Source organism: Apodemus sylvaticus, chromosome 10 (genome assembly GCF_947179515.1).
Source record: "Apodemus sylvaticus chromosome 10, mApoSyl1.1, whole genome shotgun sequence".
Taxonomy (NCBI): Eukaryota; Metazoa; Chordata; class Mammalia; order Rodentia; family Muridae; genus Apodemus; species Apodemus sylvaticus.
Window position 1 is genome coordinate 3,972,963 of NC_067481.1, and position 62,335 is coordinate 4,035,297.

The window sequence follows — 62,335 nt, forward strand, 5'->3', positions numbered from 1 at the left end:
ACTGTGGTACCCGGGGCCGGGGGATGCAGAATAAACGGATGAAACCGGGTGAGCCCCGGGTGAGACCTCCCTGCTACCCATTTCCACCTCACGGTGGCCCTCAGACCCAGCTACCTGCTCTTACCCCTCAACGGCTTTAAGAAGATGCCCAGATCACGGCCCCGCCCCCCGCAGCAGAAGTGACTCACTGCCAGAGCCACCCAGGACGGGTGGGGAGAGGAGCTGTAAAGCCTCCTCAGTTACTGAAGTTTCTCATCAAATATTTACGGGGGAATTGATCTCCCTGGCGTCCGCCAGGCCGCTGACAGGCCCCTCCCTCCCCCTCTCCTTCCACACCCTTGGGCCTCCTGTTTTATTCCGCCCCCTCCCTTGGCTATCCAGGGGATGCTGTGCGCTCTATGCCCCTGCACGCCACACCCACCTCTCCCCAACATTCCAACACCTCCATCCATGAGCCACTTGCCCGTTTTCTGAACACCAGGATGTCTGGTTAGCAATGGGTAACATGGCTTCTGGACCTGGCTATTGGGGAGAGTGAGATAGGTGGAAATATCCTGGCATGGGGGGAGACGGGGGGAGAGACAGAGATAGAGAGAGAGAAGAGGAGGAGGAGGAGGAGGAGGAGGAGGAGGAGGAGGAGGAGGAGGAGGAGGAGGAGGAGGCGACAATATGAGGCATACCACTCCAGCGCTTACACACTGTCCCAGTTTTGAGCTCCCGTATAGACAGGGGGGCTCAGGCAGCCTTGCTAAGGGGGAGGAGAAGGAGTAGGGGAAGCAAACTGAGAAGAAAAAGAGGGAACAGACACAAGGACTTGGACACCAGAGACCATTGGCTCTGTGAATCTGTTCCATGGCGCCTGGCACTGGGGGCTTTAGGGAGCAGGGCAGGGCTGACACTCAGGGCTAGCGATCAGGTAAACAAGGTTGGTAGCAGACCAGGTAGACTCTTCACATTTGCTGCGGGCAGCCATGAGGTAGCCAGGCCCTTTGAGCACTGTCGCAGTAGATCTAGCATCTGGACAACAGCGGCCTTTAGCAAGCCTGGTGAAGCAGGCCTATTGCTCCCCAAGGTAACCCAGCCCAGTTTGGGCTTGATGTACCCCAGAGCCAGAAAGGTAGCTACAGGGAGTGCAAACGGAATCCCACAAGGCCCAGTGCGTACTCTGAGGAAAGAGGCTGTCTCGTCAGTGAGGGTGGGACATTGTGGCACATGGGGTCAGCTATGGCAGAGAGCGTGCTTGAGAGGACTCCACCGGCTGACCCTTTCCCGCTACCCTAAGACCGAGGTGGACACAGCCAGGCTGAGAGGTCTGTAATGCAACTGGCAAAAAGGTTGGACAGCCACGGAAGGGAGCAGGAAAGAATGGAGCAGGCCCACCTCCACCCCCACCCCTGCCTCCTCATGGCTACATCTCGGCGGGTTCTTACTAAATGAAGTGTCTGGTACTGCAGGCCACAGGGGCGGCCATGCTGGAGGGACACAGGCAGGAGGAGGCTGGCCTTGGCCTTCCCACTTCCTCATCAGAGTCATCCAACGAGGACACAGATTCTTGCTCATGTCCCCTTGGAGGTTTGCTTCAGTGTGAGATGCTACCTGTCCTCTCAGATGATGAGCCTCTCTGGTCACACAACTAAGAACGAAGGCACCGTCCACCCAGAGGGGACATGGCCTCAGATGTGTCCTCAGCAGGGGACAGAGAAAGTAAACTAGTCTCCTCCCTTTCCGGCCTCTGCGCCTGGCTTTGCAGGATAGAGGCCTCTTTTGAAGGAAGGGCTCCTGGCTGAACTGCTCTTCTGCCTATGATTAGTTTTCTCACAAATACCCAAAAGGCACGGGGTGGGGCCAGACCTGCATCCTCAGGTACCAGGTCCCTGGTGATGCTGATACTGAGAACCCAGGCACCAGCTTTGAGAGTCGCTGTGGAGGCCCTGCTGGGGTTAGGGGTCAGCAATGAAGGATGCGTGTCACTTTTCTGGACAACAGACTTTCAAGGGGAGGAAGGAGTCTGGGAGATCTCAGACGCTTTCTGGTTGTAGTTGTCAGCCTGTCAAGGTAAACTGTGAAGACACCCCTTCTACCGGGAAACCGAGGCTTGGACCACCTTGGAGGAAGGGCTGGCTGAGAAGGAGGCTCCGCGGCAGGGGAACCGGTACTCCTTGAAAGGACGGGTATCCGTATCCAGGGGATGCCGGTTTTCAGTGGACACTATTGTTAGGGGACACACCCAGTGGCGGGTGTGAAGATCATTCTGTGTTGATTCATACATACAGCTCCACCTGTGTCAACAACAGTCTTCATAGATGATTGGTTTTAAGCTCTCTGTGAGGGAACCGAATTCTGAAGTTGTGTGCTCGTATCTGACAAGTGGGCCACAGCCAGAGGTGTCCCACTTCAGACCAGGGTCTCCTCGTACCTCTGTTCTGGTCTCTCCTGTAGCTCTGGGCTGGGGCCTCTTCTCAGGGAGGACCTGGGGGATGCCACGGAAAATCGTGTGTGCAAACCACACAGCCTCAAGTGGAAGAGCAGCAGAATCCCTTGAAGGTTCTGGAAGGGACAGGGGTTCTAACCTGTCCGCTTTGCTCTCTCCACCCACAGGGCAATCAGGACGCCACGGCTCCGCCTGAAGCGATGGCCCAGCCCTACCCCCCTGCCCAGTACCCTCCTCCGCCTCAGAATGGAATCCCAGCTGAATATGCTCCACCTCCTCCTCATCCCACACAGGACTACTCTGGTCAGACCCCTGTCCCCCCAGAGCACGGCATGACCCTCTACACGCCAGCACAGACGCATCCTGAGCAGCCGGGTACTGAAGCTAACACACAGCCCATCGCTGGGACCCAGACGGTGCCGGTAAGAGACCCTTCCTACACAGGCCAGCCCAGGACTGTGGGGCAGAGTACCTCCAGTATGTGCTGGCTGGGTAGAACTTTCTAGAAAGGGCCTCTAGATACAGGGTCAGGGTTCTTTGTCGGGCATTTGTCCCAGAGATCCTCACTCCAGTGAACCTGCTTCCACCCTCAGACATCAGGTGCACTCATCTGACACCAAGATTTCCTTCCAGGAGCAGGTACCATGAAGGGACCACAGAGTCGGGGAGTGACCTCACTCACCCCATCTGGGCAGTAGGAAGCATAGCAGTGGCTGCTGATGTCCTGCTGAGGGGACAGAAGAGCCAGAAGTTTGGGCTGCCTAGGGTCTCGGGAGAAAGCGAGGGTGGGCTGTGGGTGGTGGGCGGCTGTGGAGCTGTCTCGGGTTGCAAGCTCTCCGATCATTTCTAATCACTTGTAATCTACCTGCTTGGCCGCCCTCCAATCAGATAGCTTCAATTACGTGGTTGTAATGCAGCTCGGGGGTGAAAGTGCTGAGCACAGCACTTCTCCGATTTCTTCATGGAGAAAGGAGTGGGAAACAGAGCCAGCCGCCTGGGTGGGCTCTGTCCTGCGTGCGCGCACACACACCCCTCCAGGGCTCTGTCCTGTAGACCCCTCCCAGGCCCCAGCTGCCGCCTCAGCTGCTCGGATCTCTCCTCTGGTTCTTCCCGTTACATTCCCTGTGGGCCTTCCCCTCCATGGCTCTGGGGCTGTGGGTTCATCCACACATCCCTGCTGGCTCCATCCCAACAGCCGGCTGCTGGCTGGCAGGGCCTGGGCAGGAGGCCAGCTCGCTCTGCTCTCCCCAGGCAGAGTGGCACCACCCTGGCATCTCCCCAGGGGCCCTCCAACTGTGCTCCCTTAGCTTTGCCCCCGCATCAAGCCTGGCTGCTCTGATGCTCTATAGACCCAAACACCATCCTCTGCACGGGCAGGGCAGCATCTACCATCCCCTGAACCCTTTGCAGAGAGTCTGCCCACTTGTACCCGGGGTACACCTGACATTATCCCTTGTCCAACCAATGTTCATCCCCCTTACACAAACACTACATGCTGAGAAGCCAGCAGAACCCCAACTCCAATGCAGGACTTCTGGCCCCCAATCACCAGGATTCCTTCAGCTGTGGGCCACAGACTGAAAAGGCCATCCTCTGTGTTACAGGATTGGAGGTCTGGCTCTAAGTCACCAAATTCACAGCCTCTACATGCTCAGGATAGACCGAGGTGACCCCAGATAGACCCTACCTAGGTCATAGCTATGTGGCCCAGATCTTCTCTGATAGACTTTTGCAGACAAGCCCCCTGTGACCAAACAAACCACTATGACAAATGGAGGTGGGGAGTTCCCTCATGAGCCATGGAACTTCTTCACCTGCTCAAAAGCAGATCACTATCGCAGAGGTAAGCAGGGGACAGATAGCTTTATAATTGAACAGCAGAAACCAGCACTGAAGCCTCTGGCCACCTTGGGGCTACCAAACAGACACAACTACCAGTGTCTGAGTCAACTTCTTGGCCCCACATAACACAAACAGGGTGCTAGGTGCTAAGGCAGTTCTGCGGTGCAGAGAGGGTGTGGCCAGCCCTGTCCTTTGGGTTCCGGTAGTCTAAGGCAGAGATGTCAGGAGGCTGAGGGCTAGGGAGAGGACCAGTGCCTGGGAGCACTGTGGAGCAAGCTGAGTTTTGAGGCTCAGTACCCAAACGCCTCCTGAGGGATGTGGCTGTGTCAGAAAACGTCAGAGCCCTGGGGGAGCACACAGCCCAGACCGAGAGTTTGGGTCACGGTATCAGATTTTACAACCATGTCTACTTCACCACGAGGACAGATGTGCTAGTCTAACCTGGGAAGGTAGAAGGTGCTAGACCGCAGGAGAGAGAACATTCAGGACGGCAAAGGCTGTCCCTCCCCCAAAACACCAGCCTTGATCTCTGACATTGGAGCACCTGTGTAAGCAGAGTCTTCCACTTGGAAGCAAGCTCAGTGAAGGACAGGAGTGCCCTGTTCTAAGATTCCAGGAGCGGCTTGGCCCCAGGAGGAGCTGCCTCTTGGAGGAACTGCCTAACCGGCTGCAAAGCCAGCACCTGCTGCCCAGCCTATCGTTGTGGACATTCGGAGGACTCTTTCCACCCACTCTGACCATCTCTGGACCTTTCCCTAAGCAGCCTGAGCCTAGGATTGAGGGGGACCAGGATAGCAGGACATCGTGCTTAGAGTACTAGTCTAAACCGATTTCCCCCACCTGGCTCAGAACCTCCCTTGATTTCCTAAGACACGGCCACTAAGTGCCCTGATGTCGTCTTCCTGCCCCCCTCCCCACCATCCCATGCACACAGACACCGTAGGGGCCCCTTTCCCCAGAGAGATTTCCTCCTGCTGATGAACAGTCCTGATCCACAGTCATACCTCCCTGATAGCAACCAGTAAGTCAGCTCTAAAAGGCTGATCCTGCCCCAAGACAGGAGGTCTGCCTTATCCTTGGCCTGAGGTTGATGCACCGGAGGGAGCCGGTGACCCAGTGGTTGGTAGACCTGCCTGGCATCTTCTTGTCCTCTATTCCTTTAGATACATGTCCTGGGCTCAGCTCGGAAGGATTTTATTTACTTTGGGACAGGGTCTCTGTGTGGCCTGGCCCTGTAGCCTCCAGAAGACGTCCCTACTTAGGCACATCCTCAGTTCAGAGCTGAGGGATCCCTGTTCCTCTCGGGACTCTCCTGACAATCCGCTGCCCAGACAAGATGCTCAAAGATTGAGCAAAACACAGATGTCCGACCCTGAGGGACCCGGTCCACCCACCATCTGTTATTTCCAGAAGCCTTGGCCACCAGGGTCCTCAGAATGGCCCTTAGGCTGATTTCAGCAGTTCTGTCCCTAACTAACCCCAGTGACTTTCAGCCCTGGTCATCCCTGGGACTGCTCCTCATTGTCACACAGGGGACCTCTATTCTGTATCCCACTCCTGAAAACGCCACCTCCATCTGTGATCCCGGCAGGAAGTCTGGATATCCAGGAACTCCTCTGTATATGGATCCAGAGTCTCACAGCTCTTACGGTCCAGGGCCACCTGCTGATGGCTATACGGGGTGTTGCATGCCATCACCAATCGGGCTAGAAAGCTCTGCTGCTTACACAGAGGAAACACACCCTCAAGCACTCATTCCTTCACTTGAGGTCACATGAGTGCCAGCACTGGAACCCCAGAGGGCTCACACCCAGTCCTTACACAGAGGCTCCTGGAGAGACTGATGTGTTGCGGGATATCTGAACACACTGGGAACCCCAAGATGGTGAACTGGACAAACCTTGTCGTGGTGTGGCTCAGTCCTAGCATACACCTTTAACCCTAGAGCTCAATAAAGTCAACCCTAGGTGGAGAGGCGGAGCAAGCAGCCACCGACGTCCCAGGAGGAAAAGGCTCTCCTCCTTCTGCACGCCGTCTTAAATACCTTCAACTCAGTATCCCTCCCTGATGGCTGGTTGCTGGTTCAAATATCCTACAACATTTACACACTTGGAAAGTGCCGGGGAAGGGCAGGCAGGAGGTGTGGCCAGGCGGAGAGTCATAAAGTGGGCTCCGTCAGTGACTCAAGCCTTGGGTCCCTGGCTCCTTGGCTACCGGAGGCAGACCTGAGAAGGAAAGAGAAGGTTGGAGGTGTCGACCTTGCGCCTGTCCACGGTCACGCTTCAGTGTGATGGCTCACACCAGCTTATGAGGGGCAAGTCAGTGCAGTAAGTCAGCTGAGGTGTGGCCAGCTCGCAGAGGTGTGGCGTGTCCCCAACATCCAATGGAAGCACAGAGCCTGGGGTTCTGAAAGACACTCACACAAAAAGAGACTCACCCCGCCCCCAGGGCCACAGGCAGAGCCCCTCCCCCAAACCCACCGCTGTCCACAGAGAGAGGCTGCAGACTGAAACTCCATCAGCCAATCTAGGTTATGCCACATCGGCCAAACTTGCCTCTGGACCTACGGTAATGAGGGAGCGGGGGTCTTCTGCTGCCCATGGTCCTCCTAGGGCCCCTCTGCCCATCCTACCTGGGTGACTCGCCACTCCTCTGTTCAGAGCTTGGCGGGCCCGGGCAAAGGGAGTCAGACTTCTCAACGCTGCTTTAGCCCCCAGGAGCTGGCCCCCAGCCTCGAATGTGTAGAGGTGGGAGAGGGAAGGGTCTGTGATGACCAGGCCATGATACAGGAAAGACACTAAAAACCACAAGCATCCAGGGAGACGTCAGGGGTCCCAGGTGGCTGTTTCCTCTCTACAGATGAAGTCTGCAAGCAAAGACCTGGGCAGGGCGGAGCAGGGCACAGATCCTCCTCTCAGACGGAAGGGTCAGCCAGGCCACAGGCACCACTGTGGTAAATGGTAGAAAGAAGTTGCCCTGCTCCGGGCCGGAGGTGTGCAATTACGCTAAGGGGTTTCTCGGCGCATTTTACAAATGTATAGGTTCTGAGCCCGTTTACTTGCTGTGTACACTGCTGAGTTGTGTGGGGGAAGTGAGGAAGCTCCGACACCCCAACTTCAGTAGTACATACGGTCTTGTGCCCTCCCACCCCCTCTGGCCAGCTTTCTTAGGAATCCCTGAGCTAGAGTGGCCACCTGGCAGTGCTCGTTGCTTCCCTCTGCTGGTCAGAAGCCAACATTGCGGGCCGCCAACCAGGCCGCATTCCTGCGATCCAAGATGAAGATGACTTAATTAGCAGAGACACCTGCAGCTGCATGCTATGTGGATTCCCACAGGGAAGGAGGGACCTACACCTGCCGCGGGCCTCAATAATCACAGGCTGCGTGGGATGTTTTGCCTTTGTCCAGGGGCACAGCCATCCCTTCCGGAGTCTTTATGACATTCACTTTCTGCAATAATACTGAGAGCACAGAGGAGGCCGCAGAACTGTGGGACAGAGCTCCTCCAGGTGCCCCGTGCGCCCCTGGGGAGCCAGCCAGCTCCTGCAAAGATAGCTTGCTGTTCTGTGTTTCCCCACAGGGGTGGGCCTGGTGCAAAACAGACACTCCTGCCCACTACTCCTGTGCCTGTTCCTACCCCCTATTGTCTTCCTGCCCAAGCCCAGCTACCCTGATAGGGCTTCTGGGTAGTGTTATTAAATAACGGCTTAAGAAGCCTGAGGCTTCTGGCCACCCACTGCCTCTCGGGAGCACTTAGGGAGGCAGGTCATACCTACAGCTCCATCCATGGGGCTCAGAAGACACGCATTTACCAAAATGTTCAGACACAGGTGTCTGATCTGCTGACACAGGTCATGGGGCTGTCCACTGAGTGGGGGAGAGGAAAAGGGTCCCATGTCCACAGCTGCACCGTGTATTAAACTCTCAGCAGAGTTGCCTCTAGAGGACCTTTGGATGTAAACTCTGCAGCTCTGCATGTCTCCCAGCCCCACCCCCACCCCCGTCCCACCCCACCTCCCACTCCCCCCACCCCGCTGCCATCTGGTCTCTGGGAATTGTCATGGGGGGCCTTCTGTTCTGGTTACCTAGGGTACTTTCTGCCAGATACCACTAGATTGTAAGGGACTCAAAGGAGACAGGGGAGGCCAGAAAGCTGCTCCAACTGAGGCCCAAAGGCTCACCCCTCACCACTTAGCCACGGCGTGGTCTGGCAGAGACTGTCCATTTGGGCTCCATCTTTTCCAGCCACAGCACAGACCTAGGCACTTCAGCCTTGGGCACAGCCTTCCTGACTATCCTGCCTCCAGGACACCCATGCCCGCCATCGCTCCTGGGATAGCACCGGCTGAAATAGCCTGAGAACAGCATCCTGGAAGCCTGTGGGAAGGGACCTCTGTGTCTCTCCCATCAACTGCCCAACAGCTTCCTCTGCTCCTTAGGCCACAGTGAGAACCACAGTCACGCACACTGACCTCTGCCACTCAGTGATGCCTCCGCCTCTACCCCCAGGAAGACGCCAAGATCCTTGGGTGTATTTGGAGCTGATCCCCCAAACCTGAGGGGCTGTGGGGCGTTGGGATTGGAAGACAGCCACTAGAGGGTGCACTCTTGGCCTGGTGTTGCTTTGGCGGGGAGTTCAGTCCCTCTGGAAGAACTGGAACAGGAGTGAGAAGGAACTCCAGGGCAGGAGCCAGGTGTTTGCCACCTCGGAGCCCCTGTCCTGGACGCTAAGGCTTTAGGGTGAATGGAGAACTAGAGAGACTGGTGGCTGTGACCATGAAGACCTCAGGCCTGCCTGGGTGTCCAAGGAGATGGACTTCACCGTCCTGGTGTAGATAACCACTCACCGGCCAGTGGAGAGGAAGTGCTGGTCAGTCTGCCTTTGCTGCAGAGATGCAGCTGAGGGGGAGTCAGGCTGAAGGCAACCATCACTGAGGACATTTGCACAGGCTGAGTGGTTAAGCATGCTGCCTCTGCCTCGTCCGGCTCCCAGTCCTCCTACACCAACTACAGGGTGGTGGGCTTGAACTGAGTCCTTTCAAGCTATCTGTCAGCTACTGAGAACAATTACCCAGTCAAAATGAGCACAAACTATGTGAGACTAACCCTAATAATTAGAGCAAGCCCCAGGGGTCCTGAGTGACACAAGATGGCCAAAGTAAGAAGGAGCCTTAGGAGTACATGGGCTGACATAGCAGCACCTTGCAGACAACTGTACCCAGGGAGCCAGTGGTGAGCCAACCCCATTCTGACATCAGAAGGCCCCCATTCCCAGATCTTCTTTGAGAGCAACCGTGGTTTGGAGCTAAGGGGCCACTGAGGATGGAACTCAGCAGAGAGATTTATGCTGAGGGAGCTCATAGCAGACCTGGCCAAGGATGACTTAGCCTGGTCTGGAGGGAGAGAAGGAATTCATCAGGACAGTAAAGGCTTGAAGGTGGGGCCTCAGGCTGCTGTATGAACCTTGAGAATCGTGTACCCAGATTTTACTGGGGATCACCAGTGGGAAAAGCTGGGGTGGAAGGGATGAGTGGACCCACACATGTACAGGTAGACCCACATTCTGCAGGACGACCTTACAACTAATCTTCTTTCCACAGCAGGCAGATGAAGCAGCGCAGACAGACAGACAGCAGCTCCACCCTTCCGACCCCACAGAGAAGCAGCAGCCCAAACGACTACATGTCTCCAACATCCCCTTCCGGTTCAGGGACCCCGACCTGCGGCAAATGTTCGGGGTGAGTGCGCGCACCCCTCCCGGGAGACCACCAGCCATGATTCCTTAGCAGAGCACAAAGGGGATACCCAAGCTAAGAGTAGGGGCTTGGTGGAGTCTGCCCTTAAGATTCAAGTGATCCCCTGCTCTTCTGACAGAAATCTGCACACTACTCCCCCTGCTGCCTGTTCCAAGGAGCCAGACACACACACACACACACACACACCCCTCCACAGTCAACCTGGGGGCAGATCACTGCTCCCCAACAGAAAGTACCTAGAAACACAGCCCAGCCTCCTGGCCTTACACAGCCTCAGCCTCCCCTGTGTGTCTGACAAGACGCCCCTCTTCCAGACTGATGTCCTGGCTCCCCGGTGGAGAGGCACTTTGCAAATACAATAGATTGGCACCAAGAAGGCAGTGGTTCCCTTCCCAGGTGCTCTGGGTGTTACCCTAGATTTTGCACAGCTGGGCTCCAGTCAGGGCAACCCCACTACAGGCTCCCCTGGAGGCTTGCTTCAGACCTAAGCACCAAGTCCTGTGTGTCCACAGGAGGTGGGGCTGCCGCGGGGAAGATGGCTGGGAGTGGGGTATGGTACGTCTCCCTGAGGCCCTGCTCTGGCTACAGAGAACCACATCGTCTGCCTCTGCTCCTTCTCTCTGCCTCCCTCCTTGCTTCAATGCTCCACTCTCTGCCTAGCACTGGCTCCCTTTCTACCACACAACAGGCAACCCAGACCCGAGGAAGCCTCAGCCCTCTGCTCCATCTTTCTCACACAGCTGGGATATGCAGGGCACCTCTGAGTAGTCCTGGGTGACTCTAGAATTGCACCCCCAATCTTGGGGTGTGTTTCACTGGGTCAGTGAACCCTCAGGGGATGAGGTTATCAAGCCCTCTTGATTCAGAGGACTCTGAGCCTCTCTGAGCCTAGGTGCCTTAAGTTAAGAGGCTGTCGCTATGGTAACACTAGCTTGGGCTCTCACCCTGTGGCTAACACTATAGGTAATCACTGACTTAGCTCTCACCCTGATCTTAACTCACAGGGTCCTAACAGAGCACAAGTGTCATGGTTCTGGGTTCTAGAACGAGGTAAAGGGCTCCCCCTCCTCTCAGAACCTGCAGACATGGGTCCTATAGCTACCTGGCCCTCCAGGAATGTATAAGGCAAGGGAGCCTCCATCAGTGGCTGGCCCAGGAGGCTGTGGGCTAAGGACCTTGCTGGTATTGTCTGGAGATATGGGTCACGGGTTCCTGGTCTCGAGAGACAAGACTAATCATGGAGACAGGCTAGCTGGAGGGCTGAAAGGATTGGCCACAGCCAGAACAGGGCATCCTGTGCCAGCAGGAAGACTGAGAGCCAACACAAGCCTTTTCCACAGCATAGGAGCAAACCATACTGGGTCCCAGGAGCCAGCCTATCAGGATCCATAGCCATGCCCCGCCCTGGCTCCGCCCACCTAGTCCCATCCCTGCTCTCCAGTCCCTTCACTAGAACAGCTTCTGCTTGCCATCTCGGAGGGGCCTGGTCCCTCCCAATCAAGGATCCTGATCTGCCATCTCTATTTCCAGTTCCCCCGGCCCCAGCTCATGAACCTTCCCTCTCCACACCTATTCTGGAAAGGGCTTGGCCGACGGCAGATTAAGGATAGCTCTAACACCTTGGGCATTCCATTCCAAGGCCAAGGCCCAGGGGGATCCCGGTGCTATGACGCATGCTCCCTAAGAAAGACGAAAGCCTCTAGAAGAAGAGGGGAGGGCGTTCCTGGGGTCGTCTTTACCTGAGCCTTCTGGCATCTTGGGAATGAGTGGGTAAGGCTACTCTGTCATAACCCCTTTCTCCTGTCTTCCACCCCATCCTCTCTCTGTCTCTGCAGCAATTCGGGAAAATTTTAGACGTGGAGATCATTTTTAACGAGCGGGGCTCCAAGGTGGGTGCCGCACAGAGGCCGCCACCATTAACAGCGCGCCGGCTGTAGGTCCCGCCAGGCTAACGTGTGAAATGTGCGTTTCCTTCCTGGAGAGCTTCGCGCCCGCTCGCTCGCTCGCCCGCCCGCCCGCCCGAGGACCCCTGAGCCACACGGGTGCTTGTACTCCCTGCTCTTCTGCCCCGCCCCCAGCTGTCTGTTGTTGCTGCCAGGCTGCTTCTCCTCTTTTGAGCTGCCAGGACCTCCTGCTTGCATCCCAGAGCGCCCCCCAGCCCCAGCCCAGCCTTGAGCCTGGGTCCCCAGCTTACCCAACCACTCACCCTTAGAGCCAGGAGGCTTGTGGGAGGGGCTGCAGACCGGGAGGGCACCCAGCAAAGATAAGCTCTGCTCCCCTCTCCAGGAAGACACACACACACACATACACACACACACACACACACTGGGCTCCCAGAGCAAAGGTGGGGAGGATTGTTCCCCCATGGAGCCCAGCCTCAGCCTCTCACCCCAAGGTGGGATTACAGTAGCAGGCACGGCCCCTGGCCAGGTTAGCATCTCTTTGGCCCGTCTTCCTGGGAGGTGTCCCACATGGTGAGTGGGGCTGGCCTCAGGCCGGGCTACCAGCTGCCCTTGCCTGAGGCCACCCCTGCCCCCCAGTGCGATCTCCTAGACAGACTTCTGACACTGGGGGCCTGTCCTTCACTCACCTGACTTGCCCCCCTCTCGCCCTCCCTCTGCCCCTCCCCCACCTCTCCTTCCCCTTTCTCATCCTGTCTTCTCCTGTCTGTCCTCCTCTGCTCACAGGGCTTTGGGTTTGTAACTTTTGAAACTAGCTCAGATGCTGACCGAGCCCGGGAGAAGCTGAATGGGACGATCGTAGAGGGACGGAAAATTGAGGTGCTCAGATAAGTGTGCGGCGTAGCAGGGCAGGGAGGTCCTGGACAGCATGCCCCACCCCTGGGCCCCCCACCAGCCTGGTGGCTGCTGCCCACCCTATAAAGAGCCCAATAGAGGCTCTGACAGGAGCAGGGTCTGTCCCAGAGGACAACATCTCACCATCAGCTTTTGGCTGAGCCTGTCACCCTGACCTGGGGAGGCTTGAGGCTCCCTCTGAGGTCTTCGCCTCCTCCTGTGGAGGAGTCCCACCCCTATCCCACACACAGGGGCCCCAGAAAACATGTGAGGCCAGGCGGTCTCCAGGGCTATAGGCAGCCCTACCTGTCCCTGACAAAGGGGCCCTCTCCTTGGGCAGCCTCAGCTGCAGCCTGTGGAATCTCAAGGCAGACGTGAAGCTAGAGGTGAGCAGAGAGCTAGCTGAGGGGTCACCCTGATACCCCACTTCTGCCTGTTTCCTCCTTGTTGATTCCTCAGTGTGGCTTTGGGGTCCAGAACTGGGCTCCCCCAGCATGCCTCAAGCAGAAGGAACAGAAACTAAAGAGGGGACTCGAACCGCAGGAGCTGGAGGGTCCTGAGATCCCTGAGCCCACCCACTGCCCAGGTCTCTGGGCTCACACATGCTCACACATTGTAGAGGAGGCAAATGGTCCAGACCTCTTCCTCAAGCGCTGCCTGGTCCGTTCCCACCTCCCTCACTTCCATACGGGCCACCTCTGTCTTCTGTGTCATTGTCCCCTCCCCCAGGCAACCCGAACAGGCCTTACATGTCTGGAAAACAGGACCCAGCCCCTGGGTCTGTCTTTCCCATGCTTCCCTCAAGCACCTTGTCCCCCAATGACCCCCTACCCTTAAGTTCCATGCTGCAGAGAGAGGTCAGAGACCCTGGCCTGGGAAAAGGGGTGCTGGGGAAAAGGAGGTGGGAGCCATGTGGCACAGACATAGGAGGGCCTTAGCCTGGAAGAGAATATCCTGGAAGCCGGCCCGCTAGCCACTGGGGGCTATCTCAGAGGGCCTCCGCTTCCCAGCAGTGTTGGGCTCTCCTGAATGGAACTGCTTCATGGAGAGCACCAGTGTGAGTGAGGGTCCTGAACCCAGCTAGAAACAGCTTCGGAGCCTCGGGGGGCCTTCCTTCCCCAAAGGCCACACCCCAAGGGTAAAGCCAGGGTGGCTGAGGGCCTCCTATGAGACTGATGTGCTCACCCTTCCTCTCTATCTCTGGACAGGTCAATAATGCCACAGCCCGGGTCATGACCAATAAGAAGCCTGGGAACCCATATGCCAATGGTGAGAACCCAAGCTTACCCAGCATGCTTTAGGGGCTGGGGAAACTGAGGCAGCGAAAGGCCAGCCTTGTCCTGGGTACTCAGACTTTGTCCTGCCTGGTATCCCAGCCGTCCCTCTTCTGTCCTGTCAGAGAGGAGTGGCCAGGTGAGACGGACAACTGGGGTCGCCCTCACCACCGCGTAATAGCTGGTGTCTCCAATCAGAGCCCCTGAGCTTTTCCAAATGTCCACAGCTCTCAGCGGCCATTTTGACAGGCAGCAGGAGTGGTGGAGGGTTGCTGGGATAGTAGAGTCGGAGGTGGTGGGTTCTGTGGTCTGGTGTGCCGTCCTCATTCCATATACACAGGACAGGGGAGGGGAAGGCAGGGGCCTCAGCCAAACTTCCAGACCCCTCCGAATCCCAGTCTTTTCATCCAAAAACAGAAATCTTAGGGGATGCGGGCATGGCTCAGTTGATAGAGTATCTGCCCGGCACGCACAGAGCCCCAGCTCCAGCCCCCAGCACCACATAAAGTGGTGTGGGGTGGTGGTACACACCTATAGGTCAGCACTTGCAAAAGAGGCAGAAGATCGTGGTTTAAGGCTAGCCTGGGCTACTTGAGACCCTGGATCCAACCCAGCACTGCTCAGGACTGGGTAATAACTAACAAGTGCCATTTGTAAAGGCGTCCCAGGGCTGGGGTCACTCAGGGGCTGGGGTCACTTGGGGTGGGGGGTCACTCAGGGCTGGGGTCACTCAGGGGGTGGGGGGTCACTCAGGGCTGGGGTCACTCGGGGCTGGCATCACTGATGTCACTATTAACTGGAATGCTAACAATGAGGAGTGTATCTTTTTAGCCTGGAGAGGGTCACCTACACCATGAGGCTCCCAGCTGGCCCACACCATGAGTGAACTATATGGTTGTGAGTGTGCTAACCTGCTGGCTACAGCCAGCCTGAGTCTGTCCATGCCGGTGGCTGTCTCCATGGTGGCTTCTAGAGATTCTAGTGATGGTCTGCTCTGCCAAGTGAGAGCAAGTCTTCCCTGAGGGTAGCTGGCTGTGTTTGGAGACCATGTCTAGCTCTTAGAGCCTACTGGGGAGCACTTTCTGGAGTGGGGGGGGGGGTCGTGCTTTCCGTAGACAGCACAGTGACCCACCACTGCATGGAGGGAGGATGGACCACATCACAGCTGTCCTTGTCCTCAGAGACGGGCCGTATGCAGAGCTGGGTGAGTCTCTAGTGCTGAGAGTCTGAGGCGGGACAGTTGGCAGAGCCGGTGCATGGTCAGATAGAGATCAGGTGATATGGTGTATCAGTTGGGTTTTCTGTTGCTGTGTTAAATACCTATGGCCAAGAGCAAATCGAGGAAGAAAGGGTTTATTCAGCTGATCACAGTCTGTCACTGCAGGAAGTCAAGGCAGAAACTCAAACAGGAACCTGGAGGCAGAAAGCGAAGCAGAGGCCATGGAGGGCGCTGCTAAACCTGGCTTTCTCAGCCTGCTTTCTTATACCATCCAGAACCACCTCCTGCCTGGAGTGGCACCCCTCACAGTGGGCTGGGCCCTTCCACGCCAATCATTAATCAAGAAGATGCCCATGGGCTAATGCGATGGGGTCATTCTCTCCCTTGAGGTTCCCTCTTCCCAAATGACTCCAGACTGTGTCAAGTCAGGTGGGGGAAAACCTGCTAACTAGCACAGACAGGGACTCTGGCCAGTTCCGGCTTAGAACCAAGTACTGACGGCTTCCTCTCCCCACTTCTGCAAGGAATTCTGAGAACTCGAAGGTGCCCTGGATCTACCAGAGTCCCTCGTGCTGTGTCACGGCTAACTTCTGGTAGCTGGTGACTAGCTCAGGAAGTGAAAGGGTGGGCTTGGGGTGGACTGGGTGTAGGCTGTGTGGGTGGTGTGACCAAGGAGCAGTCACTGTGGGGGAAGGCCTCGTGAGGGTGGAGGATACGCCTGACCCCACAGCACCTGTCAGCCACCACATCTTCACCCCCATTAAAATTGATAAAGCCGTCTTCTTTAAGAGCTGGATGTTCTAGTGGCCTGAGAACTTGAACCTGGTCCTGTGCAATGTGCCTCAGTCATAGACTCCTGATTCTGTAGCCTGGGGTTAATGGACCCAATGACCTAGCCAGTGTGGACATCGGCCACGTGAGAGCCACGGGCATCTCAAACAACTCTTGGGACCCTGGACAAGGTCATAGGGGCAGTCATGTATCTGCTAGAAAGTCTGTCTCCAAGGTCAGCCACCCACGCTGAGGAGACCCGCTCTGGCAGGGAAGAGACCTGTTGGCGTCTGTAGATCCATGGGACGTGAGTGGTGCATTGTACTGCAACACAGCTAGATCCCCTTCCCCCACACCCCCACCTCCCACACTCCCACACTCCCAGGCCTGCTCTTCCCTAAGATACTTGGGTCACATGGCTGGCTGGGAAGAACAGCAGGCTAAGGAGTGTGCTTGTACAGAATATTCCCAGCCCCAGTCAGCCTTGTTCCTGGCTGGCTCCTCAGGGCACTGATGCGGCCTGGCGTCAAGAAGTGAGAGAGGCAGGAAGCTCTGCTCATCCCACTGCAGGGGACTTGCGCTTCAACGTCTCCCAATCCTGGGGCTTCAGAGGGACAGCCCTGGGCTGACTGTGGCACAGCTAGGAGGGGCATTGGGTCGTGAGCGCTTTGACACTGAGTACTCTGGGGTTCATCATTGGGGGCTTGGGTCCTCACTGCAGGAAGCCAGCTCACCAGGTTGCACCAGGTGCCCTGCCAATAGCAGACACAAAAAGCCTTCCAGGCGGGTCCTTGCGCTGTCTCTGTCAACCTGTGGGGTCAACTGAGGCAGAGCCAGCAGACAAGTGGACATTCCCAGACAGCCAGACTGACAGGTCAAGGTGCCCAGGGACCCTGAAACTGGATGCAGCCCTGGACTCTCCTCTTCCCTGGGGACCAGCCCCAAGTCTGCTCTATTAGGATCCATCCTAGAAGGTGACATCCACTGGCCGGTGGCTTGGGTCCCCGCTGCCCCTCCTCAGCATGCATGCAAATGAGGAGACCTGAGTGAATGAGGGGGAGGAGCTTGGCTCCCGAATCCCAGGGGGAGGGGACTGCTTACCTGCAAGAAGGGACAGGTGTGGTTGCAGAGTCCAGCTGGAGTGCCAGAGAGAAGCCAATCACACAAACACACACACGCACACGCACACGCACACACACATTGCCAGTCTGTCTCAAAGTATAAAACAGGGAGGTTGTAACACCTGTCCTGGTGCATGATGAGACCCTCGGGAGTGACTACAGTATTTATGGTACACAAGACCTTTCGACCACCATTATTATTCTTTTAACACTTTATTTAGTGTGGGGTGTGTGTGTGTGTGTATGTATTAAATATGTCATAGTTTGTGTGGAGATCAGAGAACAACTTCCACCGTGTAGGTCCAGGGACTTGAACTCTGCTCACCAGGTTTAGCGGCAAGCTCCTAGACTCACTGAGCCATCTTGCTGACCCTGTCACTATTCTTCTCTTCAATCCAATGGCCCTCCTCGCTTCTTCCCCAGCAACCCTTCAGAAAGACTTGGGATGAGAGCATAGAGGGTGGGAGCCATCAGTCAGGGACGGGAGTCCCAAGAACCTCAGGGCGGCAGGGTGACTTTCAGGCAGGAGGGGAAGAAGGACCCCTAGTAGTGAATCCTTTGTCTCAGCTTTGGATACAGATGTTTTCTAGTTGTATCCCCTCTTTCCATTGGACCCCAAGTTTCTGATGCCCCAGAACAAGGGTGCCCAGGAGCAGGCTGGGGGAAGTCACAATGCAGGGAGAACCTAAGAACCCCGGTGTCGGGCCAGAGTGGGGTTGCCGGCTACTCCTCCAGTAGCAGGTGTATGGGGAGAGGGACCCAGGTCATGGGCCACCTTCTCTGCCCATCCCTGGATGGGGTCCTTCCCTTTGCAGAGGCTGAACACTAAAGCATCCCTGTAGGCCTCGCCACCCACAGCCTTTGGAGGTCCCAGGCATAAGAACAGGTGGCAATATGCATGGGAAGCCAGTGGCTATGTTCTTTTTCGTTCTAGGCTGGAAACTAAACCCTGTGGTAGGAGCGGTCTATGGGCCTGAATTCTATGCAGGTAATAGCAGGGGGACAAGAGCAGGTGGGTGGGGGTAGGAGGGGCAAGCAGGGCCGTAAGCCCTGGCCCTCTCTTTGCTTCCCCTCTCCCACTCTCTTGTGCCCCCTTCTGCAGTGACCAGTTTCCCCTACCCCACCACGGGCACCGCCGTCGCCTACCGGGGTGCACACCTGCGGGGCCGGGGCCGTGCTGTGTATAACACATTTCGAGCTGCACCACCTCCGCCCCCCATTCCAACTTACGGAGCGTGAGTACCTGGAAGGGGAGGCTGTAGGAAAGCCAGGGGCATGGGAGGCGAGTTAGGGGGCTTGGCGGCCCTTCCAGAACCATGGGGCAGGACTGGTGGGGACCTCAGAACCCAGGGCTGCATCTGCCTGCACCATCAGTACCCCAGCATGGGGGGACACCTCCAGGGCTGGCTGGCCTCTGGGGGCGGGGCATCAGCATGTCAATCATCTGAATGTTAAATGGGGCATGTGTCGGTCCCATGGGTCCAGCAAGTGCTCTCTGGGAGCCCTCTTTGGTCCCTTCCCTGGGGTCCTGCCCTCTATTGCCGAAGGGGACAGCTGCTTGGTGGGGTGGGGGTGGGGAGGCTGGCAGGAGCGGGCTGATGGGCCCCTGGGTTCTGAGAGAAAGGAGCTGACCAGCAAGGGTGTTACTCTATTGTTATACCAAACAGGGCACTGGAGCAAACGCTTGTTAAAATGCCAGTCCCGTGGGCGGGGCTGGCACCGTGCCCCCTCCCTCCTCAGCAGACACCGGAGCCGGCCTACCCCACCTCTCCAGCGTTCCCACCACTCTCTTGTCCGTTTGCTTCCAGGGTCGTGTATCAGGATGGATTTTATGGTGCTGAGATTTATGTAAGTGTAGCCCTGGGGAGGGGGAAGGGCAAGGCCGGCATTCTGTCTGTGCCCACGAGAAGTCCGTCTGCCCTTACGCCCTTCAGACTCAGTGCTTGTGCACCAGTGCACATAGACCCATGGCATCTCTCGAGATGCCAGCACACCTCAGTCTGGGTAGTCTGTCCTTACCTCGGCCATTGCTAATGGCTGTCCCAGGAGCCCTGTAAGCGTACAGCATCCTGTTCCATGCGCCAGGGGATTATATGCGGGACGTTGAGTGACCCTCTCCCATTCCTAATCATTCTAAGATCAGCATCTGAGAACACTCTTGCCTGATGTGAGGGCCCTGAGACAGGCCAGAGGCAGGCCCCGGGTGCCCGTTCTCTTTGGGTGAAGTTCTGCACCTCACTCTCCCTTTAAAATTGTGCTCGTAATTTTCTATGGCTCTGAACCCTCAACAAGCGTCCCACAGAATGAATCTGGCTGTGCCTGGGCCCTGGGCAGCTATCTGTGGCTAACGACCCACTGTCCAAGGCTAAGGCATTGTCTGAACAAATCCCTTCCAGGGCCCCTTCATCCTCCCTGGGATTCCAGACTATCCAGAAGGGGAAACCAGTGAGTTTCCAATGACTGTCAGCATTCAAGATGTGGCGGGTCTATGGGTGGGTCTGTGGGCACGTGATGTGTGCCAGGACCAGCAGGCAGCCAGAGACACAATCAGTGACCATTAGTATGCACTGAAATTATAAATGGTTGTGAGGAAGGAAGGAAGGAAGGAAGGAAGGAAGGAAGGAAGGAAGGAAGGAAGGAAGGAAGGAAAAACCCTGCCTCATCTTGAAGAGTGAAGTCCTCAGACATCCCCATCAGACCCACAGACCAGGTTCTCAGGCCAGGACCACCCAAGCCACCCCATGCCAAGGTGGGAATGTAAGGTCCGGGCCCAGAGGCCTGAGGAGGTCTGCAGCCTCTCCTAAGAGCCTGGCCCTGCCAGTCTGTGTTCTCCAGTTTCTCTGGCTCTGCTTCAACAAGAGCGAGCCTCACTAAACCCGTCTGCCATCTCTCCTTCCCGCCTCCCCTGCAGGGAGGCTATGCAGCTTACAGATATGCTCAGCCAGCAGCAGCCGCAGCAGCAGCCTACAGTGACAGGTAAGGCTAGGAGCCGCAGGCTGCACGGGGGATTGCAGTGGGCTCTTCGAAGGGTGGGTCCGGACAGACAGGAAGGCATGCACCACGCAGGACCTGTGAGTGCCCATGTCTGGTGAGAGCAGGGTCTGGAAGGGAAGCAAATCCAGACGGAGCTCAGAGATCCACGATCCTGTGAGCCCCTCCCTGACGGGTCACTTCCTTCTAGCTCAGGTAGCCGCTGACACCTGATTCTCAAGACAGGGCTTTAACAGCTCAGGTCCTCTTACAAGGAGAGCAGCTGGGCGCCTCCATTTGGCCTCTGGAAACAGTCCAGTTTATGTAGATGCCCCTTCCTGCACCCGGCTGTGAGCATGCCCAGAAATAAGTCAGTGCTGCTTGCTTTCTTCAGAGGCCAGGCCTCGTGGAGCCTGAGCCTAGCGCCTTTCCCTTAGCTCTCGGCCTGGTAGCTTCAGAGTTCCTGTTTGGGCCACATAGTAGATCTGCCTACAGGAAGCTGTCACACTTGTCCATGTGCCCTGATGACCTGGGAGCCGCTAGAGCCCTTCAGAAGTTGATGGGACCCTCCAATCCATGTCTTCCATCTTGTAAAATGTACAAGGCATGCATGACCCAGGCCTGTCCTCTAGGAACTTGTCACAGCACAGATTAAATTAGCAGAAGGTCATCTGGGACAGAGTGCCAACTCTTGGGTCATAACATTCCTGGTCCCCACCTCTATCTCCCTCTTCTTTCGAACCCTTTTCCCAGCTCTTAGCCCTAGGTCTTGCTGGGAGCAGAGTCCAACGAATGTGCTAGGAGTGCCCGTCCCTCCGTCCCTCCCCTCCCCGTGTCACCAAGCAGAACATGTTGCCCTCCTAATGAAGGGGCAGTCTGCTAAGTCTTCCTTCCAAACAGGAAGGAAGGTCAAGCAGCTGAGAGGGTCTCATGGGGGAGGAAGGGGCTCGTGGGAAGGAGGCTGGTCTGGGAAGGCCGGTCAGCTGGTACCCGCTTCAGCCCCCTCCCCTGCACCCCCTCCCTGCTCTTCCCTAGTTACGGTAGAGTCTATGCAGCTGCTGATCCTTATCATCACACCATCGGCCCCACGGCAACCTACAGCATCGGAACCATGGTAAGAAGAGCCACTGGTAATGAGGAGACCCATCCTGTAATGGGCGGGGCAAGGCTTCAGGGAGAGGCTGAGCTCTCCAGCCTAGTTCTGGAGACTTGGGAAGAACTATTGAGAGGGAGGAGCCAGCCCTCCATAATGACCACAGTCCTGTCAAGGTTCCTCCATTCCCAGTCTCAGGAAAGCAAAGGAAACCAGCCGTGACCTTTGCTCCATGCAGAGGCTCCAGAGGCCTGGCAGTTTAGGCAGATGTAACCCATTCCTCCTGGTGAGGTGCCTGAGCTTAACCCGTCAAGGTTCCCTTCTCACTTGGCAGGAGACTAAAGTATAACAACTCTCTCTCACACACCAAACCCTCTTCCCAGCCTGCCCTGGGACACTGAGGATATGGTCCCCAGCAGGGTGGGAGAGTCGGTGGGTTGGTGTGTATGTGTGTGTGTATGTGTGTATGTGTGTGTGCCCAGACGTCAACACAGCCCGGTCCCTCTGTGCCCCAGTCTGTGTCCAGTGAACACCTACTTCCTGTGCCGCCTACACCCCAGGGATGTTGTATGTTTTTAGCTTGGCATTCAGCATCAAAGATGAAAACATTTGGGGGGCAGTAAAGAGAGAGAGGGCTGAGAGGCAGCATGGATTTTTTTTTCTACCTCCCTTGGTTTCGATTATTGCCTTGGAATTTTTGTCTTTGTTGATTTTTAAAAAGGCCCAGACATCCTGAGCGGGCCTGTAGGGCTCTAACTAGGAGGCACCACAGTGATACAGGAGGAGACCAGGGACTGGGCCCTGAAGGCCCAGACTGCCTGCGGAGCCCAGCCTCCAGACAGCTGCTAGCCAAAAGCTGCCACTGGCTCCCAGGGCCCTCTTGTTTACCGTTTATTTTATTTTTAATGCATTGGGGGCTTTTTCCAACTTTTTCCTCCTGTATTTGCTATTTCTTGGAAAACCTGGGGCTGGGGGCGGGAGACACCACAGAAACCCCTCTGGCAGAACACAGAGGTGAACCTAGGAAGCTCTGGGAGGCTCGGGTACAGTGCAGGAGCTGTGACCAGCAGATGAGACTCTTGGGCTGTAGTGGCTGAAGAGCTTCAGCCTAGGAACCCGTCAGGATTGCCCTGACTTACCCTACAGGCACGAAGAGATCACATTTAGATGTCCTCCACCAGAGGGGCACGGTGGGCTCAGCAGAAGCCCCAAGAAGTGGCACAGAGACAGTATAAAAGTCTGCAAGAGAAGACCATCCCTCCCAGCCCCAAGACCACCACCACAGAGGAACTAAGCCCCTGGGTTGCCATGACAACCCAAAGCCCATTCTTCCCAAAGAAATACCGTTGGGGGAAAGAAGTCGGGATTTTAGCTATTTCTTTTTCTTTCTTTCTTTCTTTTTTTCCTTATTTTTTTTCTTTTTGATTTTTCCTCCTGATGCCAAAAGATGGTACTGATTGGCTGTTTTTCATCTTTGATGTTGCAGGCTAGCCTCTGCCGAGGAGGGTACAGCCGCTTCACCCCCTACTAGCAAGAGACCCCCCTCACAGCATTCACACCTCAGCTTATTCCAAACCAAACCCTACAGTCCCAACACCAGGCACAACCACCCGGAAGGACAGTGCGCCCCTCCCAGTCAGCGACCAGCGAGCTGACCCTCTGCGACTCTAAAGTCCATAGATTTTTACCTCCAGCTGGTCTCCCCACCCCACCCATGCTGGTGTGTGTGTCTCTGACCCTGGTTTTCCTGTATGTCTGAACCTTGCTTTCCTATCTTGACGTTGTTGTACAAGACACTTCAGGTACGGTATGCATACAGTGGGAGCCAGGCCGGGGGGACGGCAAGGTGCCCTGCCAGGGCCACGCCCATGCCTCAGGGCAGCACGGACCCTCGGGGCTCCAGAAGTGCCAGGCCAAGCCTTCCTCAGAGCCAGCCCCTGCAGGCCTGGCCACCTCGGATTTGATGGCCAACAGAGGAGTTCCAAGCCTAGTCAGTGGGATCCCCCAGTGGGAGGGACTTCCACCCACCTTTCACGAGGAATGTCAGGAGTAGCTGCACCGCCCCCCTGGACTTCCACTCAGCCGAAGTTAACGTTTTCTATTAAAGTTTACTAATGATCTTCCTGTCCAAGTAGTCACAAGCACACTGTTCTGTGTGCAATACTGCCGTGGTCTGGGATTCCTTACAGACATAGAAATGTCCCTGCCCCAAGGTCGCCCTGCATTGCTTGTGGACCTGGAGACCCTCCCTGAGCCTGTCTACCTCCTCAGGCTCACACTACCCATCCCCAAGACCCAACATACCTTTTGTCAAGGTTCATTCCAGGAAAAGGAAGGACAGGGACACTATCAGTTTCTTCCTCTGGCCCTCCCTGCAGCCACCTAAGCCTCAGTTAGCATGTGTGTGCCTCAGTGACCTGTCCCATGGAGTCCCAGAAAGGATGCCAGTCGGTACCTGAAGTCAGGCTGAAACCCTAGAGAACTAGCAGATGATAATCCCTCCACTCTGGGGGTTCAGGGCCACGAGGTGACCACAGCTGTAAGTCCCATCAAGCCCCATTGTGGATAGAGCCCTGCTCCCTCTCTCCATGTCTGTGGCTCTCCTCCACCCTACCCTGCCCCTGTACCTGACATCGTCTTCTTCAGCCCCACCCATCGCTACCCAATATCCTACTCTAGGTCTAGCTTGTGGTGTGGTCCCAGAAGCTGTGGTGGGGGTAAGCGCAGGATTGGGGTTGTGGCCTCAGGGTAGGTTTAGGGGAGGTATGGCTTCAGGTCGGACCCCAGACCACAGGCACGGTAGCTCCCACCCCACCCCCGCATGCTGCAGCCGCCCCTCGGAAACCGCAAGCCCTCCTTTCTGTTTCTGTTGTAGTGAAACCTTCCACCGTCTCCTTCTCGGACCATGAAGGGCAAAAACAAAAAAACAAAAAAAATCACAAAACAAAAAACAAAACAAAAAAAGATGTTAAGATCCAAGCAGCAACAACAACAACAAAAAAATACCAACCAAACCAAGAGGCATCCAACCAAGTCCAAGTCCACGTCTGGCGTACACCCGCATCGAGGGAGCTCGTCCCCCAGGGGGCGCCGGAGAGTGGCTTTGCCTGGCTGGCAGTGCAGTGGGGACGCGGCCAGGCACTGGGGAAGACCTGGAGGGGAAACGTGGCCAGTGGGTGTGGGGCGGGGGGCTCCGGTATCTATCCAGTCTTCCTTTCCCACCCTGCTCCCCAGACAGGGGGTTCCTAGGGTGGAGCAGGCCCCTGAGAAGGATCGGCCAGCCGACTTGGGCCATTGCCTGCTGAGCCCTGCAGGGGCTGGAGCAGCTAGGGGACAGCGGGTTAGCACTCATCCCAGGTCTCCAGCCTGGCCTCATTGAACGTTGCCGCCAGTGCAGTCAGCTATCCAACCAGCCGCCCTGGGTTCCAACTCCCAATGCAAAGGGCTGACAAGGCTCCAGAACTCTGGGGCACCCCATGCTCCGCTCCCCTATGTGAGAAAGCTTCCGGCTACAGAGAACAAAGAAAGCCCAGCCAGCGAGGACCCAGTCCTCACGCTGTGATCCTGGACAGGTGGGCCCTCGGGCACAGGGTTGTTTGTTGGTGGCGGCCTCCCTGAAGGAGGCGCTGTGGGCTTGAAGGCCAGCCTCAGCTGTCTGCTAGGACCCAGCCTGCTTACTGCTTCCTTCTGTAGGCTTGGACATGCTGGGGAGTGGGGAATGAGACGGCCAGCCCTGGGCTGCACCTCGAGGTTGAGAATCAAGTTACTGAGGGTCTGGAGGGCCACAGTCAGAGCAGGACCCACGGGAACGACAAGGGATGGGGATGGCCTGGGCTGGCCCTGCCACAGGAAAGATCGACTGGGCTGCAGCCCGCTTGCTCCTGGGCAGGTGAAATGCGGGAGTCACGGGAAAGCAGCAGGCCCGGTGGATGGAACAGGAAAGAGGTATCAAGAAGCCCCTGGGCAAGGCAGGGATAGGTGGAGTAGGGTTAACAGCAAAAAAATAAAAATATAAAAATATATATATATAAAAAAAATAACAGAAACCAAGGCTCCCGACGCGGCACCACTGTCTCATGACACCTCAAAATAAATCACCTCACTTTCTATCCAGCATCAGCCACAGAAGCTATGGAAACGGAACCGTCCTTTTCTATTCCTGATGTACATAGCCCCGCGCCTGCCTCCGGCTCTGTCCTCTGTCCAGAGCTCCTCGCCTTCTGCTGTTTCAGACCCTTTCCCCCGCAGCCCCTCCTAGGACTGCAGCCGAGCCCCAGGCTTCCTTTCTTACCATTCTGTATGCTTCCACGGTGTGACCATTCAAATTAACAGTATTATTATTAAGATTAATAAAGATTTCTTTCTTCAAACTAGGAAGGCTCTTTCAGATCTAACAGCTCCCGGCACGGAGGGGGGGATGGGGCACCCGAGGAATGGGATTTGGAGCCTAGCCCTTAGATTTTTTTTTCCTTGACAGGTGGTAATGGGGAGGCTATACACCAAATAAATTGGGCAACTACCTGAGGGAATTCTGACCCCCTTATTCAAGTTGTTCTGGTGCACCCAGCCTAAGACAGGCTAGTGGAACAGAATGGCTTCTGCGATAAGTCACACCTAAAGAGGCAGAGGCATGCAGGGCATCCCACAGCCACAGTGTTCAGGGGGTGAGGCCATTGTGGTGTGGATGCCCTGGGCTGTGGCCCTACGACTCATTTCAAGGTGACCACTGCAATGCCAGCCTCTTGAGTCCTGGGACAGTGAGACAGACAAGGGTGCTTCTTCTGATGGAGGCAGGAAGTAGCAGAGAGGGGTGCTGGAAGGAAAGGTCTGAGGTCTGCACAGGGTCCAGACGCAGAGTCCAACCTGAAAGCTTTGGGGCCGGATCACACAAGACTCAACATCTCATTTTTCACATTGGATAATTTATTTCCAAGCGATTATATCCACCAGAGGGGCCTAGGCTTAAATGCCGGCAGATTAATTTTCCTGCGCAGGAGCCGGTGTTGCCGGGACTGGGGACTGTGCTCCTGGGACGTGAGGTTGCTCGGCTAAGCCCCCTTTCTTCTAATTGCTTGCTCACCAGACTGTGAGGGAGTAATTGACACTATAAATTTTCTCTCCTCCTCTGCATAAGATATTTGAAGGAACCAGCACTTTAAAAGCAGACTTTGTGCTGTGGGGTAGCAGGGCATTCAGGAATGCTGCCCCGCCCAAAGCCAGCCACCTGCCCTGTCCCCGCTGACTCTGCTCCAGCCACACAGAGCCCTGGCTGGGAGAGGGCGAGCAGAGGCTCTGTTGCAGATTCTGAATGACACACCAGAGAAAGGCCAGCATAGTCTAGGTCTCCCCACCCCCATCCCGCACAAGGCTGGCAAAGCCATGCCAGGGTACAGGAGTAGCCTGGGCTTTACCAGAGGCCCTGGCCTGCACCCTGACTGTGTGCGAGCTGGCAGAACCACACCAAACAGGACACAATGTTCCCAACCTCAGGTTCTAGGTCCTCACGCTTATACTACATGCAAGAGGAACAGGGTGCCCGGGAAATCAGGGTGGGGGGGGGGCGGGGGGGGGGGGGGAGACGCACCCAGTCCTTACAGGCAGGAGCCGCACTCCTCCTTGCCTCACACTTGGGACTCTGAGGAAACTCCACCCACCCAACCCTCATACCTCAGAAGATGGCAACCGACTGCTCTGCCATCTTGTGGCTTCCCCCCATATGACAGCATGAGGGCCACAGGTCAGACCACAGAGCTGGCTCACAGAGGGTCACATTTAGAACACAGAAGGGAGGAGAACTCTACTGTGGACTGAGCAGGAAGCACTAGGAGAAGCTGGGGGGGGGGCAGTTGGGGGAAAGTGGCAGTGACGTCATTCAAGACCCAGACACACAGCAGGAAGTCCCCATGCAACCTAGTGACAACAGGGCTTTGGTACAGCGAAGGATGCCATTGTAGCTGGAAGGAGGCGTGGCTCACCTGCCTCTTGGGGGACATAAGACACCCTCGCACCCGTGTGCCTTCTCACGGCCTGTGAGAAATATTGCCCAGGTAAGGGACTTGGGGCTCACTGGGATGGTCAGCTGCCAGAGCCGCCATCCATACAGGTAGTCTGAAATGTGACTGGCCCACCTTATGCAGGTGGGGGTGTGATGCCAGTAGCCTCCGACAGTGCTGCTGGTCTGGGGAGTACCATTCCAGCTACCCCATGAGCATCCCTGACTCGTGCTCCTACACTGACTGCTGCCTCAGCCTTCAGGGCCACCAGTGCAGTTTGCCTCTGATTGTCAAAGCTACACAGATAAATGGCCGCCACTCTCAACAGAAGCATCTTTTCAGCCTGGGAGGAATAGCCTTTATGGAATTTTCTGGAAGAAACCTCAAACTCTCTCCCTCTTCCTTGAGAACCACATCCCATGGAGAGTATTACAGAAGGACAGAGCCTCCTGAGATCACAGGCAAAACCTGGAGACCTTGTCTCCTGGGGATCCGGCTATCCTCGGCAGTCCACGCAGCCTTGGGCCTCGAGTCTTGAGGTGAGGAGGTGCTGTGCTCTGGAGTGGGCTCACTGAGAGGCCGCATAGAGCAGGACCGCCCTTCCCCACTCAGCCTGAGGCACCAAGAAACCCTCCCTGGGGACAGGTTCCACCAGGAACTCCACACGACCATCCTGCCCCAATTGAGCAGCCTCCACTGCCAAGTCCACCACACGGTACTGGTTGGCAAAAGCCAGGCCCAGGAACACCGGCTCCTCTGTCCCTGGGGACTCCTCTGTCACAGAGCTGCTTCCTGTCCGTTTCCAGCAGTGAATCCGGAAGCAGCGGGCTCGGAGCATCAGGTAGGACCAGTGCAGGGTACAGCTGAGGAGGAGCCGGGCAGGGCGGCCCTCAGACCCAGTGATCAGAGGAAGCCAGCGCAGCTGAGAGACGGTGACATTTTGCACCCGGGGCAGAGGGTCCAGAAGGCTGCTGGCATCAACCACCTGGTAGGAGAGAGACGGTTCGCTGGCTGAATGCCCAGGGAGGACATAAAGGACATCCCCTCATGTCTACTCCTCAGTGCTCCATCACCCCTCCTCCACCAACTCCTCCTCCCTAGGGGCCCAGACACTCCCCCATCCACCCCATCTCCCTACAAGCCCAACTCCACACATACACACCTGGATCTCTCCAAGACGACAAATGAAGCTCTTCTCCTCCTGGGTGCCTGGCGGCCTTGAGAAGCTCACCAAGAGGTCCTGGAGCAGGCACCCACGAAGGTTTACCTCATAGCAGCTGAAAGAGCACACAGGCTGCTCACAAGCCAGCTGTGCGAGGGCCCTAGCCACAGCATGTAGGGGAAGCATCCCAAGAGTACCCAGGTCATGGGGCCTGGGGCTACCGCAGGCTCCTGCAAGGAGTGTCCTTGTCTATCTCACTGCTATCAAACCCTGGAGGGCCAAACCCAGGCAGCCCCTTCCCTCTTGTTCTGGGGTTTCTCAGAGGGAACTGTAAGATCTTCCACGTGTGCTCAGTGCCTTATGGGACACGCCAAGAGAGGGACTCACCGTTGAATCCAGCTCCCACTGAGCTGCTGGCCACAACTGCTGGCCCATCTGGCCAGCCTGGTGGGAGGTACCTGGAGGGGTCTAGGGCTGTGCCGTGAGCCAGTTTCTGCTGGAAGACATAGGCTTCAGAAAGGAGAACCCCATAGGAAAACCCAAGAGGGGCAGGGTGTGGCTGGGGAGGGTGTCTAGGTAAGCCCCTGGTGAGGCAGTGTGGGGGAAGGGTGGGGGAAGGTAAGACCCCTGGTGGATCAGACACTTGGGCAGCACAAGGAAAGACTTTGGAGGACAAGTGGAGGTATGTATGTTACTGGCCATCTTCACGCATCCTGGCTTCTCCACAACCTACTAATGTGAACACCTCCGTGTCCCAGAGAGAAGGAGACCTGTATCTAACCTGCCCAGAAGACCATGCTGCTTAGCAGGGTCACAGAGGAAAACTTGGGCTTAGCAAGTCTCTATGTGCAGGTAATGACAACAAGCCAGATTCCACCCAAAGTGGGAGCTGCCCAGACCCACCTACAGCAGCCCCGCCCCAAATAGCTCTGCCCACAGCAGCCCCGTCCACAATGCCCCACTGCCCACGAAGCCCCTCCCACAACAGCTCCGCCCACAGAAGCCCCGCCTAGAGCCAGAGCCTTCTCCACCTCCCTTCAATGAAGTCACCCAGCCTCTCACCATTTAACACCAACATGCCACCCACATGGCAGCTGCTGGCATCCCCCGTTGTGAGCTCCAAAGCCACCTGGACATCCGTTGAGCCTTCAAACTTGTACACCATGGACAGGAAAACCTTGGGGGGTACTGGGACGTTCAGAGAGAACAGCCTGGAGGAGGGAAACTTCGTGAGAGGTGGAAGCAGTCCTCGCCGAGTTCCTCCCTGCCTGGCTCCAAGTGAGGTGGTGAACGTCCCAAACCCGGCCCTGCTGGGGCTTAGCCACTTCCACAGCCAGACGACTGTGGACTGGAAGGCGCTGGTTCTAATTCCTTCCCAGGCACCGTCTAAGGCAGCCGCATGCCAGGAAGTAGTATGCGGTGGGCTGTCTCAGACCCCTGCCTGGCACTGCACTCTCAGCTGTCACAGCTGGGTAACACTTCAGAAAGCTACGGGGATGCTGTGCAGTGTGTTTCCCCACAACGTACAGAAAGCCATCGGAGATCTAATGCCTGTTCTTTCCGACTCGGCTCCTGCAGACACAGTGGGCAGAAGACCCGTGCACCTCATCCTGACGTCACTCACCCACCTCACAGCTACACTGTCAACCTCAGACGGGATCAGGCCCCGGAGCAGCAGAGAGCTGCCCCCGTGCCAAGCATCGGTCAGGCAGCACTGTGTCTTCACCCAGCCCCGACTGCCGCCAGCCAGCTTATGTTCACCAAAGAGGGGTTGTGTCTCCTGGGCACTAGGGTGGTACCAGGGCCCCACTGCCTGCTCCTGCAGAAAGAGGAAAGTGGCAAATGGGACAGGGGCAGTGACCTCTGCAGAGGCAGACAGCAGGAGTGCACGGAGGGACGTCGTACACGGCCCTCCTGCACATGCCCTTTGGCCCCCTCCCGCCATCCTAGGCAGAGACAAGACACAGAGGTCTGCATACCTTGCCATAGCAGACTCTCCGAGTACCCAGGCCCAGGCAGAAAGAGGTGACAAAGGGCAGGGAGCAGATACTGTGTGTGGGCAGGAAGCGCTCCAGCAGTCTCCAGAACCTAACAGGGACAAGAGGGAGTCAGCGTGAGAGGGCCAGCCACACCCCTGCAGACCTGTGTGGAACTGGGAGATTTCTGCGAGGGGCCACATAGGGAGGGGCAGGCCAGAGGCCATCTGCAAAATGTGGTTCTCGCCTTTTTCCCTCCTGCTGGGTCTCCAGAATCTTCCCAGGGAGCTGCCAGGGTGGTCACTTTGCTCTCATTTGATCCCCCTTGTCCCCTGGTCACCACCCCACTGCAGAGCCCATGCTAAGGCCTCAGGGACTCACTTGTCCTGGTTCTGAAAGAAGTCGCTCTTCTCCAGACACTCGTACACCCACCCAGGAGCAAACAGTGCGGCCGAGAAGCCATGCTTGCGGATCAGCTCCAGGGACTGGGGAGACAGAAACCAGGGGGGTGCTGAACACTGGGACCAGAGTCCAGCCAGGCAGGGCCAGTGAGGAAAAGCTCTCCTCTCCCCACCAGCTCCAGGCAGAGGGTCTTGGGCTTCATCCCTGGCGTCATCTCACAGCTAACTAGAAGAGGGTGTGGGAGAGGCAGCTGAAGGAAAGGCAGGGCGGGCTCAACCATGAAGGAGCTTGTCTGGGTGGACAGAGCAGGGAAGTGTTGACAACCTCACTAACCTCTCTAAGAACCTCACTGTGACTCTCTAAGCTCTGTCTCCTCTTCACAGATACCTCTCGTCTTCCTACTAGAATCAGAGGGCAGAGAATCTGCAGGTCCTGGATTGTTAAGGGTGTGCTGCTTAGTTTGAACTGTCAACTGGACACACGAGAAATAATCTATCTCTCAGTGAGAGATAGATGGTCTGCATTGGGTCCGCCTGCCAGCATGCCTGGGTGTGGCACTAGCCTTGCTGTTTGATGTAGGAAAGACCCTGCCCCTTGTAGGCAATGACATTCCCTAGGCTGGGCAGTCATGAACAGTATAAAAGGAAAAGCTGGGCGTGGTAACTTTTAATCCCAGGAGGCAGAGACAGGGAGATCAAGGCCAGCCTGGTCTACACAGTAAATTCCAGGACAGCCATGGCTACAAAGAGAGACCCTGTCTCAAAAATAAAGAGATGGGGAAGACAGAGAAAGCTGAGAACAGGCAGGCATCCGTTCCCATCTCCCTGGGGTCCTGATCGCTGTGATAACTGCCGTCACTTCCCTCCACACTGAAGCACTGTAACCTGAGATTAAACCCTGTGTCTGCTGCTCATCTTGTAAGCGAATCCTGGGCACTGGATTAAATGATCCATCTACAGCTTCCTCATGACTAAGAGCTCTGTGCCCAGGGGAGAGGCAGGACTGACAGACAGGAGCAGAGCCTGCTCTCACCTATCCTCCCCCTCCCCCAGGCCACTTGCTTCACCTCTGTCCTCTACACCCCGGCCCCCCACCCCCCACCCCCGCATTCCCCCTATGTCTGCTGAGTGGCATGAAAAGTCACTCAATATGCTCCACACGGCTCAGGAGGAAGTCGGTGCCTATGGGAAATGATGCAGGAGTGGGGACAGGATCCTTGCCTGTGACTGGAAGAGCGACTGGGAAGGACAGTGGACGGGTGGGTCCCAGGAGATCCAGGGCGCCCTTATTTCCTTTGAGGTACTAGTGAGAATGGAAGATCGCCAAGGCAGAGGCCAGAGAGGGCATGCAGACCAGCAGCCCCGCCGCGAAGGCCACTGCCTACCTTGTGAGTATCGAACTGGCCTCCGACCACATTGCTCCGAGCAAACACATCCACGCCCACGTACACATCGGCCAGGCGCTTCCCGGCCTGTGCCACCATCCGCTGCAGGTGGTCCTCCCGCCAGTTATAGTTGGTAAAGAAGCCATCGCAGGAGTCGAAGAAGACCCTGAGAGGTGGCAGGGGCACCCAGCTGCTGTTAGCATCCCTGATGGTCACAGGCACACATCGCCTAGGGACCGGGGCTGCCCGTGCCTGCTGTACTTGGCCCAGTGGGGAATGGTCCCACACGGGATGCCCACATGGGACGTCCTGTAGCCTGGCCAGTTCGTCTTCCTTCCGCCCTGTGCTCACCTGTTCTGTCCATTCAGTTCATCCTGCCACTTGAGCTGCCCGCTCTGCACCACACTGTCGTACCACAGCACCAGACCTCCGGGGACCTGCTGATGGAGCTGTGTGGTCAGGTACTGGAGAAATAAAGGTGTGTTCTTCACAGCAGCTTGCTGCAAAAGAAGGAGATCATACCATTGTAAGGCTGGGCACGGTTGTCATGAGAAATAACCAGTACAAAAGACGGGGGAGGCTACAAGAGCCAACCACACCAAAAATGCCCCATGTCTCACGGCCATCAGGGAGAACCTAGCCATCCTTGCTGGGCAGGAAAAGATTAAAGAGGGTGGTGGGGAAAAGTCACACAAGCCCGAAGCAGGGATGAGGGGAAAAGGTGTGGGCACACTGAGGAAGAAACTGAAGAGGACACACCAGAGGAGCTCGTGAAATAGCTGGGCGCTCCCTTCCCTGCAGCTGGAGACAGCACAAGTCCTCGCTATGATGTGAGAAACGGATCTTGCTACGGGCTAGGGGCTGGGGGCTGCATCCAGGGCAAGAGGGGCCAAGCAAAGGGGCAGGAGTGAAGCAAGGAGTAGGTTCAGGAGAAACAAGCAAAGAGGAATTAAAGCAACGGGTGAGGAGGCCGGGCACCAGGACCCTGTCAAACGGCTCACACTCAGAGAGTTCTCGATGTTGATGAGCCAGCCATCGAAACGGAAGAACTGAGCAATCTGGACCAGCCGGTCAGCCACTGCCCGGAAGGAGCTCTCATCCCCGGCCAGGAAGGCTTCGCAGAGCCTGCCTCCCTCTTGCCACTCTGTGATAAAGGTTCCTGTGAGACAAGAGGTAGAAACAGCTACACAGATGGCTCTCCTCTGAGCCGGGGCTCGGACGAGTGTGCTTCCTGCATGGCAGGACTTGGCCCCAGAGGATTCAGAACAAAGCCGGGGAGGCACTAATCTGACCCCGTGGTTGGCAAACTACGGCCTCAAGTGGGACCCAGCCACTGCTCAGGTGAGTACTCCTTTCCTGGGACGTGGCAGCCCCTCTGGCTATCCATCATCTAATCATCTCTTATGGTATCACCACCACCCAGACCGATGGCCCGCACGCTAAAAACACAGGTACCTTCTAGTCTTCTCTGGGGAAATGTGCAGACACCCATCCAAATCCTTGCTGCCGCTCTATGACAGGGCCACCCAGTGGGTGCGCTCACTGCCTGGCTCTTACCCAACACGCAGACCCCGTGCCTGTGGGCGGCGTTGGTCCAGCACACCGGGGGGATGGTGACCGTGTGATGGCTGAAGTACACAAAGATGTCGATGTACTGCCAGTGGTAGAAGGAGTAGGGGTTCGGCACCTCTGAGCCCTGGATGAACCTGGTGGAGATGCAGAACGGTCGGGCCCCAGGACACAGAATAGATCAGGATGCAGTGATCTGGCCCCAGGACACAGAATGGATCAGGACGCAGTGATGGCTCAAGTCTAACTGTTCTTCAGTTATGGTCACTGGCTCTGATTGAAGCCTGCGATGTGAGACCTTGTGGGGAGGGGTGAAGGCAGGAGCAACCTGGGGCTCTTCTGTCAAGAGTGGTCAGGAGTGGGAGCTGGGGTAAGAGTCAGGCAATAAAATGCTTGCCTTGGGTGACCTCTATCCCCAGATCAGATTTAAAAATAAAAAAATAATAAAATAAAATAAAATAAAATAGGGCTGGAGAAATGGCTCAGCGGTTAAGAGCACTGACTGCTCTTCCAAAGGTCCTGAGTTCAATTCCCAGCAACCACATGGTGGCTCACAACCATCTGGACCCGATGCCCTCTTCTGGTGTGTCTGAAGACAGCAACAGGGTACTCATATAAGTAAAATAAATAAATCTTTTTTAAAAATTGTAAAAATATAATAAATTAAAATTTTTTAAAAATTAAAAAGCCGGCTAGGACGGAGCATGCTTTGTAATCTCAGGGACGGGAGGGTGGAGAATCACTGACAGGCTAGCCTTGCATACTTTTGACAGGCTAACCTTGCATAATTAGGGAGTCCCAACCCTGTGAGGAAGTGTGTCTCAAAGTAAGGGTGGACAGCACCTGAGGAACAATAGCCACGGCTGACCTCTGGCTCCACGTTCACACACACATGCGCACACACGCACACACAAAAAGCCAGTCAGGGGCCCACCTGGCATGGTGGCACCCGAGGTGGGGTGATTGGCTGAGCTACATATGAGTTCTAAAACTCATAATGAGTTTAGTCTACAGACCAAACTATGTAGCGAAACCCAGTCTCAAAAATAAATCCCGGTGCGTTTGGGGAAGGAAGCTCATTCGCCAACCAGGGAGTTAGCGTGGACCACTGGAACTGCACAGACAGCATTTGGCCTCTGTGAGCAGATTTAGGAGCAGGAAGCAGAAAGGCTGAATACAGGCCCTGACTCTGGCTTCCGTTCCCTGCAAAGGGTCAGTGCCGGAGGGCCTTATCCCTGCGTCTACAGGTTGGCCACACCCCATGCTGGGCGGCTGGCTCTGACTCAGCTTCCCATCAATCATCCTGTCCAAGACTGTTCCATAGGGGCTGGAGAGATGGCTCAGTGGTTAAGAGTGCTGACTGCTCTTCCAGAGTTCAAATCCCAGCAACCACATGGTGGCTCACAACCATCCTTAACGAGATCTGACACCCTCTCCTAAATGTCTGAAGGCAGCTATAGCTTACTTATATATAATAAATTTAAAAAAAAAAAAAGACTGTTCAATAGATGTTAAAAATGTCTCTCTAGGTAGCCTGTGCATAGCTGGTGGGGGGGGGGGGGGGGAGAGGCGGCGGGGAGAGATCACAGGAAGCCAGGGCAAGAGGCCTGAACCAGGACAGAGCCTAGGGGAAGCAGGACAGACAAATCAGATGAGGATGAGGCTGCTGGGCCAGAAGATGATTCTCTTCAGGGGGAGCCTGAGGAACTAGCTCTCTGTGGCTAAAACAGATGAGAGCTCGCCCAGTTCCACATTGCTTCTGCCACTGGAAGCTTAACCTAGGACTGAGTTTCTCTCCCTGAGGTGTCAGAGGCCCATCTAGAACTCCTCACCACCCTCTTCCACCCAAGGATGGCCAGTAATAAAGTCAGAACCTCACCTGTCCTCCAGGTAACCGCCCATCATGTCATGGCACAGCAGGGTCCGGGGCCTGGGGCTGCTCAGTGGGGGCTGGCGACATACAAGGGGTTCCAGGGCTACGTTGAAGCCATCCTCTGTGAGTGGGGTCCAGGCCAGGAGCTCCTCCAGCGTTGATAGGTAAAAGCTGATGGGTCTGGTAGTATCCTTGTCATAATATCTAGCTGGTCCACGGAGGGACCCATGAGCAATGATGGAGATCAGGGGACTCATGCATACCCTTCGACTCTGACAGAGAGGGGCATGGGGGCTGCGATGGCCAGGAAAGTGACATTAGCAGGAACCTCAGTTATCTCACCTGGTAAAGGATCCGGAGTGAAACTGACCACATCTCTAAAGACTGCTTCCTCTTCCTGGTCCTCGTTGATCCTGGGTAAAGGGTGGGTTTTAAAAGATTGATTTGCTTTTGTTTGTTACGTAAGACATACAGGGTCTTAGGTAGTCTGGGCTAGTCTGGAAGTGTGTAGTTAAGGGTGACACTGAAATTCCGATCAATGCCCTTTCACCTTCTAAGAGGGGTGGGATAAGAGGGGTGGGAATGGCCCCATTCATACTGGTGATTGAACTAGGGATCGGTACACAGTAGGTGAACACTCTGTCAGCTGAACTACATTCTCAGCCCCCCCCCAATGGTAAATAACAGCTGGAAGCAAACGGCTTAATAACACAGGACATGGGTTATAAAATATGCACCAGAGGCATGCATGACACCAGAAGCAGGGCAGCTGAAACTCATCTTGCTTATTAGCAACAAGGGCCTGCTCCTGCTTGGACACACGCCAATGACAGCCCCACTTAAAGGTGAAAACCCCAAGTTAAAACATTTCCTAGGGCTGGAGAGATGGTTCAGTGTTAAGAGTACTGACTGCTCTTCCAGAGGTCCTGAGTTCAATCCCCAGCACCCACATGGTGGCTCACAACCATTTGTAATGGGATCTGATGTGTCTAAAGACAGCTACAGTGTACTCACATACACTAAGTAAATAGTTGTTTAAAAAAAAAAAAACATTTCCTAGAGCCACAGGCCTTCTCTGGCCAAGGGATATGGTCTTCAGGTTCTAGCAAAATTAAAGACCCCAGGAGGGCAGGAACTGGCTTTGTCTCCTGCCCACACACAGGGGCAGAAACTCTCACTCACTGCCCCCCATACCCCTTAAGCAATTGTAGAATACAAAGAATTAACTTCTTTGCCTTCATGAAGTTGTGAACTCAGAGCACAGCAAAATCAGTAACTGTTCATTTGTCAATATGTTTCAAAGTATAATTTTAAGAGTATCGAGAAGACACTATTGTAGCCATTTAGATACAAAGATATCCAAGCTGGCATTCTCTAAAGCCTGCAGGGCCTGAGGCCATCAGGAGTGACTTGAGTTCCCTCCATAGGTTCTCCAATCATACTGGCCCTCTGTAATTAGACTGAGGAGCCTTTGGAACTTCAGGGATGGCCAGACAGCTGCAGGCTAAAATGGAGATGTCATGTTTTTCTTATAGTGCTAGGGGCTCAAACCCAGGACTTGCTACTTCCTGGGCAGGCACTCTGCCATGAATCTATCCCAAGACCTTCCGTTTGTACTTTGAGATGTGGCCTCACTATACCAGCTTGGCCTCAAACTTGTGACCCTCTTGCTCACTCCCTCAAGGAGCTGGAATTAAAGGCCCTGTCACCAGGCCAGGCAAAACACCCACCTTTCAATTTCACTCCCAAATACTCCTCTTTCAGATGGTTCTCTCTGACTGATTTCTATATCCTTCAGCTGCACCAAAGGAACTCAGAGTGATCCTGTCTGCCCCTGCCCACCTGTCACCTGAATATCCCTCCAGGAAGAAGAAAAGGAACAAGGAAGCTGCTAGCTTGCTCGGGAGGCCGGACTGAAGCCAGGGATGGAAGGATAGAGGGACGCAGGTTTGTCCCCGAGCAATGGACAGTGTCGCACCGCGCAGAGACAGGCAGCATGGCCACCCTAGCCCAGACCCGAAGCTCAGCCCAGACTCGGAGCTCAGCCCAGCCATGCGCACCTCCGCCCCCGCCTCCGCTGCCCCTGCCTCCGCTCCGGCTGGTCCTGCGCCTGCTTCTCCCGGGCCGCAGAGCCTCGCTGCCGTGCAGCCCCCCGGGTCCGCACCGACGAAGTCTCCATGACCGTCAGAGCCCGCCGACCGCTAAGCCCTCCAGACACCCTGCTCCAACAGCCAATCGCAAGCCTGGGCCTGCCCCTGCCGCAGCTCTCAGCCAATGGAGAGTGTGCAATGCCGCGGTTGGCTCACACCGAGTTCCGGCTGGGATCTGACAGCTTTCTGCAGGTAGTGGATGTAGAGCGGGGGTTAAATAACCGGAGAGACGGGGCGGGGCCTGATAGGCGGGGTCTGGGAGAAAGGCGGGGCTGCGTGGATCCTGAGCCCAAGGTTCTAAGAGACCCAAAAAAGTGTCATTTAGAGTTTGTTGGAAGATCTCTTTCCAAAATTGAGATGCAGCTCAGACAGATGAAGGAATCTGCCAACAACCACCAGTCGGCCCTGGAACTGGACCACAGAGACTGGTGATAACCTAGCTTCCCCGGATTTGTCTGTCTCTACTTCCCATCTCCAAACACTGGGATTACCATATTCAGCTTTTTTAAAAATTAAAATATAATTACATTAGTTTTCCCTTTTCCTTCCTCCCTCCAATCTTTCCTGTGTACCTCACCTGATATCTCTCTCAAATTCACGATTTTTATTTCTTATATATGTTATATACAAACATAGCCTGTTCAGTCCCTATAATGTTGCTTGTATGTAAACGTTTTCAGGACTGGCCATTTGGAATTGGCTAACCAACTGGGGAGGGGCTCTGCCCGGATAAGACTGTGTCTCCTGGTCTCCGCATTCTGCAGTTGCCTGTATTCCACACTGAGTCTCTTCGATCCCGTCCATAGATCAGCAAAGGCTGATGGTTGTCTTTTCTCATTAATCAACAAGACAAAGAGGTGTTATAACCACCTTAGGGTGGGGCTTGACAGAAGGGGAAACAGTGCCACTGTCCTGGACTGTTTCCATCTGTCCTGTACAGCTTAGACCCCCGTAGGATGGTCAGCACAGTGAGCACGGATAGTTTTATCCCGAACGCATTCTTCCCACTCCCAAGCCTGTGTTCTGCAGGAAATACATCCCCTCAAGTATTCGGAGCCCAGGAAACTGCATCTGCCAGAGGGCAGCTCCGCCACAGTACCTAGGCACGGAAGAGAGTCACAGTAACCTTGATGGTCTGTTCAGAGCGATGGGAAGAAATGCCAGGCAATGAGGAAATGGCTTCCCCTCCCTGAGCCCAATACCCCTCTGCAGCTTGCAGCTTCTGGCCCCACAGCAGCTTGCCCAAGCCAAGTTCCCTGGGCCTCTTTATTACTGTGTACAGACTTTGAGCTTTATGGGGCCCCAAGCATCCATAAACGCCAAGGGCGGGGATGGTGACTAAGGTGGTTTCATACAGGCAGTCAGGGAATAGGCACTGGGGAGCAGGGTACTCTGATCTACAGGACAGTTGGCAGGACATCTCTTCCTTCCCACTGACCCAGGGTGGGGAGGGGAGCTCTGCCTGGAGCTGGGACAGAGAGAAGGTAGCAGGTCATTTGGGCTACTGTCCACAAGCACAGTCACAAACAGTGAAGCTTTGTGGAGCAAATGCAACTGTCTTGAAAGCTGTGTAGATGGGCGTTGTCCCAACTCCCCGCCTCTGTGCTCTAGACCCTGCCCCGGAGACCTATGCAGCTAGGACAGAGTCACGAGTAGGAAAGAAGAACTGCTTGAATTCTCAGTTTGGGGTCTGATGACCCAACCCACACACACTCGACTCTCCCCCCACCTCCCCTTCTACAAGGGCATGATGCTAGGCCAATCTTGTAAGGGATCAATTTAGATGACCATGGTGGTGTCATGTCTGGAGGACAGTTGTCTTAGGGTTTCTATTCTTGCACAAACATCATGACCAAGCAGCAAGTTGGGGAGGAAAGGGTTTATTCAGCTTACACTTCCACACTGCTGTTCATCACCAAAGGGAGTCAGGACTGGAACTCAAGCAGGTTAGGAAGCAGGAGCTGATGCAGAGGCCATGGAGGGATGTTACTTACTGGCTTGCTTCCCCTGGCTTGCTCAGCCTGTTTTCTTATAGAACCCAAGACTACCAGCCCAGGGATGGCACCACCCTATGGGCCCTCCCCCTTGATCACTAATTGAGAAAATTCCTTACAGCTGGATCTCGTGGAGGCATTTCCTCATCTGTAGCCTCTTTCTCTGTGATAACTCCAGCCTGTGTCAAGTTGACACACAAAACCAGCCAGTACAACAGCATCCCATAACATGGTCTAACTCTGTCTTGCCCCTTCCCTCTCAGCGCCCCATAATGCTCCAAAGACCAGAAGAAGGAGAAGCAGCGAAACTGAGGGCTGGTGTGAGAGGCCAAGGGTACACTGCTCTGGGTGAGCACTGCACTTCTCTTGCCTTGCTTTCTGCTGGCTGCCGGGCAAGTGGGAGGATCTGACGGTCGGAACTGTGGCCGCCACCTGTGTGCGTGAGAGGGTACAGGATGTAGGACAGAAGCAGCCTCCTGGATCTTCCGTGGAGTATGTACAGCTTCAACCTGGACCACTTCATGCAGGCTCTCCCAGGAGCAGAGGCACCTGACCGAACCAGCACATCCTGTGTCTGTGACAGTGGCTGAATCCAAGATGATGTATGAACAACAGTTTCTGGAAGGAAGCTGCATTTTATAAGCTGATTAATTGGTTTGAACTTCCTTGATTATCGAGAGTTTAGAATGTGGCAGACCTAGGGTCTAATCACAGATTATCTGAGTTATCTTTGCCCCTTTAATAGCCACTGTCCTCCTCTCTTTGACCTGATGTCCTGTGACTATTAGGTAAGTCCTTTGGAATGTACAAACAGACCCCCTAGGTTCCACCAACCCCAGAGCTAAGAATGTCACCAAATAGCATGGGAGACCTATAGCACAGATGTTCCTATTGTGCTGCACGCACCTGCCTGATGTTTCCAACAGTGTATTTGGAAGGTGTCTTGATCTATGACTTCCTTTGTTGTTACTACAAAAACTCCATGAAACTGCTACCACACTGAGACATGGAATTTGGGGCAAACTAAATTTGTTCCCAGACCATTATTATTCCTATCGGGCTCCAGAAATAACTTTTTTTTAATCACCACTGGGCTGTTGTTAATAACAGATAAAACTGGGGTTCCCATTCATAGATCAACAATGACTGGTGATTGTCTTTTCTCATTAATCAGCTAAAGAAGGAAAGCAGTTGTTGACCTCTCTGCTTAGATGGGAAGATGTCCTAGGACTCAGGAACCCAAGAACCAACTCTGAGGTGGGACAGTGTCCAACAGAAGGGCATTCTGAGACACAGGAGTTCAGGAACCACAGAGCACTGAGTGGAAGCCTCTTTACCAAAGGAGGTGCAGCTCCTAGGGGAGGGTACCCCTGCTGAGCCAAGAGGGGGGGCTCAGCCCTGCTTCTTCTGTTCCCTTTCTCCCTTCTTCCCTTTGTTGCGTCTTGTCTTCTGATGACCACATCAGGAAGCAAGTCTCATAAAAGAGATTTATTGGAGAGTCTAGGGAGTGGAGAGACAAACCTGGGAGTGGCTACCTATGACAAGCAGCTGCAGGGAATTGGACAAAGCACAGTGCGTATATAGGGGTTTGGGGAGGTGGAACTTTCCAGGGTGAGGATTGGTGTGATTTCAAGTCTCAAGCCTGGGAGAGCTCAGGGACTGAAGGGTTTTTGCACCCAGGGATTGGTGGGTTTCTCTGGGAAGTTTCCTATTCAGTGTTTGGTTGCTTTTGTTAAGACTTGTCATCTAAAATTAGCATAATCTGGGGAGGGTCCTGTTGAGGGGTTAGAGATGACCTTCCTGACAGTTATGACAGGGAGGCCTGGGGGAGGGGCCTGGCTGCTGGAGATGGGGAGGGAAGAGGGGGCTGACCACTTTCCAGCCTTGAGGGTTTACAAACGTATACAAAGTTTCCAAACATATACAAAGTTTCCAAATATATACAGTGTTTCCAAAGGGAGTACTCTGTAGCCACTTGAGTGGTGTGGATGTCTCACAGAGATGTTATAATCAGCTTAAAGTGAGGCTTGAGAAAGGCTCAGCTACAATGGGAAATCTAGGAAGTAAAGGCAGGTCCTGGGAGGAGATGGGCGGAATCCCAGAGACTGGCACTGTTCTGAAGGGATTGTTTCCATCAAGTCTAACTGTATCTATTAGGGCTAACTGTATCTGTTTCTTGACTCATCCTGACAAACACCTTCAACTGAAATATTGTAATTCAGGAATACATTTAGGGGCCTGAGGGATGGGATAGGTGGGTAAAGTGCTTGCTGGGAAAGTAGAAAGATCTAGGTTTGGGTCCCCAGCACCCATGAAAGGATGAACTTGGTGGTGGCTAGTGGCTGTAATCACAGTGCCTGGAGGCAGGGGCAGGGGATTCCTAGGCTCACTGGCTTTCATAGCCACAGACAGTGAGAAATCTTGTCTCAAAATATAAGTGGAAGGGCTGGAGGATGGCTCAACAGTTCAGAGTGCTTGTCTAGGGGCCTGGAGAGACAGCTCAGAGGTTAAGAGCACTGATTCCTCTTCCAGAGGTCCTGCGTTCAATTTCCAGCAACCACATGGTGGCTCACAACCATCTGTAATGGGATCTGATGTTCTCTTCTGATCTGTCTGAAGACAGTGATGATGACACTGCATAAAAATCAATAAATCTTTTTTTTTTTTTTTTTTTTTTTTTTTTAGTGCTTGCTGCTCCTCCAGAGGCCCCGAGTTTGATTCCCAGCACCCACCTTGGGGCAGCTCACCAGTGCTTGTAATTCTAGATCTAGGGCATTCATGCCCTCCTCTGGTCTCCACAGGAACCTACACACACAAGACACACATTTAAAAAGGAGATCAGGATGGGCAATGGTGGTGCACACCTGTAATCCCAGCACTTGGGAGGCAGAGGCAGGCAGATTTCTGAATTCGAGGCCAGCCTGGTCTACAGAGTGAGTTCCAGGACAGCCAGGGCTACACAGAGAAACCCTGTCTTGAAAAAAAAAAAAAAACTAAATAAATAAATAAATAAATAAATAAGAGATCAATTTTCTGAACCTGACCAAGCAGACCTGCCATCAGGGTTGTTGACATTTGCCACAAGAACAGACATGTTTGGCCCAAGTAGTCCCAGGCCAGGATACGTACCTGCAGCTGCCAATCGAGCTGTACAATCAGATTGTTGAAAAGGTTGTTTGTGAGTACCACTAACTGTCAATCTCTGTCCCTGTCCTGGATGACCCAAAAGGCAAAGCTTCCAGCCGAGAGAACAGAACAGCTGCTGTTTGAGAACGGTCACAGATGAGAGGGTCCGAGCTGCCTGTGTGTGCACTGCGGGCAACCGTGTGACAGTTATCTGGGCCAACATCACATCCTCAAGACTGCCAGTAAGACCCTCACCCTCAACCAGCTGGATCTAGAGTCTCCCAAGGCAGTGGCGCTCTGCTCATGTCTGAGTCTCAGAAGACCGAGAGAGAGCTCTACAGGTATTTTGGCCAAGGCCCCAGAAACCCCACACAGCCACACCAAACTCTATGTTGGCTCTAAGGGCCAGATGCTCAAACAAACATGCAAGAGGTTTCTCAAAGGGCTGGCTGTGGCTACAAAAACTAACCCCGAATCTTACTGTTAAAAATAAATAAATAAAGTAAAATAAATAAATAAATAAAAGGTTTGAATGTTGAAAAACAAAACAAGATAAAGTAGAACATAATAGAAGATACCAAGTGTCAACTTCTAGCCTCCAACACACACACACACATGCAACACATACACACAACATACACAACATACACACAACACACACACAACACATATACACAACACACACAACTTACACACAACACTTACACTACACACACAACACACACAGCTCACACACAACACACACAACACATATATACAACACACACAATACACACATATAACACACAAACACAACACACAGACATAACATACAAACATACACATGACACATACACACACAACACACATAACATATACAACACACAACACACACATAACACTTACACACACCACACACACACCACACATACAACACACACACACAAAATACACACAACACACACACATACACACACACAACACACACAACATACACACAACACACACAGCACACACATACACATATGCAAAACACACACAACACTCTTTTAAAAACTGCCTTTTTTGCTGATCAGGAGCTTACCGACAGATTGCTCTAAACACCTTCAGCTGGGCTGCAGGATCTAGCACAAAGCCTATCTGATAACAGTGGGGCACCTCCTGAAGCCTGCTGAACAGCATTCAGAGAGTGGAAAGAGGAAAGGCTGTGTGTGTGTGTGTGTGTGTGTGTGTGTGTGTGTGTGTGTGTGTGTGTGTGTGTGCTTTGCCTCATCCTAGGTCAGAAAGCCACTTAGTCGATTAGATGGGGGCCTTCTGTACAGAGGCTTGAGAAACCTTGAGACATCAGCCTCTCTTGCAAGGCTGTCTGTTTTTTCCCTGGTTTTGAACTGGTGTGTGTGTATGTGTGTGTGTGTTTACTTTTGCAAAATGTTTTATCTCATTCTTTCTCGTTGTGTTCTGTCAGCAATAAATCCCATTGTCCCTCCATCCAGGCGTCTGCCCCAGAACAGCTGAGGCACAGCAAGCCCTCCCATCTGTTGTCTGCCTGCGGTTTCCCAGGCGTTCACGAGAGAAGCCAGGGCCGGCCTGGGGTTCCCACTGCCTGGCCCAGCTTCCTGCCCACTGGAGGCTGGGTCTCCACACCTGCTCAGCAGGCAGCCTGCCCAGCCAGGGGTAGACGGCTCCTGGCACGCTCCAGCCAACCTACCTTCAACTAACCCACCTGCTCCATCCTCCTTTAGCGAGGTTTGTTCTTCCCTGCAGTCAAGAAGGAAGCTCCCTCCCCCACCCCGCTAGGTCTCCTCACTCAGCCTCTCCTCTACAGACCCCTCAACACTCTGCCCATGGTGCCAGGCTAACCTGCATCCTGCAGACATACTAGGATACACTTCCAGTCATGCATACATATTGAAAACATGCCTGTGTGCTTGTATGATACTGTGTTTTATAAAAATGTTGTCATGTAAAAATTATTCTGTGTTTTAGTGGTTTTTGATAGAGCAATATTACTTTACTTGAGCTTTATGGGGGCTGGAGAGATAGATAGTTGAGCACTTAAGAGCATTTTTTTCTTAAAGATTTATTTATTTATTTTATATGTAAGTACCCTGTAGCTGTCTTCAGACACCTTTTCTTCTCTCTCCAGCCCTGCTCGCTCTGACCCAAAGATTTATTTATTTATTATATGTGAGTACAATGTAGCTGTCTTCAGACACACCAGATGAGGGCATCAGATCCCATTTCAGGTGGTTGTGAGCCACCATGTGGTTGCTGGGATTTTGAACTCAGGAACTTTGGAAATTCTTAAACACTGTGCTCTTAAACACTGAACCATCTCTCCAGCCCCCACTTAAGAGCATTTGTTGTTCTTGTAAACAAAGGTCTTGGGTTTGGTTCCCAGCGCCTACATTCTCGTTCACAACCATCTGTAACTCAGTTCTGGCTTCCAGGGGTATGGAACATGGACAGTGCATGAGTGCGCGAACACACACACACACACACAGGCAGCACACTTACACATACAAAATAAGAGAGATCTAAATTGAGCCTGTTGGTTTATGTGGCTCTAGTTTATCTCTTTTCTGTGCTATTTTTCTTTGTTTTTTGAGACAGGGTCTCACTGTGTAAACCTGGCCTGTCCTAGAACTCACTCTGCAGACCAGGGTGGCCTGAACTCACAAAGATCTGCCTGCCTCTGCCTTATGAGTTCTGGGATTAAAGATGTGGCCACCACTATCAGATTTGCTAATATTTTAAAAACTCATAATCTACTTACAAATCAATCTATTGATAGATTTATATATTGGTATAAATAACAAGCCATTAACTCCTTTTCCTTTTTCTTTCTTTTTTTCTTTTTTGTTTTGTTTTTTGTTTTTGTTTTTCAAGACAGAGTTTCTCTGTGTAGCCCTGGCTGTCCTGGACACTCTGTAGACCAGGCTGGCCTTGAACTCAGAAATCCACCTGCCTCTGCCTCCCAAGTGCTGGCACTAAAGGCATGTGCAACCACTGCCCAGCTCTTATTCTCCTTTTTCAAGTGTGTGTGCATGTAAGAGTGTGTGTTGTGTGTATGTGTGTGTCAAGTGTGTGCATATTTGCATGTATGTGGACATATTTACATGTGAGCGTGTGATGTGCAACTTATGTAATGTGTGTATATATGCGTGTGTGTGTGTGTGTGTGTCTGTGTGTGTGTGTGTGTGGTATGTATGTGTGTTGAGTAGATGTGTGTGAGTGTCTGGTGTGCATGGATGTCTGATATCCATATTTACGTGTGTGGACATGTATGCGTGTGGGTGTGGGTAGGTATGTGGAGACCCTGAGATTGATGTCAAATATCATCCTCAGTTCCTTTCCAACTTATTCACTGAAGCAGAGCTACTTAGTCAAATCCAAAGCTCTTCGATATGGCCAGTCTTGCTAACCAGCATGCTCTGTCTCTGTCTTCCAAGACTAGAATTCCAGGCAGCCAGCCATTCCCACAGAGCATTCATGAGAGTTCTGTGGATGCAAGCTATGGTCCTCACTTGCTGAGCTCACTTCTCAGCCCTGGTTGTTTAGCTTTGTGTGTCGCAATGTTGACACAAGGTGGGGTCTTGATCTCCTGGCCTTGAAGGATCCTCCCACCTCAGACTCTGGAGAAACTGAGGACACAGGTGTGTATCCCTGAGACAGCACTTATAGCGTGGAATTTCCTGTTACCACATTTTGCTCCAGGACTGGCTGCGCTCTGGAGCCCCGACCTGGCTTCCCTTTTGTTCTACCTGCCTTTGCTCCGGGAAGTGGGCCGAGTTACCAGTCCCCACCCAGCTTTCCTTAATCAGGGGATAAAAGACACACACACAATTTGTTACTTTACAACTTGCCTTCTTGGCACAATTGCTGGGTGTTACTATCTCCCACCTGGAAAAGCATGCCCTTATCAATGTATTATCTCTGACTCTACATTTGCCCTAAACTTCAGTGGCTAGTCCCACCTAGCCCCTGCCAAACATCCTTGGCCACCTGCTTGTAACCGAGGCCACAGGCCCCACTCCCCACCCCGGGGACCTCACATGGTTGCCACATTCCTCTTCCTCCAAAGCACAGCAGAAAGTCCTTCTCTTCCCTGCCTCCGCCTTTTTCTCCTGGGACCCAGAAGTGCCACCTGTACCTTCTGCCCAGCAATTGGCCCCCAGCCTTCTTTACTGACAAATCAAGAGCCAACTGGGAAAGAAGACTTTAACATCAGGATGCCCTCTACAAGCACTGTAACTTTTACAATGTTGAAATGAATACCTTTACAAAAAAGCTGCCTGGGGCCGGGCGTGGTGGCGCACACCTTTAATCCCAGCACTTGGGAGGCAGAGGCAGGTGGATTTCTGAGTTCGAGGCCAGCCTGGTCTACAGAGTGAGTTCCAGGACAGCCAGAGCTATACAGAGAAACCCTGTCTGGAAAAAACAAACAAAAGAGAGAGAGAGAGAGAGAGAGAGAGAGAGCGAGAGAGAGAGAGAGAGACAGAGAGAGAGAGAGACAGAGAGAGAGAGAGAGAGAGCAAGCGGCCTGGGAACACACACTTTTCTTCTTTTTATGGTGAAAATGGAGTGGTTGCTGCTGAGAGATGTTTCAGAATATTTGAAATATGCACAGACACAAGCCATCGTGACACACCGTAGTGATGCAGAGGACAGCTTTTGGAGTCAGTGCTTCCCTTTCCCTGTTGCAACAGTGTTGACATTGTTACCTGCTGTTGCTTCTTACTCTCTCCACTAGCTGACTCATTCCCCAGCTTCCAGTCTATTCTATCTCTGTGTTCCATTTTACTACAGGAATGCTGAGATTATAGACACACACGTGCTGCAGCATCTGTGGGTTCTAGGGATCCAAACTCCTCCTCATCAAGCTTGTACAGTATGGTGATTTGCTTTAATTGCCAACTTGATACAGCCTACAATCACCTGGGAAGACAGTCTTATTGAGGGATTGTCTACACTAGGTTGGTGGGCAGGCTGTCTGGAGGGCACTGTCTTAAGTTAATTGGCACAGTTAAGTTAACAGTCCTCTGTAGGCAGCACCATTCCCTAGTCAGGGATCCTGAACTACACTTGGAGAAATGGACCTGAGCATGAGAGGATTAGTGAGCAGGCATGAGTTTATTTTCTCTGCTCCTGACAGTGGATGTGATGTGACGAGATCCTATCTAGCCCTCCCCACAGTGTCTGACTACAGCCTGGACCTATAGGCCCTTTCTCCTAAATTCCTTCGTGTCAGGATTTTTATCCCAGCAGAAATGAAACCAGAACAGTCAGCAAACTTTTTTTTTAACCCACCAAGACATCTTCCTAGCCCCACATTTCTGTTTTGTTGTTGTTTGTTTGTTTGGGGTTTTTTGTTTGTTTGATTTTGTTTGTTTTGAGACAGTCTCTCACGACATAGCTCTGGCTGTCCTGGAACTTGCTATGTTGACCAGACTACCCTCGCCTTATAGAGATCTGTTTTCTTCTACCACTGAGGGCTGGAATCAAAGATATGAATCATTACACCTTTAATGTTTTAATATTCACTACCAAAGGGGCTCCACCAAGGATGCCCCCCTCGGCTTTGGATCCGTTGGAACTTCCCCACAGTCTTCTAGACGCTGTGCTGGGCTTGCTTTCTGCTCCCATGACAGAAGCAACGTTGGAACAACTGTTGCTTTGACAGTACATTGCATAGCCTTTAGGACCAGTTACAGGTACAGCAGCCCCTCCAAGGCGCTCCCAGGAAGTCTTTTCTCCCTCTCCTGGTGGGGAGCACCTGCTACACACTGTAGCTAACATGCCTCCTGCACAGGAAGGAGCGCGCATGCGTGCTGCTCATCTTAGCTCCTCCCACAGCTCGCAGATGTGTGCGGCCCCACTACCTCCTGTTCAGCTCAGCTGTCCCTACTGCAGGGTCACCACTGCCAGGCTCTGCCCCTTCAGATGCCTCTGGGAGATGGGTTAAGGGCTTCAGATCTCACGCTTTCTTATTGAGCCAACTTTATTTTTAATAGATGTTTTCCCTGAAAAGTGTCCATTTCATCAAGGTTTTCAAATGCAGGGTATTAAATGGCTCCTGGTCATATTCTCGAATCCTTGATTTAAAAAGAAAAAAGCGCCCCAGCCCCTGTGTGCACTCTCTGTCCCCCCCCCCACCGCGCCCGTGTCCGTGTCTTTTCTCTTTCTTTCCTGATACTTTCTGTTGGCAGACTACCTAATCCATGTTGAGTCTTCCAAAAAGAAAAATATAGAAGAGAAAAACTCTTTTTGTTTGTTTTCCGTTTCTTTAATTTCTGCCTTTTTTGTCTTGCCTGCAGTTTTCGCTGCATTTGTTTTGTGTTCTTCCTCTGGTTTCAAAAGGGAAGTTTGTTTGGCCGGTTAAAGGGAAGTTTGTTTGTCTTTTTCTAATTGGCTTTGACTTAAGGTGAATGTGGCGGAGAAGACTGGGTTTGGTTTGGCTTGGTTTGGTTTGATTTGATTTAAAGACAAGGATCCTCTGTAGCCCAGACTGACCTGAAACTCACCATGTAACACAAGCTGGCCGTGAGCTGGGAGTAAACCCTCCTGCCTCAGAGTCCTCACAGCTAGGATTGCAGGCTACCATTCTCACTAGCCATGGGTATTCTCATTAAGTTCTAAAGGCTGCATAATGACTTCTTCTAGTTCTCACGGTAAGGGCCCATGATTTGCCGAAAAATGATACCCTGGACTCAAATAGCATGTAAATGCAGAGTGTTTTATTCTGCAGCAGTCCAGCATGCTGGGGCCTCCCGTTATCAGGATAGAGACCACCAATTACCAGGGTGTGGGGGCTGGAATCTTGCTGGGGAGGTCTGGAAACTGTTACTGAGGAAGTAGCTGAGGAAATATGGAAACTGCTGCTGCCCCATTGTCCTTGCCTCAGGCCAGGTGGCAGGGCAGCTTCTGAGGCCTGGACTTGCCTGGAACTGCCCAGTTCTTGAAACAGATTTAGGCCTAGTCTCCTGAACTGCTAATCTGCAGCCTGCCACGGAGTCAGCCTAGCCTTCTCACTACTTAGCCTACCAAAAAGTCTCTGACTGCCAGGGCTGGAGAGATGACTCAGCATGTAGGAACACCTCCAGAGGACATAGGTTCTGTTCCCAGCAGCCACATGGTGGTTCACAACCATGTGTGGCTCCAGTGGCCCCACATCCCCTGACCTCCTTGACTGTTCTGGGGATTCAACCCCTCTCATGGGCTTCTGAATGCAAACGGTGCATACACATACACTCAGACACAAAGCACAAAGAAACTTTGTTCAGTTTCTTAACCAGGGCTGGTGAGATGGCTCAGTGGCAACCAGGCTCCAAGCTGCCAAGTCTGACAACCTGAGCTTGATCCCCAAAACCGCACGGTGGAAGATGAAGACCAGCTCCCCAAGTTCTCCTCTGACCTCCATACATATTATGACACACTTGCATACATGCACATACCAGACAGACAGACAGACAGATGATGGATGGATAGATAGATAAATAGATAGATGATGGATGGATGGATGGATAGATAGATGAATGGATAAATAGATGAGTGGATAGATAGGTAGGTAGATAGATAGATAGATAGATAGATGAATAGCTAGGTAGATAGATGATAGATAGATAAATAGATAGAAATAGACAGACAGACAGACAGACAGATAAGTCCTTAATTTTACTACAATAGGACATATCCTCCATTTCAGGTATAACTCATACTTACATGGTTTTTTTCTACTCATACTTCCCACTCCACAGCCCTGAACATGTGGACCACTGTTCTTTTCATCAACACATTTATTTATTTGTGGTGTGTGCGTGTGCGTGTGCGTGTGCGTGTGCGTGTGCGTGTGTGTGTGTGATGCGTGCTAAGCTGTATGTGTGAAAGTTAAAAATCAACTTGCAGGAGTCAGTTCTCTCCTTCCACTGTGTAGATCTCGGAGATTCAACTCAGGTTGTCCAGCATCAGACACCTTTACCCATTGAGCCATCTTGTCAGCCCCTAAAGGTTCCATTTTGCCCTTCACCTTCTCTGGAGTTACAGTTTCTCTCCATTTGCTACGGTTATCACTGTTTTATGCTCATTGAACTCCTCTTCCCCCGCCCCCCAGGAGTAGGAACTCAATGCATACACTGAAGCAGTTGCTTTACCACTGAGCCACATCCCAGCCCAGCACAAAGAGAGAGGGGTGGGTTTCATTTGTGTTTCTATCTCTGGAAAGGCCATCTTTTGCCTGCAGTCCTTCCTTTGATGAGGGAAATGCCCATAGGGCCCAAGTCTGGTGCTCTTTCCTGTCCCCTCTGCTCCTTTATCCCTGAGTAAACCCGGAGGTGTTTGTGTTATAGCTTTAAAGTAAACAAATTTTATTTAGAAAATGATACTTTGAGCTGGGCGGTGGTGGTAATTCCAGCACTCTGGGAGGCAGAGGCAGGCAGATTTCTGAGTTCAAAGCCAGCCTGGTCTACAGAGTGAGTTCCAGGACAGCCATGGCTATACAGAGAAACCCTGTCTCGAAAAAAACCAAATCCAACAAAAAAAAAAAAAAAAAGAAAAAGAAAGAAAGAAAAGAAAGAAAGAAAGTGGTACTTAGAAAGGCCTCCTACTCTGAGACTCTCTTGGATTCACTTAGAATGGGCAGCTGGCTTCTACAGGGATTCTATTACAAATGCATTTGTGTTATTGAAAGCCCTGGTTGGGAAGGCGTGTCATCTTTGCACAATTGGATTCCAGAAACTGTAAGTGAGTAACATTCCATGGAAGGGTGGGGGTGTGCCACCACTTGAATCCCTTGCATCTAGGAAACAGTTGACCAAGGGTTCTGGTGGCTGCCTTTTGGGATCCACCTTGGTGCCAAGTTGAGACTGTGAGGAGCCCACCTTGAACCCATGGACCTCCATTAGCCTGGCTGAATCCTTGGGAGCCATGCTGGCCCATCTCCTCCCCCCCTCTCAGGTGTCCAACCCACACCCTCTGAATGTCCTCTGACAACCTCCCTTCCTCCACAAACCCTTCATCTTCCTCCCCCAACCTTATTCACCTCGTGTACACCCCCTCCTGTCTTGACGTCTGTTTCTCAGAGGGCAAAAGCCACATAAACACTGGTTTACATCATAAAGCTCCCACTGGCCAGATTGCCTCCATGATGCTATAAGCCGTGGCTCTAAGTTCTCTGCGTCTCCCCCACCAGCCCTCCTCTGGCCTGGCCCTGTGACTTTGGCTAGAAGAATGTGGCTGACGTAGCCACGGTATGATGACTACCTCATAGTCTGGGTCTCAAGAAACTTCCAAGCCTCTGTTCTTCCTGCTTCAGCACTGTGCTGAGGTCTCTCTAGGAAGAAATGACTTCTGGGACAAAAGACAAGGTGGACAGAGAGGCACAGACAGACACCCGGGGACAGCAGCTTCCCTTGCAGCTGATGTCCCAGACTAAGGTCACCATGGACACCCAGAAGCAGACCTGCCTGCTAATGGAAGCTTTGAGGAGCCGGGCCAGTGACTGGCAGCAACGTGAGGGTGGTGAACAGTAGCAATCCGTTACTGTTTCTCCTTCAAGCTACTGGGATTTAGAGGTTGTTTGTTTCCTTCCAATTAAAACCAACCCAGTATCTATTTTTAAATGTCACTTCCTCCTGCTACTGGTATAGTTGATGTGTTAGAATAGTGGCTAGTGTCTGGACATAGTACACCAGGCCAAAACAGTTCCACACAAAAGAGGTTTTACTGGAGACAGTCGGCAAAGATAGAAAGACAAAGGGGGAGGGAGAGCGAAAGTGGGGGAAAGATCTGTCTTTTATATGGGCTGTGATGTAAGCAGGTAAGTGTGGGAAGTGGACTCTGGGAAGCTATGTAGTTGTCATAGCAACAGGTGTCACCTATGTGTGACATCCTGAATTTGGAGCCTATAGGCAAAATTGGTCTTTTGATGCCAACAATAGTGGTTTGTTCGTTTTGGGTTTTGTATTTTTTAATTTTAAAGTATTACAGTTCTGTTTATAGTATATTTGTATCTGTGTGAGCCCTCAAGTGCCACACTGCTTTGTGAAGGTCAGAGGACAACGAATAGGCATCTGTCTCCTTCTACAACAGGAGACTCAGGGACTGACTCAGGTCCCCAGGCTTGGCTACAAGCACCTTCACCCATTGAGCTGTCTTGCCAACCCTGACATTGTGATTTTTTTTTTAACTCCCTGCATTCATTAACTATCAGTTCTGATACTTTGCCTAAAAAGTGCACGCCTCCTGCACCTGTAAATGGCTGCTTCATCTGTACCTTTCCAATTCCTGCCTCATCACTGAATCTTCTTAATGATCTCTGTCCATCCTCCAAACCAGCCTCAAACATAAGTGGGCGAGTGTGGCTGGGCTGCAGCTCAGAGGTGAGCCCCCTCCTGTAGCCGGCAGTAACAAGCTCAGGTCAGACACCAAGATTGGCAAGGAACACCATTAAGACAGTAGCAATTAGGCCCTGGACCTGCAACATTCCAACCCCTGCGCAATCACTGACATTTTAATCAGCTGAGCCTTTAGGAAGGTTCTTCCTGCACAGAATAAGCTCTGTTTACTGAGGGTATTAATAGGTTTTCTCCTCTGATGGAATAAAGCCAATTCAAGCCGAATTGAGAATATGAAAGGTTTATTGGGGGCAGTTCTCAGGTGGGTTCACTAGTCTCAGAGGATGAGGCCAGGGAAATCACCATATATAGACAGGGGGACAGAGAAAGAGGGAGAGCACACCTGCAGAGAGAGGGAGAGAGGAGACAGAGACAGAAACAGAGACAGAGAGCACACCTGAAGAGAGAGACAGAGAGACAGAGACAGAGACAGACAGAGAGACAGAGAAAGAGAGAGAGAGATCAAACTGGGGTGACTGGTGGGTCCTTTTCTCTTCAGCACTCACCTGGTGCACCTGGCAACTGCAGGTGATGACTTAAACAGTTGCTAGGTCTCTGACAACAGGCCAGTGTATATTTATTTACTAGGTTAAGGTTAGGGGTCCGGATTTGAAATCTCATAGGTACGTGCTTTCCCTCTGAGCGACCGTGCTGTTCAGGAGTGCTCTGAGGTCACTCAGAGACTGCTCTGCAGTTTTCCTTTCTTGAAAACTCATCTGACTTTGGAATCAGTATATCTTAGGATTGCTTTAATAAAACATAGGGAGACCGCCTTTTCCCTTTTCTGGAATAGCTTGTTCAAGATTATCATCATTTTTCTGGAACCTCTTAGTAAATTTACATAACAGTCTGCACCGGAGCCAGAGACGTGAGCACTGAGGACCTGGTTCCGTTCCCAGCATGCACATGTCAACCCCTAGCACTGTAGCTCCATTTCCAAGGGATCTGGCGCGCCCTCTTCTGGCTTTCTCGGGTACTGCATGGAACATGGTGTACATAACTTGAAGGCAAAACTCTCTTACACATAAGATAAAATAAATAAATCTTTTTAAAGAGACAGACTATGATGAGAGATTTCTTTTGCAGAAGCTTTTAAATTGCAGTTTGCACTTGCTATTTCTAAAACCATCCAGATGTTTCTTTACCTATGCTAATATCAGGAGTTGTGGGTTTTTAAGGGGTCTCCATCTGCCTCTCAAGCTCACAGGTGTGAAGGAACGCTATAATTCATTTATATTCCATATTGATAGGGTCTGAATGATACTTTTTTGATGGTTTTTATGCTCCATTGTTTGTGTCCTTTCCAAACCCCTCGATTCTGTGTGTTCAATAAAAATAAATAAATAAAAATAAAAAAGTTGCTGTTTTATAGATCATGTGATCAATTCTGCATTCAGTTTATCATTACCAAGGTGGCCACACTTGCAGGCAGCCCTGACCGGGTGGATAGGCGATTCAACTGTGTGGTCAGGCGAAATCCAGAGACCACACAAGAAGCAAGGAAAACCAAGACAATACCCCACTTACGGGTCCCTGAGAGAAGGATAGGAATGGGGCTGGAGGGAAGACCGTAGACATTGCTGTCCCACTAGCTGATGCGAGGGAGCAGGGAGGATAAGGGGAGGAAGAGAGAGCAAGAGAGAGAGGAGACAGGAAGTCAGTGTAAGGGGGGAGAAATAAGGAAGAAGGGGAGAGGAGAAGATGGGTGTTGTTGGTACCAGGACCTCCGAAACTGTGACATCACACAGGTGACAGCGTGACCTGTTGCCAAGGCAACAGCCACCATAGTCCCAGAATCCACTGGGCTCACCTTTACCTGCAACCAGGTCATCATCCATGTATATATAAAAGAAGCCCCCGCCTCTCTCTCTCTCTCACTTCCCCTCTTTTCTTTCCACTGTCACCTTTGACCTTTCCCCTCTCAATAAACCTCACATGGAACTGTTTGGCCTGGTGTGGTCTTTCTGGAACCTCCGCCACCTGCTGACCCCAACAGGCATAGAAGGGAGAAGAGAGAGAGGGGAGGAAAGGTGAAACAGGAGGGGAGGAGACTGTGATGTCACTCGATCTCTATGGTGTCCTCAATGCCTTCTCCAGAGCTGTGCTGTGCTGGCTTACAGCAAACACACATACACGTGCCCTCGTGCTGCCCTCAGGTTTCCAGTGGTCAGCAGTTCACAGTGAGCACAATGAGAAAGGCCAGACCTCACAGCCGATCTCTCTGGAAGGGAAGTCTGAACTAGGCCAGAGGTGACAGGGCTGCAAATAACTCAGCTCTGAACCCCAGATGGTCGTGGAAGCAGCAAGTGCAGCAAACCCATCGGGACAGCAGCAGCTCTCATGGCCTCCACAGCTCCTTCCGTCCTGTGCAGCTGAAGTCCCACAAATAGAACAGTAACTTCACAGCCCACACCTCTGTGATTTTTCTTTTACTGTATGAGTGTGTGGTGAATATGGGGGAGGACGGGATATGCGTGCTTCTGGGGAGGGCACCACAGCTCACAAGTGGACATCAGAGAATAGCTTGCAGGAGTCTGTCTGTTTGAACCTCCCACCCAGGAAGTTTCAGGGATCGAACTCAGATTGTCCAGCTTGGCAGCAACAAGCGCTGAGCCATCTGGTTAGCCCTAAAATGATGTCTTCTCAAAATAATAATAAAAAAAAAACCCTCTATGTGTGTGTGTGTGTGTACTTGTGTTTGTGTACTTGTGTGTGTGGTGTGTGTTTGTGTATATGTGTGTGGTATGTGTGTATATGTGTGTTTGGTGTGTGGTATGTATGGTGTGTGGGGGGGGTATAGTATGTGTGGTATGTGTGTATGTGTGTGTGGTATGTGTGGTATGTGTGTGTATGTGTGTGTGCATGTGTGTGTGTATGTATGTGTGGTGTATAGTGTGTGTGGTGTATGTGTATGTGGTGTGTGGTATGTGTAGTGTGTGTGTATGTGTGCGTGTGGTGTGTGGGGTGTGTGTGTGTGTATGTGTGTGTGTGGTGTTGTGCATGTGTGTGTGGTGTATGTTATGTGTGGTGTGTGTATGTGTGTGTGTGGTGTATAGTATGTGTGATGTGTGTATGTGTGCGTGTGGTGTGTGTCTGTGTGTGTAATATGCAAGTCTACAGAAGTGTCTGTCATCCAGAGGGAGGGGGCGAGGACTCCTCTTTTACAGAGCTTTCACATTTCTCACACTCTTTCATTGAGAATGGAGTTCTCTGGAGTTCAGGCTGGGAACCAGCAAGAGCCAGGGAGGAATGCCTTCCTTTCTTTAAAAAAGGATGGATAGATAGATAGATACATAGATAGATACATAATTACATACATACATAGATACATACATACATACATACATACATACATAGATGATAGAGATAGATACATACATACATAGATGATAGAGATAGATAGATACATAAATACATAGATGATAGAGATAGATACATACATACATAGATGATAGAGATAGATAGATAGATATAGAGAGAGATACATAGATACATACATAAATACATACATACATAGATGAAAGAGATACATACATACATACATACATGATAAAGATAGATAGATAGATAGATAGATAGACACATGCATAGATACATAGATAAATACATAGATACATACATAGATGATAGAGATAGAGTGATAGATACTTAGATACATACATGTATCTATGTATGTATGATAGATACATAGATAGGTGACAGAAATAGACAGACGGACAGACAGACAGACAGACAGGTGGTGTGTATGGTGTTTGGGTGTGAGTGGGGCATACTTGTAGAGGTCAGAGGGCACTCTGCATGAGTCCGTTCTCTCCTTCATTAAGTGGTTCCTAAAGACTGAACCGGGTTGTCGGGCTTGGCTGCAGACCTCTTAACCTCTGAGCTCCCATCAGTCCCAGCACTTGGATCACAGGAGTGCATGGGCACACCCAGTTGTATGCACAGGTACTGGGAATCTTGACTCGGTCCTCCTGTGGGCATTCACAGGCAGCAAGCACGCTCACCCACTGAGCCACCTCCTCAGACTCAGTTGCTCCGCCTCACTCTGGGAGGTGATAGCATCCCCCACAGCTGGGGTCAGTAAGCCAAATCCTCCCTCTCGTCCTTACAGCATCCTGCTAGATGCTTGTTCTTTTTGTTGGTGTCTCGGAAGACTTCACTGACTCTAACTACTGTACTTCCTACTGCTTGTCTGTTTCTGCTGTAGGTTTTGCAGTTGACCAGCAAGTCCAGTGAACCTCTTGTCTGCCTCCTGGCTCTGTTATCACAAGCACATGCTACAGCACCCAGCTTCTGGACGTGGGTTCTCGGCTCGAACTCGGGTTCCCATGCTTGCTCTGCAGACACTTTACAGACTGACCTGTCTCTCCAGCCCCAGAGGCCCCATTCTGACATCACTGAGACATATATTAATATACTCATTTAAGATGATCAATTCAGCTGGGCATGCGATCACACACCTGTAATCCTAGCCCTTGAGAGGTAGAGGAAGGAGGATTAGAATTCAACATCAGCCTTGGCTACATTGCAAGTTTAAAGCCAGTTTTGTCTCAGACAAACAGAAAATTACCCAATTCAGTGGCATTTAGTATATTGATAGCATGTGCAGTTGTGATCATGATTTACTTTTAGAACAGTTCACTACAAATTCCCGCTAGTGGCTATTCTCTGGCCACTGCTCTCCAGTATACACAGCCCCAGGTAGCCTATAATGCCCCTCTGTGCACTCCCTCTTCTGTGCACTCCCCATACGTGAAGTGGTGCCCTATTGTGACCCTCTGCAATGTCTTTGTCCACTCAGCATATTTGAGGCTCATCCGTTGCTGCAGCACACGGGTGACTCGCCCTCTCCACTGCTGAGTAATCACCCTCACCCATGCTTACCCCACGTGCACGGCTTCTGTTTAGCTCCAGTGTAGCACCTCCCCGAACATGTGCTCAAGAGGCTCTGTGTGGGAGCGTTTTCTTTGTTTTTCTTGGGTATATGCTTACGAGTGGAATTTCTGAGTCATGTCAACTGTATATTTAACATTTTGAGGAACTTCTAGGCTGTTCAAAGTTGTAGTAGTTGTTGTTATCTTATTTTTTATTTTTTGGCAAGCGATATTCACTTAAAATCAGCACCAAACATCATCCCCACTCTCAAGCTCTCACTAATGGTTCCTGCCTGTCCCCCACTTCCTAGGGCACTATTCACATGAGGTGGGGAGGAGCTCAAAAGTTTTGTGCATTTGCAGATGTTCCCCACCACCTCCCCTCTGATCAATTCTCTAGTCCTCCATCCTTCTTCCCTTTCCCTCCCTCTCTCCCTCCCTCACCCCTTTCAATCCATGCTCCCTCAAGTGCATGTCTGCTTATGTGCTTGTGGAGAGCAGAGGATACCACCACATATCTCTCCAAGTCTCTCTCCACTTTTTTAAAAAAGAGATTGTTCTTTGACAATTTTATACAAGTACGTAATGCATTCTGATTACCCTCTACACCCACCACCCTCTCTTATTCACCTTGTCCCAATATCCAATCCCAACCCCAATACACACACACACACACCTTCCCCAGATTCCTTCCTGTCTCTTGCTTTTTTTGTGTGACCCATTTACCTTACCCAGCCCCATCAGACTGGTGTTTCTGTTGCTTGACACCTCACAGCTCCCTCTATCTTCATCATAACTGATGTTTGCTGCCCAGATAGCCCTGGAGTCATGGCCACCCTATTGGACAAACCGAGATTGAACTATCCCAAGATAGTCAGTGGGGGTGGGGGTGAGGGTAGTGTGCCAGCCAGTGATGTCCAAGTCTATTGTTTGACAGATACTGAACAAGTTAAGGCTTGAGACATGCATGCATTCTGGTCACACCTCACCTAAATCTAGGTTAACACCTGGACTGGCTGGTTTTGTGTGTCAACTTGACAGACTGGAGTTATCACAGAGAAAGGAGCTTCAGTTAGGGAAGTACCTCCATGAGATCCAGCTGTGGAGCATTTTCTCAGTTAGTGATCAAGGGGGGAGGGCCCCTTGTGGGTGGTGCCATCCCTAGGCTGTTAACAGTCTTGGGTTCTATAAGAGAGCAGGCTGAGAAAGCCAGGGGAAGCAAGCCAGTAAGAAATATCCCTCCATGGCCTCTGCATCAGCTCCTGCTTCCTGCTGCTTGAGTTCCAGTCCTGACTTCCTTTAGTGATGAACAGCAGCATGGAAGCGTAAGCTCAATAAACCCTTTCCTCCCCAACTTGTTTCTTGGTCATGATGTGTGTGCAGGAATAGAAACCCTGTGTTAGAAAGTTGCTGAAATAGCCTGGTTCAAAGATGTAAATGGGGAAAGATTTATCCGTGTTCCTGATGTCAAAGCAGAACTGTTGTCATCCTGCAAGACAGAGTGTGTAGATAAGTGATAGCCAGAAGGGACCTTGACAAGATAAATCCCCAAGGATGCCAGCCCTGTGACCCACTTCCTCTAACCAGATCTCCCCTTAGACTGCCCCCACACCTGCTACACTCTACTTGAATGGTGAATCCACTGATGGAGTGCACTGTCGGAGCCTCGATGAGTGACCAGTCCCCCCAGACACACACAAGAGCTTTGAGGATCTTCTGGGAGGGTCTCCATCCAATCAAGTCAATATCAACCAGCCCGTGGAAGGCCTGCCCCTGGTACATGGCCTCTGTCTGCCCCATGGTTCTGACACTGGCATCTTTAAGTTCATGGCATCTTTTCCCTCGGTCCTTTTCACCTGACCTGGCTTTCCTGAGGTCTCCTCTTTCTTCTGTTTCTACCTCCGTCTTTCCCATGCTCGCTCCTGGGCACTGTCCTCTGACTCACTGCCTCCCTCATCCGCTTTGTTCAGCATGTGATTAAATTCGTCCACAGACTTCTTGGTTTCATTTGGTTTTCCACTCCTAGCATTTTCCGTCTGGTTCCTTGTCATCACCAGCTCTTTGCTACAGTCCTCAGTCTTTTTCTGTCACTTCTGACCATAGCTAGTGTGTTGTGTTAAATGCTGTTGGTGACAGCTCTGTGTCCTCCCCCTTGTCTGAGAAGCATGTGTTGGTCTAGCAGGTCTAGCAGGCAGGTCTTCCAGCTGTGTGGATATAACTTAACCCCAACTCCCTTGAGCTTTGTTGGAGCTTGGTCTGGTTTACTATGTATCCAAATGCTAAATCCTGACTCCTAAGATCCTGCTACTATGTATCCAAATGTTAAATCCTGGCCGCTAAGATCAAGTGGCCCCTGATGAGCAGATCCTCTCATACACCCAGTGATGCTAGGTAAATTTTGCTCCCCAAGTTAACACTATTGGTTAAGTAAAGGTGGCTACACTTACTGAGGACAATCAAAGAGGAGGGGTTTCTATAACCTGGCTGGGGGGCTCTCGGTGGGAACCTCAAGGAAGAAGAGTGAAGGAGGAAGATGGAAAGAGATGGGGGGGGGGTCTCCATTAGATATGATGGACCAGGAGCACAGCCCTGAGCAAAATGGACCCTGAGGTCAGACTTGTGGAGTAGAAATAACCCATAAAGACACAAACAGTATTTGGAGAGCACAGCTGAGGGTGTAGACAGTCTAACACATAGAAAGATAGATTAGGGATAATTCCCACAGTAATTGTGCAAGAACTGATTAAATAAGTCCACAGGACTCTGACTATATTTTTGGGGGGCTGGCTGGGTCATATTAATAATTAATAGAGCTTATTAAAAACCATTTTACAGAGCAGGCAGAAGGGCATCTTTTCTGGCAAGGCAGGGAGCTGTGCAGGTTCCCTAAAACACATGGTTTCCAGTCCCATTTGTAGGACTCTCTGAGTACAGCCTCTCCTCTGTACCAGCTAGCTGTTCCAGGAAAAATGGGCTGGGATCCATCCTGTGCTGGGAGAGGCTGGACACTGGGGCCTCTTGAGGTAGGGCACTTGAGGTCACTCTGCCTTTCTGATCTCAACCCAGCAAAGCAAGGATTTGAGAGAAAAAGGCATGGCCCTCCATTACTCGTTCCTCTGGAATGTCCCCCTGGCCTCTGTGTCAGCCTCTCAAACTCGAATGATCTCACACTCTTCATGTTGAAAACTGCTTGTTCAGTAATGTTCTTGGAAGCGCTAACTCTCACACTCCTGCCCTACCTTACTGGCTGAGACTCTGATGCTACCTTAACCAAGTCTGGACTGATAGATGGATGGACGGATGCTGAGGATTGGAACACAGGAAAACCAGGCCTCTCCAGCCCGCAACTGAGAGGAGTGGGCAACCTGGCTGTATGAGAGAGTAAGCTAATGTGTATGAGTGTGCTGTCCTGTGTGAGTGTGAGTGTGATCACTCTGTTACACAATTCAGCAATGCAAAGTGTGCAGTTCCAAGGTTCTTTGTAATCACAGTGTTGCGTAACCATGATTGGCAATTTTAGAATGTTTTCATCATTAAAAAAACATAAATGCATCAGCACATACTGGTTGTTTTCCCACCCAGCTTCTGAAGATGTTGGATCAACTTTTTTATATATAATTTATTTTATTTAATATCTGAATGCTCTACTGCATGTATAGCTGCATGCCAGAAGAGGGCGCCAAATCCTTCTATAGGTGGTTGAGAGCCACCTTGTGGATGCTGGGAGTTGAATTCAGAACCTCCGGAAGGGCAGCCAGTGTTCTTGATGACTGAACCATCTCTCCAGCCCTGGATCAACTTTATAAGATTTGCCTATTCTGAGCCCCACAGTGGCAGCACATGCCTTTAATCCCAGCAATCCAGAGGCAGAGGATCTCTGAGTCTGAGGCCAGACTGGTCTATGGAGCGCCCAGGACAGACAAAGTGTCACAGAGAAAACTTGTCTCAAAAAACAAACAAACAAAAATGTACCTATTCGAAGACTAGAGAAAAAGCTAGAGGTGCGGGGTAGGGGTGGGGTGGGGGTGTTAAGAGCATTTACTGCTCTTGTGTAGGAGCTGGGTTCAGTTCCCAGCACCTACCTGCTGGCAGCCCACAACCATCTGCAACTTCAGTTCCAGGGCCTCTAACACCCTCTCCTGGCTTCAAGTCTCACACATGTGCTGGACTTACATGTATATAGGCTAAACA

The 62,335-nt window shown here is 52.5% G+C and overlaps 2 protein-coding genes across 6 annotated transcripts; one reads left to right on the forward strand and one right to left on the reverse strand.

Moving 5' to 3' along the window:
- Positions 1 to 2,616: 2,616 nt before the first annotated feature.
- Rbfox3 (RNA binding fox-1 homolog 3) lies at positions 2,617 to 22,802 on the forward strand. Of its 4 annotated transcripts, none has more exons than XM_052195136.1 (11): positions 2,617 to 2,853; positions 9,873 to 10,010; positions 11,864 to 11,917; positions 12,716 to 12,808; positions 14,032 to 14,092; positions 18,143 to 18,196; positions 18,311 to 18,443; positions 18,876 to 19,056; positions 20,120 to 20,184; positions 21,214 to 21,292; positions 22,758 to 22,802. In XM_052195136.1, the coding sequence occupies exons 1-11, from the start codon at positions 2,632 to 2,634 to the stop codon at positions 22,800 to 22,802; spliced, it is 1,125 nt and encodes a 374-aa protein (XP_052051096.1). In that variant the 5' UTR covers positions 2,617 to 2,631. The 4 variants fall into 4 exon arrangements, with proteins under 4 accessions (XP_052051096.1, XP_052051098.1, XP_052051097.1 ...); XM_052195138.1 differs by having other exon boundaries at positions 19,017 to 19,056; XM_052195137.1 differs by having other exon boundaries at positions 9,876 to 10,010.
- Positions 22,803 to 26,173: 3,371 nt separating this feature from the next.
- On the reverse strand, positions 26,174 to 37,964 carry Engase (endo-beta-N-acetylglucosaminidase). 2 transcript variants are annotated; one of them, XM_052195617.1, is made up of 14 exons: positions 37,691 to 37,964; positions 35,973 to 36,043; positions 35,637 to 35,838; positions 33,746 to 33,894; positions 33,190 to 33,347; positions 32,540 to 32,688; positions 32,189 to 32,354; positions 30,784 to 30,887; positions 30,406 to 30,514; positions 30,055 to 30,245; positions 29,489 to 29,637; positions 28,814 to 28,919; positions 28,427 to 28,541; positions 26,174 to 28,249 (listed from the first exon to the last, which is right to left on the reverse strand). In XM_052195617.1, exons 1-14 carry the CDS (start codon positions 37,807 to 37,809, stop codon positions 27,833 to 27,835), a joined length of 2,205 nt encoding a protein of 734 aa, XP_052051577.1. In that variant the 5' UTR covers positions 37,810 to 37,964; the 3' UTR covers positions 26,174 to 27,832. The 2 variants fall into 2 exon arrangements, with proteins under 2 accessions (XP_052051577.1, XP_052051576.1); XM_052195616.1 differs by having other exon boundaries at positions 28,814 to 28,922.
- Between the last annotated feature and the right edge of the window lie 24,371 nt (positions 37,965 to 62,335).

Coding starts and splice junctions, on each gene's coding strand:
- Engase (XM_052195616.1), bottom strand. CDS start 37,809: ATGGAGACTTCGTCGGTGCGGACCCGGGGGGCTGCACGGCAGCGAGGC. Junction 36,044..37,690: donor CAGCGGAGGCGGGGGCGGAG/GTGCGCATGGCT, acceptor CCCTTTACCCAG/GATCAACGAGGACCAGGAAG. Junction 33,895..35,636: donor GGCGGTTACCTGGAGGACAG/GTGAGGTTCTGA, acceptor CATCTCCACCAG/GTTCATCCAGGGCTCAGAGG.
- Rbfox3 (XM_052195136.1), top strand. CDS start 2,632: ATGGCCCAGCCCTACCCCCCTGCCCAGTACCCTCCTCCGCCTCAGAAT. Junction 18,444..18,875: donor CCCATTCCAACTTACGGAGC/GTGAGTACCTGG, acceptor TATACCAAACAG/GGCACTGGAGCAAACGCTTG. Junction 20,185..21,213: donor GCAGCAGCCTACAGTGACAG/GTAAGGCTAGGA, acceptor GCTCTTCCCTAG/TTACGGTAGAGTCTATGCAG.